This window comes from Mesoplodon densirostris, chromosome 14 (assembly GCF_025265405.1).
Source record: "Mesoplodon densirostris isolate mMesDen1 chromosome 14, mMesDen1 primary haplotype, whole genome shotgun sequence".
Classification (NCBI taxonomy): domain Eukaryota; kingdom Metazoa; phylum Chordata; class Mammalia; order Artiodactyla; family Ziphiidae; genus Mesoplodon; species Mesoplodon densirostris.
Window position 1 is genome coordinate 48,595,938 of NC_082674.1, and position 72,089 is coordinate 48,668,026.

At 38.0% G+C, this 72,089-nt stretch overlaps 1 pseudogene; it reads left to right on the forward strand.

The window, feature by feature from the left end:
- Positions 1-11,414: 11,414 nt before the first annotated feature.
- Positions 11,415-20,075, forward strand: LOC132501338 (lethal(2) giant larvae protein homolog 1-like; annotated as a pseudogene).
- The last annotated feature ends 52,014 nt before the right edge of the window (positions 20,076-72,089 follow it).

Sequence of the window (72,089 nt, forward strand, 5' to 3'; positions counted from 1 at the left end):
AATACATACACACAGAAGTTCCAGTATTTTCCCACAACCAGTGGATTATCTTTACTCCCCACTTAGGATATGCCAGGTATTTTTCACATAGAATTGTAGTTTTGTAGTAGCATTTGTAGAATTGTAGTAGAATTGTCTACTTTTTCTTCTAGATTTGAGCTAGTTGAGGACCAGAACAGAGACTTGAGTAAGACTTATAATCTCTGGATTTCAGTGGAGTTGCCTGATGTCCTCTGAGTACTTAATAAGTACACAGTGGGTATCCCTTGTATGCAGTAAGAATATACCATTAGGGTGGAATGTAAGAAAGGGTAGTAGTGTCAGCTTTTATGGAAGTTTGAGTTAATTCCAAAAGCCTCCAGTTGAAATATAAACTCATGCCCCCATATTTCCCAGAGTTCCAACTGTGGTACCTTATACATCAAAGATGCCCAAGTGAAAATGTGTTGATCTCTACATCTTAAGGGAATGTATTCATGGCAATTCTTTCTCTAGAAACTTGATTGATGGGATTTTAGATTAAGAGATGCAGATGACCAAAGTAGAGGTTTGGGAATTATTCAAATGTTGGTCTATACAAGCAGAGCCCACGGTCCAGAGCTATCAACACTTGCATTAAAAAATCTTAAGCTAAGAAGACATCAGTCATAGAAAAAACACAGCTAATTTCACAAAACACAGCTACTAATAGTTAATATTTATCCTGTTGGAAAGAATTTAGATCCACCATTTTAGCTACATTAACACTGACAGATTAAAGATACAATACCCCGAAGTATTTTCTTGGTAAACAGATAAGGACTAGAAAGTTTTTAACCTTAACCATAATTTCTTTAAATTTCTACAAGCCAGATTTCCACCCAGCTGTCTAGTACTGAAAGTTGAATGTTCAAAACTGGAGCTTTAGTTCAGTAATTGCTTAATTTTTCATTGCAGTGCCTCTTCATGGATGTAAAATGGATGGATTTTGCTTTAAAAAAAATAAATACTTTTTTCTTGTAGTTTTTTAAAGTGTAATTATTTTTGTGTCAGAAATATAATTGTACTCCATATTGAAAGCTAACCCAGTGGGGAAATAATTCTGCACGATTACAGAAAGTTTTAATAAAAGACTGATAAGTAAAGTTTTGAATTTTTAATGCATTCTGCAGGCGGTTGAGTGCCTTTTGCCATCTCTGTCACTTATCATTAAAGCTGTGTGAAAGGGAGGCCTACCTGTTATACTTGACTTGATTGGCAAAAATGTTCCCTGACAAATAAAAGTGAAAGAGACTAAAGCCAAAATGAAAAAAAAAAAATTAAAAACAGTCACAGTTTCATAGCTAATTTAACATTAATGCCTCCCCTTTACCCACAAAAATTTCTTTGTATTTAATATTCTATTCTTACCTACTTATTAGCCTACCATTGTGAACGTTAAATTCCTGTATAGCATACAGCAATAACTCATTTCAACAAAAGCACATCCCATTTCCAGGCCATGCTTTTTGGCTTAATTTGAAAAAATTACCCTCGTTTGACAGAGCAAACACTTTTAAATACCCATAACCTACACATTTATGTGCGAGCGAAATCTGAAGAGCGTAATCTATCTAAGCTTTCTGTGATGAGGGCTCTGTGAGAGCCATCCTGTGAGCGGCACTGAACACGCTCCGAGGCTACAGTGTGAAGTCTTCCGACTGGTATAGGATTCTAATGTTTGTTTGTTTGTTTGCCCTAGATTCTGCCAGACCCTAAACAACCGACCAAAATCATTTTCAGTTTCTTCAAGTTGGTGTCCAGTGAGCACGAGGGCCTGGGTTCCACTGCACTGTCCGTGGACTGGGGGGTCTGAAGGCTGTGCATCCAGCCCCCACTGCCCTCCTCAAACTGGCACGGACAGTCTCATGGCAAACATCAAACTGTCGCTTGGTTTCATGTGTCTGCTGCCTAATAAGTTTATTTTGGATCAGACTGAGTTGCCAGCATATGCTCGAGATAAAATGTTCAAATGATGCAAAGTGGTATTTTCAAATTATGATCCTGCGTACTTTTTTTTTCCTTACCCACTTACATGTAATCTAAAAATAAATACTCAGGCTCCACCAGGATGTGACAACTTCAGCAAACAAAATTGAAAATAGCTGCCTTACAATAGTCTCTCCCTCCAAATGAAACAGGGGAAAACATACCTTTAGAGAAAAATACAGCGCCTGTTAAGGAACAGACGAGCTACTCACAGCAGGTTTGTGAAGAGAGGCACAAGGACATAAACAGCTCAGGATGGGTATCAAGCAAGGAAAAAACCAGCCAGCAATCACTGTGCTGAATCCCGGAAGAGGCGCGGGGAAGTGGTCACAGGTGATTGTCATGTGTGATAATTATTATTACTGTACACCTGCTCCTCCGCACTAATTAACTTTGGATATGCAAATCAATCCTATTGCATCATGCCCTGCTCTCCTCCCCTACAGATAAGAAGATGTTCAGCTGCTGGATTTAATTAGGATAATGAACGCCAGGCCCACGGTGGCTTGGCAGGGGAGGTGGGGGGGAAGCTGTGACTGACCTTTTCTCCCAAAACGTTGACATTTTCTAAGGCTTCTGAGCACTCGAAGTCACCTCCATGGCTGGGACATTGATAGGAGCGGATTGATGAGGTGTCATTAGAGGAGAGACGCCGTGGCCCCAGTGTTTGCTGGGAGAATACAGCAGGTGTTCTGACAAGGACACACACCATCACTGTTATTTGCCAAACAATTCTCTTGATTCACTAAAGTCAAGCATGCCAGCATTTCTTTATAAAAAGAAAACAAGGCTGTTTTTCATAGCCACCCAGAGGAGAGGTCATCGCTAAATTGCATTTCTGAATTACTTTTCATTTTGCATCAATATAGTAAAAAGGTTTGTATTGTTCCTCTCCCCTCACATCCCCCTTCCCTCTGCACCCCTCCACTCTGGCCCTACCGGCCTTGCCCAGAATCCTCATGGCATGTAAGCAGAAAACGTTACATGATGGTAAGTTAAAAAGGGTTAAGTTTGTTCATATTAATCCCTATAATTCCACTCCTATAACATAAGGTAAGACAAGGGCTTCTGTGATTAAATGGAAAGAGAGGGCAGAACAGCATCTTCTTGTTTGGAAAGCTGGTCTGCTTGTTTATCAAAAAATTGTTTTCAATTATGTATATATATTTATAAAAGCCTTATTTGAATTTCAAATTCAAAGACACGCATACAAAATAATATCGAGGAACATAGACTGTAATACAATTCTGTTTTTCTCTCTCTCTCTGATCATTTACTCGGCTTTAACTTTTTAGCCATCTGTGTGTAGAGCCTTTCCTGTATTTTCTGTTCTGACAATAAGAGTTTTATGTAGTAATAAAATAATACCATATTAAATCTCTTTTTTTCTACTCTCTTCTTAATGTGTTAAATTATAACAGAAGAATAACTTTAGGAAACTAGCCAATTTCACAAAGGGATGAAATAAAAGCCCTTTGGTGTAGCAGAAAAATCAAGCTGATCAGAGCCCAACAGGAAGGCAATGCTAGAGTCCTATTTCTAAAGCAAAGCAGAAAGGTTTCAAAAATTAACCAGGATTTAAAGAAGAAAGAATGAAGGATCATTTTGTTTCTCTAACCATGACACGCTACACATTGCATGAGGTTTCTTCTAAGAAGTCACAATTTTGTAATAGGTTACCATTTTTTTTGTATCCAAGAGATGATTTATTGCTTTTTTTCTCTGAAAAAATTCATTAATAACATAGGGTATTATAAATATTTCAATATATTCAAATAATATCATGCTGGGAGGCTGGAGATATTTAAATTGAACTTTTCCCTGGTGTTTAAAAAAATCAGATAGTCAAAACTGGAACTCTAACATAAGGTAGGATCTAGTCATCCAGTATAAAGGAAAATAACAAATCCAAGGGAAAAAAGTGCTCTTTTTTTTCTGTGAGGTGTTACAAAGTGTTGGAATTAAGTAATCAGGTTTTGTCTCTTATAGCATGATAGGTGAAAGCTATAGGTTACAGCTGGTTGCAATATTCCTTTTTTCTGATCGTATTCCTTTCATGATGAGATTTCGGCACATACTAACAGTTTACATTTGGCAGGGTACAGCTTTAGAGATTCCACACATGGACTATCAGCATGGAGCTGAGTGTGTCCTATAAAATAGGGGTGCATATCATGAGTTTGCTTGGGTGCATGTGATTTCTTTTTCCAGATCACTCATTTTACCTTTTGCTAATTAATGAGCGTTTTACTTAGACTCTCTCAATTGCTTGTTCTGGTTCTTTCTCATCAGTGCTCCTTGCTTTTCTCTCAAGCATTTCTCTTCAGCTCTGCCCCTTCAGTCATAAAGCTCCCACAGCTGTATCTAGAACCATTTTGGGTAGCTCTGTGTCCTCATTTTGTCTTCAATACTCATTTCTCTGTGAAAGCTTGTGCAGCTGATTTCATTAAGTATGAAAAGTAGGTACTTTAAAAGTAAGTACTTTTCATTCACAAGTATGTTGGCATTTATATTACAAACCTTATATGTTGTCAATCTCAGTTCTAGAGAATAAGAGCCTTTGAACCAAGAACCTAGACTCGGCATCTCTGGGGAAGCAGATCTGACTGTGGCGAGGAGATGAGTTTAAGGCTCCTTCCTTCCCCGGCTGCAGGCTCCTCTGAGGAGTCCGGGGCCTCAGCTGTCCCACCCATCTGTGTGCTGGGTGCAAAAGGGAGAAAAGGCCACCACCACCCCAACCTCACTGCATGAAATTACGGTAGAGGTTCAGGTCTAGAGAAGAGCTCTAATGAAAGTAGAACATGAGGGGTTAGGACTCAAAAGTTTTACCCCCAAGTCACAATATTAATTTAGAAGGTTCACTTAAACTCCTCATTCCTGAGGGTTCTCCCTCTGTTATATCTTGCAGCTGTGTGTCCTTGGGCACATTGTTTTCTTGACCTCTCTCAACCTGAGGTCATCATTTCACTTATAAAATGAGGATAATAACAGCACCCCATAGAGTTTTGGTGAATATTACATGAGATAATAATTTATATGTAGTTCACAATGCTCGGCTTTTAATAAATGCAACATTGCCAGTGTGTCCAATAACATATATATTGGTAGTATATATTATATATATATATATAGGGATTAAACTGATCAGGGGCTATATTTTATTTTATTTTATTTTATTTTTATTTTATTTTATTTTTTTTGTGGTACGTGGGCCTCTCACTGTTGTGGCCTCTCCCATTGCGGAGCACAGGCTCCAGACGCTCAGGCCTAGCGGCCATGGCTCACGGGCGCAGCCACTCCGCAGCATGTGGGATCTTCCCGGACCGGGGCACGAACCCGTGTCCCCTGCATCGGCAGGCGGACTCTCAACCACTGCGCCACCAGGGAAGCCCAGGGGGCTATATTTTAGAACAAGAGTATTTCATCAGGGAATTATGAGCATTGTTAAGCTATTGTTTGTAAAATCCTTTTGCACTTCTATTTGGGCACAGCACATTGTATATTTCTGTTGGAATAGGAGAAATAAATACTTATTTATACATAAGCATCATCTCTTTTTCCTACCAAAGAGATCATAATAGCTAGAAAGCTGGATACAAATAGAAAACTGGAATAGTAGGTCCCTGTGATCTTTGCACATGCACTTTGTCTGATTTTAAGGGCATATATCTTAAATTCTTCCACTTGAGAATTTGAGAACATGTCTACTGAACTTCATGAATAGAAATCTATGGGTATGCTAGACACATTTTATATATAATTTAAGCTCAGTAATACAACCTATTGATTGGTTTGATTTTTATTTTCGCTATCTGACCAAATAAAGCAGAAACAGATGGCTTTTCTGACTTATACTATTTTAAGCTACAAACATGTTGCCCACTTTTGAGCCTATGTAGTTAATCTGAAATCTGTCACGCGATAAAATTAAACCTTCTATATTTTAAGGTGGAGACAAGTGTGGATTGGATTTAGGGTCTGAAGACCTGGGCTCTCGTCCCAGCTTAACTCTGAACACACTACAGACCTCTTGTGAATCACTTCACCTTGCTGCATCTCAACTCCCTCATCTGTGAGGTAAGTTAGACAAGTGTGTATACTAATCACCTAAGGACCTTGATAAAAGGAAGAGCCTGGTCAGCAGGTCTGGGGTGGAGACAGAGATCCTGCATCTCTACCAAGCTCCTAGGGGAGGCCAGTGCTGCTGGTCCACAGTCTTTGAGGGGCAAAAGACTGGAAAAATTCTTGGACAAATGCTGTATAATCTGTAGTTTCTATAAGATTATTCATGAGAAAGCATGTCATGATGGCCCCAAACAGGGATCAAGCAGAGACAATCACTAACATGGGTCCAGTATTTTACAGTCATCAAAGTGTGTCCCATCCAGTTAGTCATCACAGCATTCCTAAGAGGAACCTAAACTCAGAAAAGCTGAATCACTGGCTCAAGATCACAAAGTCAGTATGTGGAAAAGGCCAAGATCAAACACAGTCTCCAAGTAGCTGTGCTCACACACCACCAACGCCTTCCATGGTTACTTTTGCGTTCAACAGGCCCCAAAATGCATGAAGGCAAAGAAGACCTAACAGCCTAATTTTGTTTCATACACAGCCATATATGTATACATTTATTTAAAGTTACCTAAGTATTGATAAAATCTTGTGTTTACCTGTCAGAGCCCATTTAAGACTTCTATATTTTTTTTCGCACCTTTCCATTCTTTTTCTGCTGAATCCTATCCATCAAGTACAGAAAAGCCTCTCAGGCCAGCATGTACATTTCCAGTTTCAACTGCTACAGTACATGAGTTCTAGATCTTAAAGGCCAAAAAGCATCTATTTGACTAAAGAGCTATAAGGCAGCCATAAAAATTATGGATCACAGAAATAAGCAATTAGTGTTATCTTCAATTGCTTTATTGGCAGTATTCACTCGTTAGAATAGAGGCAGCCGTAAAACAGATTGCAACATACTGTATAACAGCATATGGGATTTTACATTATAATGCTATTCTCTGCCAAGAAGTCATATTTTCATTTGAATGCATGGAACAGATTATCACAGGGTTTCCAGCATTAGAAGTAGATGACCCTCACTTTTTTTGTAGCTGTTGTTAAAAGGCAATTCCTGAAGTTATGACTAAATCAAAATAAGTGCGATGGTGAATGGGGCTGTGTTACGTGCTTGCATTCTGGGCCACTGGAGACTGGGCATGGCGTGGAGCTACAGCAGATAATAAAGTCAATCTCTAACGTGGTGGATAGAGGGAAAGTTGAGGGTTTGCCAGTCTTCCAAACCAGCTGGCATCAATTCTGGAGGAAGCTGTTCACCCGCCATCTCATCACAGCTGAAGCACCACAAAAGACACCACGAGCACAGGGGATAGAAATAAAACAATAGGAATAACAATATGAGAAGGAACAGAACCATTATTTAACACTGCGAGACGTCTTCCTGACATCTACTCTGCCATTTTTACAGAATATGTATGGGAGCATGTTTATATATTGCAGACAACGTAATATAGACCTTCAAATACACACACCCTGGAACAAATGTCAACAGGCCAAGCTCTCTGGAATCACCCAGAGGCCTAGAGTCTAAGAGTTTTCCCATCCCCTCACACATTTTACAAGTTTCAATATGGCACACCTGGAAATAGGGCTAAATGCTCACTGTCCTGTTTCAACAGTTAAGTTGGAAAAAGAGTAGGGTAAAGTACGTCTAACAGATTCTCTTTCCAAGATCAGCCTGTGCTATAGCAAATGAAAGGCTTTGAAAGGCAGGATTGCTGAAAAGGAAGCTTGTGTGGTTTCAAATTAGAAGTCATATTGTTGCACTCACAGTTGATCAAATAAATATTAATCACCAAATGTATTTATGTCACTTCTCACACGATTGCAATATATTTCAAATGTGTTTTTAAATGGTGGATAAAACACACTGGGATGGCAAAAAAAAAGAAATTCTCCTTTTATAGAACCTCCGATACTAGGGAGCTAGAAGCATATGTAGTAATTTACCAGAACAAAGAAATATGTTTGAATTAGTTACTGTGTGTTTTCTGCTATTTATTCAGATCTAGTAAAATCCAAATAATTTGATAAAGTCTTTAGAGCCTATGTACAATGATATCATGTTAAAAGTAGACTTTAATCTTATGTAATGTTTCAATGAATTTGTGTGTTCACTTAAGTAATTTTTCTAGTCTTAAGTCTGTAAAGTTATAAAATTGTAAAAAAAAATTTAATTGTAAAGAAAAAATCCTTATAATTTTGGAAAAAGATTACACTAAATGATTTTAAAGACAGTAATAATGCAAAACAAAGTATAATAGAGCTGCCCCTTTCTATATCCCTTGGTTACTTGGAGTATCATTTTCAGTTCTCAATTTCCACATTTCTATGTTTAAGGACTTTTCTTTTTATTCATAAAAGGATTTGATAAGATGAGTAATTAAACTAAAAATGCAAGCATTTTGCAACCTAATCCTGCCTATGCTATTTACTAGCCCCTATGGCATGCATTCATTGATATACTGTTTAAATTCTGTATCAGCTGTCATGGATTTATTTGTAAAGTTGCATAATGACCATAACACCTACAGCCACCTTCCAAATTGAGCTTGAAAAAGATTTTTTAAGTATTTCTCAAGTGGTCAGAGTAAATTTCTCAAGTGGTAAGAAATTTCTCAAGTAAATTTCTCAAGTGGTCATGAATGACTACCTTGTCTTATTTTTAGAGTGAGGAAAGCTGGTAGTTTTCCAGCAGCCAAACAAGGGGCCCCTTTAAAAACCTGAAATAGAAACAGGAACCAGGAGAGTGGCTAGTTTATACTTTGAGAAAATGATGCTGACCGATTGAGGGTATTCCACCAATGTATAACATACAGTGAAACATCTGCCTTTTGGTTCAGCAGTATTTTCCTCACTAGCCCACCAATTTCCTTAATTTGGCAACTCTTGTGGCCCTGGCCTTGTGACTGAGGTAACATTATATATAAATGTTGAGAAGCAAGCTGTTCCTTGGATCTGTAAGGTAGCAAACTCAACAGACTACACATTTTAAAAATGTCAGGGAGTATATGAGTGTGTATGATTGTGAGTGTGTTTCACCAAATACAGTTGCACTGAGTCAGACAACAGTAACACCAAAGGCTAATGGAGAAAATGTGTTTTTTTACATATTGATCTTGTCATGCAATAGTGTCACTTAATTCCGCATTGTTCAGAACAAACCAACAATGAATAGTATCTTGCTATATAATGACTAGTTTTTCCTTTCCTTGAAAAAGTAAAAGCATTTAAGAAAAAAAAAAAAAAACCCACTAGCATCTCAAATAGCCTCTGCTTTGCTGCAAAAATAGACTGTGACGACAGTAACTCTCCCAATCAATTATGCGGCATGGTTTTAAGTGAGGAAAAAAATTCAACATACGAATCACTTCAAAATATATACAGCATATATCTATATGTACAAACTGCATAAATTTTGAAGGGCTACGAAGCATATATTTTGCTACACCAAAGCTCTGACTGTTAAATTGATTGCAACAAAACTTTAATTTCTTTTTCTGAAAAACCCGAGGAATATGAATCTTACTGGAATTATTTAAATGCAGTGGTGTGTGTATACATCTATGTGTGTGGGTATAAACAAGATTTCTACAAATTCTCTTCAGTAGGCTCAGAAGCAACACCTCTTCTCTAACAAAAATATTGCTCTGAAATTATCTCCTTTAAAAGTGACGACTTAAAAGAATATACTTCAAAGTCCACAATCTACACATCTGCATTCTGAACCCATTCTGCATAGGGGGTCACTTAATAGTGTTCACTCCTGCTGTATACATGCAGGGTTCATTAATGGTCTCCCTTAAAAGCACCTTTTTAAAGAATGATCTGCCAAATTAGCCAGAGGAATGTAATGTGCGTGTGTGTATGTACACACACACATATATATATAATTCTTTTTAATTTTGGCTGAATTCAGGAATGAGTCTGGGCTAAAAGAATCGATCTGTCACAGAGCAACAGATTGCAGTTAGACTGCCAACAAATCACAAGCAACAGTAGGTAATGACTAATTGTAACAGGAATGAGGGAACAGAGGGTGGGGATTATTTCAGAAAAGGTAACTGAAAAAATGATCCTTCCCAAATGAAATCAGTTTTGCTTTGGTGTTTGTTATTGTTAAATCAAATACAAGCACAGCACCTTCCTTCTTCTCAAGAATTCCTAGTGATGTTGATCCATTTGACAATTTCTAAGAGATCTGTGAATTTTCCATCACAGGTTGCCTTTTCTGTTCCTCCATTTCTATTAATACTATATTCTACGAGTCACTTTTGAGGTTTCTCAATGAATTATTACTTTAGCACACTCGTTGGAGCTCTACAACCTAAGACTTACAGGAAACCTTGACTATGACTCCCACTTTGTGGTAATGAATATACAACATGATCTTTAAAAAAAAAAAAAAAGGAAAAGGACTTATGAAGATTTACAAGGTCCAAGAAATAGAATGGCAAGAGCAATCATATCCATCTCTCTAATTGATTAGAATGTTACGATTTTTAATTATCTATTCAATCATACCTCCTCGGATTTTCATGAAATACTTTTTTTCTAATTATCAATGTACACAAACACAAACTTTTTATACAAGAAACTTAACCTTCTGAAACTTTAATCTATGAAATTACTTGGAGCTTGAGGTGCTTAAAGGATTTAAACTCTGCACTAGGGTTCAAATGCTTTGGGAAATTTCTCTAATTTTCACTCCACTGCAATGAAGATCAACAAGATGTTCTGCGTAGTTGAAACACAAGGGTTTTGTGGCTCCCTGTAACTGTAGAGATTACGAAGCATATTGGGTCAAATGTAATTTCATATTTTTAAAAGTCACTTATTGTGTTTAAACTTAAATATTTAACTTTAATCAATATAGTGTGGTGAGACTGCTCATATACTTATTCCAAATGTAAAACTAACAATTTCCTTAAGTTGACGATATAGGCTGTTATTCCAATCTTTAGGTAATACAACCCATTTTGTCTCACTATTTTAATTCCTAAATCCTCTGCTTTCTCCAACATGTTGAACATCAGAATCCATGTCTATTTAATACCTACATCAAATATTCTTTATCTCCTCGTAATTCAAAGAAGAAATAAATGAAGGAAGCTAAAGACTGACCTTTCTTAAATGGACATTGATCAATTGATGTCCCTAAACTAGTTTCTCAATAAACTCAACTCTTTCTCTGCTGAAAAAGAAAAGAGCAGTTCCAGAATGGCAAGTTAAAAAATTAGCCAGTAAGGTAAGAACATGTAAAAGAGAAAGTATCAATTGCAGAAACAGCATCAGAACCAAATTATCAATAGATGGGAAAAGGATGAAAAATAATGGTGAACAATGAACTACGGATCACTGAAGCAATGTATATGAGGGAACGGAAGAAGCTAAGGGCAATGAGATGGCACAAGGGCAGCAGGAACCTTGTGAGTTTCCTCTCAGTATGATTTTTCCAGGAAAAATCATACCAAGAGGAAAAATTTAAAACCTTGTCAACGAGAAGTAATGTTGTATCAGGCACCCATAAAACACTAACAGAAAATCAGAATTATACTCAACTAAGCCCAGCCTAAATCCTAGCTGATAGGGGGTCATAGGCTTGGAATTTCCCATCTGTTCCCAAGAAGCTTGTACATATAATTGGTATGCACCTAAACCATTCTTTTGTTTCCAAGTGTCAGGATATTTTGAACAAGAAAACATACATCAACATCTTGATAACTGAAAGTCTGCTAAAGCTATTTATATTTATCATAAAACTGTTTGAACCTCCCAAGGGGTGAGCTGCAGACAGCTTCACGTTCCAGATTTCAGCACAAGTGCATCAATCTCCCATTATGACCTACATCCTTTACATCCAAATACGGGGCAAGGGCCTAGCCACCCAACAGTGGTAATCCTCCAGCCAGCATTCACATCTCAGGTGATGACAGAGATACTGTAATTAGGGCCTGCTAGCACAAAAGCCCAAGGCCAGTGTGACAGCCAGTACCCAGTTCACTAGGCATAGCAGAAACACTGCCAATAATTTTCAAAGACTGATCAAACACCACCTGAGGTCAATTCATTCAATCATTTGTTATTTATTCATTCAATAAATATTTATCAAACACCAACCCACCACGTTCCAGGTACCAAACAGTCCCATAGCCTTGTGCCTTAACATTGTAATGTCACACATATACTGATTAAAGTAACCCATTTCCACAGGGAACTCTACTCAATACTCTGTAATGGCCTATATGGGAAAAGAATCTTTAAAAAAAAAAACAGTGGATATATGTATAACATTCACTTTGCCTGAAACTAACGCAACATTGTAAATCAACTATACTCCAATAAAAATTTTTAAAAAAAGAAAGTAACCCATTTCACAACAATAACAATTATAAAACTTGAATTACCACCTCTTTTCCCCATGTTCTATGCTTGAACTTTCATGTGGGTCATATGCATATTTGATACATCTGAGTAATTTCAGGTGGATTCTTCTACTTGTATATAACTACTTCATTAACAGTCACGTTATAACATGTGAGCTTACATGAAGCATTGTGCTATTAAAATAAAAATGTCACTGGATATACTTCACCTTAATGTGAGTGAAACAACTTTTCAACCCACCACCAAAGGAGAGAAAAGCTAGCATGAAACCACAGGAATATATTAGGGATGGATAAAAGCAAGGCCCTGAAAAGGGCAGAGGGAGAAATTGGAAACAAGGGATGGCACCCCTACTTCATGATAGTGTCCAGGGCTATCGTCACTTCTGCTCCAGGATGCATAACTTAAAATACTTCAGATGTGAGGGAATCAGTTATTCCTTTTATTTGTCTTGCCTAAGTTGCAAAGTGAGATGTTTTCCATAATTTCATTCTGTAATTTGATGTCTAATCCTTCCAGTTCATGATTTTATGGATTTCAACCAAAATGAGGACTCTCTTCTTTTGTCTTCTGTCTCCAGGTGACTCTAACTGTGTTACCGAGATGCAGGCCCAGGTTATGTACTGCCCTAGGTATGCCCTTCTCTCCGTTTTCTCTAGGTTCTAGTGAATAATCATTTATCCTTTGGAGGTGTTTGAACCAGAACTGCATATTCTATTATATACACACTCAAGTTCACATATACAAATATATATCACATATTTCCCATATACAGTAAAATCATACATACGCCCACAAAAAAATGTTTTCCTCATAAAATTAACTTAAAACTATTCAAGGAGTTTGGTCCACATCATCATTTCATGTGTTAAAATAAATAGGTAATTAATATCCTTTCTTTCCATGATATGTCAACTATGAGCAGTATCTGGCAGATTCTGGCTAATAAACTCCAAAATAACAAATACATACTTAGCAAAAACATGACTATATTAATTGTTTAATGTAAATGAAGAATTAGCATGTTGGTCAATTTTTTTTTCTAAAATAAACTTGTTTATAAATGCTAGTAGTTGACTAAATAATTGTTTAAAGAATGACCGTTCTTTTGGAAGGCCCACGTAAAAACAAAACAAATAGAACTTCAGACTTAATCACTCTAGGCCAAAATTTGAACTTTCCTTTGAGCTGTATAGATTTAGACAGGATCATGGCAGAAATGAGCATTTCCTGGGAACAATTATCCAACCAAGCCCCACTGGTTTCCCTTCACCATCTCAAAATCACAGCTGGTGATTTCAAACCACAGGGAAAAGTGAGTGATGGCCTCTGGGTTGCTACTGAGAACTATTTTCAGAGTATTTGTAGGTGCCCCCTCTCTTTTCCAGAGGGCACAGTGGCTCTTGAACCAGATTTTGTGTGCGTGCAGTTCCTTCCCTGTCTGCCCTGCAGCATATCTGACTTCTCCACTTCCAGGAGCTGTCCTTAGCCACTGCGACCTCGGTTCCTGCAGGTGACAGTATGGCTTTCTGCTGATTTATTAAAAATCTCCCATTTTATGGCTCCTGTGTACTCTCTGGAGTGTGATCATGTGACCAGGATAATGACAATCTGTCTCCCTGCTAACATTTCTCTACTTTGGTTATTTGTTTGATAAAGTGAGGAGCTTCCCTTTTGTTGCCCTTCATCAGAGCTTAATGTCTTTACTTTGGGATCAATATACTTTATGAATAATTTTATTTCCTTCTATTTTTATGGTCTTTTCTCCTCATTATCATACTGAGTTTATTAGCTGGTGCTGTCAGTATCTTTACCCTGTCATATGTTCCTGAGGTACAGTAAATATCACTTGTGTTGTAATTAATATGCACACCCTCTGCAGTAATTAAAGTACAGACCCCTTCAACCAGCTGAGCTTCCTACACTAATTCCACCTTATCTTCATAATGAACTTATTGTAATCTGAAACTACTACTGAATATTGTTCAGTAAGGCTAGAAGAATGAAATCTAACGAGATGCAATAATATTTGTGCACATGTTAATATAAAAAATGAATTTAATTAGTCTAAATCTAATTAAATTTCCCATACAATTAAAAGCCACCCCTTCCTTCCATTTTTTAGAAACTAACAAATGCCGAATTATTGCCCTTCCAGTTACTCCTATCAAGAAGCAGACTGGACAAATGCTTTCTTTCCCCATTAGATACACACAGCAAAATCTAGAAGAGCCAGAAGAAGGATAGTGACATAGTAAGGAAATAGCTAAATCCCTTTAAGGAACTACCATGTGAAATAGATGACTTTTAAGAGTAGACAAATCAAAAATCTGACCTTTCTAAAAAAGAGAAACTCAAGGAAAATAGCTTATCAAACCAATCTGCCAATCAAAAAAACAGGTTTTTAAAATATCTAATACCGGACTCCCCTGGTGGCGCAGTGGTCAGGAATCTACCTGCCAACGCAGGGGACACAGGTTCAATCCCTGGTCCGGGAAGGTCCCACATGCCACAGAGCAGCTAAGCCCACACGCCACAACTACTGAAGCCCACACGCCTAGAGCCTGTGCTCCTCAACAAGAGAAGCCACAGCAATGAGAAGCCCGCGCACCGCAACGAAAAGTGGCCCCCGCTCACCGCAACTAGAGAAAGCCCGCGCACAGCAACGAAGACCCAACACAGCAAAAAATAAATTTCTAAAAAAAAAATTAAAATATCTAATACCAAGTGTACATTGCAAGTGGCACTAAGGCACAGTCCCTGTCCCCAAGGAGCTTATATTTTAATGAAAGAAATACATATTTCAATTCAGAAAGATTTATTGGGCATCTACCAAAAATAGCACAGACAATGAACGTCATAGAATTTCTAAGCAGCATGAAAAAAGGAAAGTCTAGCACTAAGCTTGCACCTTGAGAGACGCGAGAGAGAACATTTGGGGCAGGACACTAACTGATGTTGCACATATTCGATTTTGCTGGAGAAGAAGGTCTGTGTAAGTTAGGAAAAAATAGACACAAAAGACCAAATCAAGATACATAATTGGCACAAAAGAGGAACACGGTAAGGAACTGCATGTGCACTTAATATTATACTTATATCGTCAGGAAATCAGCAAGGAAAGTGAGTACCTAAAGTGCAGACGCACCATAGGCAGGGAGCTGGCAAAGCAGCCTGAAAACTGGGTGAAGGGTCGGGCATGATGACCACAGCCGTGCCAGGCAATGGAATTATTTCAAGGTGGAAAGAATTTACCAATAGGGTAGAGCCCTGCTTTTTAATTATTCACAGTAATGACCTGGATCTTGGAAATAAAGGAGTTATTTCCTAGATTGTAGACTGAACTAAATGAGCAGGGAACACAGCATGGAGGACTGATAAAACACACACACACACACAAACACACACACACACAAATACATCAATTTGAGAATTTAAAAGTGGTTTAGTGGTCAAAACACCTGTTAATTAGGACAAGACATTTACTCCCACAGTTGTTTTCTTGTTTTCTTTAAAAACTACCTCTGTTTATGGGAGATTTATGAGACACGTTACCGAATGGATTACTTGGAAGGAAGTAACCAAGTGATGTTATCTTTGCAGTAGTGGAATCCAAACTCCACCATTACCTGGCACCTGCGCTGGCATTCTCAGAGCAATGATGGATTGGCTCCCCAAGCAAATCAACATCTACTCTCCTACTGAACTTGATGTGAACTTAATTGCGAAAGAACAGAGAAGCGTTCAGAGCAGCACCCATGCAACAGTCTCTGTAAAATTATCAGTGGTCTTGCTTTTAGGCATGAGGTGTCCTTTGGCAGCATTGCCTGCCCATGCCCCAACTACCACCGCTGACACCACACATTGATTCTGTCACTGCCCTGACCCCCTACTGCATCCTGAGCCTCTACTTTGAAACGGCACTTTTTTTCTTAATGCATTAAGTACATAGAAAGTTAGGAACCTAGAATCATCTCATGCCATTCCTTAATATAATAAAATGAAATTTAAAATTGTATGAAGGTTACACCACTCAGAAGACAATGAGTCCTAAGTAGAAACCTGATAGTCTAGGAAGTTATCCTAAAAAGCAAACTTCTGAGATCTCAACGTAGAGCTTCAGAGATGAAAACAAATAATGTGTTGAGACGGAGTGCTAAAGCTATGCATTACAAATCAAAGGAACTAAAATAAAGTTAGGCGTTCTCTAGAAGAGTGCTCACTATATTTTAAGGAAGATTTAAATGTACTTCAAAAGGGAAGCATGGAGAAAATGGAATGACAGTGATATCAAAAAAAATTACAAAGAAAATCTGGGCTAAAATAAAACTAAAACAGATGTTGACATCTACCTGATAGCAAATATGCTTCTTAATGTTGATTCTGACCAGCAGAAGGGAACCTACTCGGAAAGAAATCTGATAGGAATGAGTGGAGATCCTAAAAGACAGACTTTTAAAATTCCTGATTGGGTTAGGCTATGCCACTGAAAATCATCGAATCTGGAATGTCAGCCCATTTTTAGTGAACACAAGGCATGTGTGTACCAACAGGTATATGTGTGACTGTGTTTGTGTGCGTGTATGCACTTGTCTATATAAGAAAGCAAAAATTCAAGCTCAGAAAATGAAGTAATGTGAAATTTCCTTTGGCATACTCCTCCAGTATATTTACTGAAAATACACTTATCTTAATTTACATTTGTTCATCTTTAAGCTTTGTGTTCAGTTCACTGTAGGACCTGAAACCTAATGCTGAAGAATGGTTTCAAAGGTCAGAAAAAGTTCTAAATATTAGCAACACTGTCGCTCATGAGCGTGTCTGCATCAGTTTTAAAAACTGTTCACATGAAGGATGCGCTTGGCTTTGGAGAAAATATTTTGTGGCTCATGGTTTACTCTGTACATTCAGCATAGTTTGGGAGCAACGCTAATGTTTATGGGTTACTGCACTAACTTAGAAATTATATTTTTAATGCAAAGGAACCTTTCTTGGAAAGCAGCTGTACTTATATTTGCTCAATGGTGAGATTAGTGACAAGGTCTAGGAACCTAAGAAGAAAACAGATGTCAACTCAAGGCAGTAGTTTTGCAACTGTGGTGAGTGTGTGATGGAGTGGTCAATTTCAAACCTCCATTTGGTGATATATTCTTGATCCAATAACAGCTTTTCAGCGGGCCGTGTTCATAAGGGAAATGTCAGTAAGAAGGGTTTTGCTGTGAGCCTCATGGTGTCTTCTCTAGCCCCTCTGGTCAGTTTGTTTATGTACTGGACCATCGATCTCTTAACATTAGCCAGTTGAAACAAAGAATAAAACATGACAACTAAATGATAAATGAGGTGGGAAACAGAACATTCTAGGATGCTTTACATAAAAGACATCCTTGAAGGAAACCACTGATGAGGAAGAGAAAGTTGAAAAACTGGGAAAACTAAGCCATAAGCTATTCTCATTCTGTGTGTGTGTGTGTGTGTGTGTGTGTATACACACACACACTGTATATATATTTGCATGTAAAATATATATTTTTAATAATTTAATACTACTGACTTCTGTAGAAAACACAAATAGCAGCATTTACACCTCTCTTATTTCCAGAATTACTGAGGGGAGTTCGATAATGTATATAAAACTTTTAATCTACTAAATGTTAGAACTGTCATAATTTTTTTCGCAGTTATCACTTTCCTTTGGTAATAAAAGCCCTAACTGTATCACCAGATGTAAAAGCAACACCAACCTAGTTTGCCATCGTTGTTTTTCCAGCTTACTGAATGTGATTCCAAAATTAAATTTCAATGGTTTGCAAAACTCTTCTCTCAAATTAAGGCAGAAGTGACTGAAGACACTTTTAGCTACACCTGCTCAACCGCTAATTTAATGAGAAAATGACTTAGAAATTGCAAGCGGTAGATATAACAATATTGTTGGTATGAACTAAGAGATGTTGCAGTACAGACAGCTCAAGGATCCATCTTTAATACTCTGATTCCTCCATCTTTCTTCATACCTAGCCTGTTTCAAATAAAGAATACGCCCAACTCCTCACTGAGTGGCCCAGCATGTTTGGATGTGAAATGGTACGGTTAAGGACTAGAAAAATTATTCTCCTGTAAGTGTTCAATATTAAGACAGTTTCTGTCCACTCTTACCTGTTCAGCCATGTCGCCAATGTCCCAGACAAGCTGTGGGCCTGCATCGTGAGCGCTAGCGAGCAGCATAGCTCCCAGCCAGCCTCCTGCACCACGAGCTGGCCCATCACTGGAATCGGAACCCAGTCCGGAGCCATCGCAGCAAGGGCTGCTGCTCACTGGCCATGAGGACAGCATCATGCGGTTCTGGGACGCCTCCGCTGTGGCGCCCCAGCCATCCGGCAAGTTGAGCACTGCTGGCCTCTTCCAGACGGACAGCACGCACGCTAACAACCTGGCCTAAGCCACAGTAGACGACTGGCCACCCTTCCTTAAGATTGGCTGCTTCTAACCCTGCAGCGACGATCCTCTGCTCAGCGTGCAGAAGTTGGCGTTCTGCAAGTACACAGCCCAGCTGGTGATGGCCGGCACTGCAGGCCAGGTGCTGGTGCTGGAGCTAAGCGACGTGCCTTAGAAGCAGGCAGTCAGCATGGCCAGCGTAGACCCCCTCCAGGACCGCGAGGGCTTCACGTGGAAGGACCATGGGCAGCTGATCCTGCGCCTGGGCCGCTGCCCTGGCCTCCGGCTTCCAGCCCATATGCTGGTTCAGTGCTGTCACCCGGTGCCATTCCTGCCGTCTCGCAGCACGCCGAGTGCAGCCTGTGGCTTTTGGCACAAGTCATGGCTTTGGCCTCTTTGACTACCCAGCCCTGGTCTGGCCAAGTGAACCCTTCACCCCAACGACTCCCCGGCCATGGAGAGGCCGCTATCCCAGGTGAAGCTGCTTACAAAGTTGCTGTGCTGGTCTTTCGGGCGCATGCGGAAGAGCTGAGTCTCAGGCAAGAAGTAGGATGCTAATGCCAACAGCAAGTTTCTGGAAGCCAACACGCTGCCGGCGGAGCAGGCCTGCCCCCAAGACCTGGGGATGATGCCACTGCAGCTCTGCATCAGCCCCGGTCGGCCGAGGACTCCCTCCCGGGCGCTGTGCACTTCTATTATACTTTGCTGACGTGTTCCTTGAGACGCAGCCACACACCAGCTCGGACTCCATGTGTGCTACGCTCCAGCCATGCAGGCGTCAGGAAGCTGCAAGAGCCTTCGGAAGGGAACAGAGGAGCGAACAACGCCCCACGAGCTCGTGTCGGCCCTCCCAGCGCTGGACGCACGCAAACGCCCCTAGACTGACCAATGACGAGGCTTCGTGGGTTCTGGCGCAGGCGCAGAACTTGTAGGGCGGACGCCGTGCTCGTCGGGTGGGCGGGGCCGTTCAAGGTGTTCGCGCTGCCCGAGGAAAGCGCCAGGACAAAGTTCAGGGTGATGGCCCACGAGAGCTGTCGCGTGCACAAGGTGGCACTGACTACACTTGCCAGCGTGGCCTGAGAGGACTATGCCAAGACGTGCCTGGTCTGCCTCCCCAGGTGTACTACTCCTGTAGCCGGAAGGGGGACACAGCCGCGTCACCTCCTGTGTCTTAAAGTGCCACAGCCAGTTTTTGCCTGAAACTGCTAACCTGCTGGCTCCAGTGGGACCTGCCAACCCTGACCCCAGGTTGTGGGCCTGGACTTGGCCCAGAGCCTCTGGGGCAGATTCACACCGACCTTTCCTACAGGTAGGTGGCTACCCTGGAGCCCAAGTGCCAAGGCAACCCAAGCTACCTCCCACTCCACACACCGTCCTTCCCCACTCTCTTTGCAGAAAGAATTTTTCTAATGTCCGTGCTGGGCTGGACAGTCATTTTAAAACTATTTTGGTACTGGGCTGGGGGTGGGCAGGTGGGCAGGATGGGTTTCCCTATAGATTGTACCTTGGGGTTTTTTCTGTCTTTTTTTTAAATTAGCAGTTTTAATATTAAAATTACTGATTTTTAATTTTGAAAAAGAAAGCATTTAATATCTCTTAAAAGGGGAAAAAAAGAGAGTATCAATAGAATGAGCCAGAACAAATATTTTAATTATAATTCTATTTTACATGATTCTCTGTACCCAGCATTGTTACCCAGAATGTTTTTGAGCAATGGGAAAGGAATCAGATACTTATTTTTAGCCAAAACATTAAGGAGTTTATGCCTGAATTTCATAAGTGATAAGGTTACCCATGTGCCTTTGAGAAAATGCTGAGAAACTTTTCTGAGCCTCAGACAGAAAATAGAAGTTTTGAACTTCTTTAATGGCTGTGCCTTCCAACGTAGAACAAAGGGAAAGAGTTATTGAGGTAACTAAAACAAAGCAAGAAATACTGCAGAAAAGGAGAAAAATATTTTTCCCCAGGTCTGAATCTAGCAGCTCAGAACACATGTAGGAGATGAATGAACTGAAAAGGTATTTGCAGCCGAAGAGATAGATGCTGAGCTATTATTTCTTGTGATGCTATGAGATATTTATAACAACAAAAAAAAAACTCTTGAAAATAAAATCAGCACCCAGTTTCTCAGCAGCAAACAACCTTAAGACTCTACTTGCAACATTATACCTTAAACACCAATGCATGTTTAAATATTTTAATAATGGCTTAAATAGAATTTTATTTATCAGCTCTGCCTATATTCACATGCTATTTTCAGAATATTTCCTTTAATAAGCTTCTTTCCCCATAAGTACAATAATAAAGGTAAACTTAGAGCAAAATATTTTCTTTTCAGACTGCATCCTTATTCTAAAATGCTAATCAAATCATAACATACAAAAACCTTTAAGTTTTAAGTGTGGTACTTAATTCTTGAAAATATTAAAAGTAGGTTTTTTAGTAGTCAAATTTTTTATAATCCAAAAAGTATCATAAAGTCAACTTTGAAAGTGTGCTCTCTTACCTTTCTCGTTTACAAAAATAATAATATACATATATAAAGGGCTTGATATTTCCCTTAGTGAGCTGTAAGTTCCAGAAATCAGAGGACATTACTGGAACATCTGTTATTTCACATTTTCCACTGAATGGCTTACACGGTCACATGGTCAGAAGACAATTACCACCATACTCTCAGTCATTAGGGGCTTTGCAGTTTATACTACAGGCTTTCAATGTTTTTACTCTCTCTTGGTATTGGTTCATACAAGTGAAAGAGGTGGATTAAACTGCTCTGGTGCACCAAGTGGTATCATATGGGCCTGAAATAATTCACATATCTCACAAAGCTCTTGGAAAGAGATTTTTTGCATGTGAAATAAAACAAAACCCATTTAGTTGTAACCCTCATGCAACATTTTGGTAAAATCAAATCCAAGATGTATTCTTTGTCATAAGTCTCTGTCTTCTATACCCTTTCAAAGCAACTTGTTGACAAGTGAAAAGTAAATTCTTGATGTGGTAAGTTTTTGTCTTGGCTCGCCTTGGGGGATTGCTTATGTGTTTGTTTGTTTTTCTTTGTTTCACTTTGTTGTTTGTTGTTGTTATATGATACCAAAGAGTTGATTTGATATATTAGTTTCGGGTCACGGTAGTGACTTAATTAGATATGTTATTTTATTTGCAGATGTTTAGCACACAGTCTCATAGACAAAGCCTAAATGGAGACTCAGCACATTAAAAGGTACGAATTTATGAGAAATACCATACAAAACTGAGTAGAAATTGAGGAGTTCATAAATAATCTATACTGACTTATGATTTCAAATCCATTTCTGAATTTTTTTTCAGATTTCATGATGTATTCCTTAAAATAAGACAAAAAGGAATGTTATGTAAGAACTTTACATTATATGTCTTAAAAACTAACATCATATTCACTGTGGTGACTTAATTTTCCACAGATAGTTACGATATTATCTCCCTCCCCTATGTTCTTCTTAAATGTCACTTTGACACTACTCCCAGCAAAAGATGAGGTCTATGTGCCCTCCCTTTAAAATGAGCTGATTTGGTGACTCTTTTGACTAACAGAGTATGGCATTTACAAAGCTATTGACTTTTGTGGCTAGGTCATTAAAGACCATGAAGCTTCTGCTTTGTTAACTTTGAAATTGTATATAAAGCCCAACTGCACAGAGCCACCATGCCATGAGGAAGACTAACCCACCCAAGAGAAGAAACCACATGGCAGCCATGAGAATACAAGAAGAGAGAGGGGTGTCTAAGCGGCCCCCAGCTGCTTGGCCTCCCATTTTTCTAACTCTAGTACTGCCTCTAGCCCCCATCTAACTTCAGCCCCAAGAGAGACCCTGAGCCTCGACCACCCAGCTGCACCCCTTCCAAATTCCAACCCACTGAAACCATGAGAGATAATAAAACAATAGTTGTTTTAAATCATAATTATGGGTGAATTAATTTATCAGTCATTCATTTAGTAAATAAATATTTTTGAATGTCTGCTCTGTTCTGGGCAATATCTTGAGTACAGAATCCTGCAAAGATTTCTCCTCCTAGAAAGGAGTTTAATTAACCCCTTCATCCTCTGTGCTTCCATGGCTTTTTAGACTGGTAAAAGAGCACTTATTTCTTTTGTCCATATTGTATAAGTTGTATACGTTTGGTTGTACATTTATAAATTCAGGATCTGGATCACGTTCGTTTTGTTTCCCTCAGCAGTGTCCGTAGTGCATACACATGTTTGCTGACTGATTTATAGCACCTATCTGGATAAGGACATTCAACACAAGGAAATGATACCATTATCCCCCAGGGTACAAATTAAAAACTGATAAAGGTTTTCATATATAGATTGTTTAAAATAGCCAAAGTTTTTGAGGAAATTAATTACTTTTTTAAATATTTGAATATGTAATCATTGCTATTAAGCTACTTACTGTAGCAGTCAAAAAAGGAAGCATTTTTCAAATATCCTGGTCATTAATAAACAAGCCTTAAGCTATTAAAATAACTATCTCTTAAACTATTTTTTTATTTGTCAAATAGTCTGCTTCCATTTTGTTCTCATTGTAGCCTAAAACTGAAAAGGGCCCTGGATATGATAAGAAGTAATGTCCAGGCCTCCTAGTTACAATCTTCCTTCCTACCACTAGTCTATGCTGTTGCACTAAGTACCAAATGCTCATTCAGTGTCCATAGGCATGTTGAAAGGATAACTTTTAAGATTTTCAGCTCAGATGGAAAAAAGTCAAATGCCTGATTGTTTTCTCAAATTTGAAGCAAACAATTTAAAAACAATTCTGTTCACAAAATATATATTTTAATTCATAAATTTAAGTTTTAAAAACTTTGTCAATTCAGAAAAGAAAATTCAGAGAAATCTTTTTTTAAATCTCTCTAATTTTGAATAGAAGCAATCCAATCATCATAGTTTTGCATTCTTAAAATGTTCAGTTTTTGTTCACTTCTCCTGGTCCTTTGCCCTGGTTTGATCTACATTTAATGATCAAATGAATTTCCAAATCCCATGAATTCTACCTCAGCACTCCTTTCTCTGCCTAACCCATTTCCTCCCCTTTCTATTAGTATAGTTCAGAACCTTAATGGCTAAAAATTAAATAACAGTACAGGCAAAGATTTATTGAGGTCTTATCTGTTTGAAGCCCTGTGCTAAGGGCTTCATATATGTTACCCTGTTTAAACCTTACATTAACATGGTGAAATAGATTCTAAAAGTATTCCTGTTTTACAGATGAGTAAATCTTGGAGGACTTGCAGAACTAAATAATTTGCCTAAGGCCATAGTCAGGAGTGCTGGAACCAGTATGCAAATTAGAGAGTGAGACCCAGAGCCTAGTTTTCTATCCTACTTCTCTAACTCATGGCTGGAAAGTACTTTAAAATCTAGTCCACTCCCCATTTTTTTCTTCATTCTCCTTTAACATTCCTGCAAGTTGTCACAAGCCTGTGTTGAAACATCTCCAATGACTGTCATAATAGTCTCCTATCTCTCAACTCCAACTCACACTAATTGTACCAGACTAATTGTTATCAAAAGCTTTTCATCAAAATACCCCTCTGCTCAAATAACTCACATTTCTAAATGAAGCAAAGGTGACCACTTCAGATATCCTAAACTCCCTCCAAACCTAGCTATTCACACTCTTCAATTCATAATCCGCATCCAGAATCCTACTTCTAGGGTTGTCCTCATGGGGATAATATCCTATGTTCTCCATCTTAAAATATGGTCCCCACTGCCTCTATCTCTACATATCCCTGTTCTTCTCATCCTTCAAGAGCCTCTTAAAATTGACACAACTTTTGCCACATATTATTTTCTATGGTGTATTATAATTACATGAACGACAAAATTCAGAGATCGGCTGCTGTGACTTTGCCTATCCTCCACTAATCTGTTTTGAGAATAGTCACAATTTTGTCTTAATTTCTCTCTAAGAAACTTGCAGTGTTTTAATATAAAATACCAAGAAATATTTGATGGATGCGATATGCATGCATGCATATGTGGATAGATGGATGAAAGCATTAAAAACAAATGAGCTCCATTGTTTCTGCGTATATAAGTAATGCTTCAGAAATGTCCGAATTCAAATTACTGGCTCTTAATAAACCCTTTAGCTGCCTGAACACTACCATAGTGTTACTAATTCAACCAAGTGCTGTCAGACTGCACTTAACAGGTTTTTAGTTAATTGACCAAATATTTGACTGGATTTAAAGCATAGTCTTTCAAAGTAGTTTTTGATAAAACCAAACTTTATGGAGTTTGTTGCTTAAACTCATTTGATATGGTATAAAGCAAACATCTCTTGAACCTTAAGACTGTAATCTGTTCAACATTTTAGGAAACATTTTATTGCTTACACATACAGAATGCACACCTAGTATTATAAACCAAAATACAAAGATCTGTGAACTGAAGGTCATCAGGGGTCATACATGGTGGTCAAGAGGAAGACAAGCATGCACTCTTTTACTATAATTTGTGGTGATTTGCATTTGTAAAGAAAAAGAGTCAATAGAAATAATCAATATGAGTGTATGTGTGTTTTTCCTTCTTAAGAAGAGAAACACATGACCCAAAATAGTACTGGTTTTTAAAAAAAAAAATTAAGATTTCAAATTGAAATATTTTAGAAATAATTAGCCTTTGGTAAAACTGTCAAGTGGAAATTCATTTTTATTCCCAAAATATGTTTTTTCTGTGCTACTTTAGCTTTGTTTTAATTTGCTATTTAGCAGTGCCCTGAAATATTAATAAATTGTTTAATAAATTCCTTCTAACTCTTAATAGATTTTTAATGAAGAAATCTATCTTAGAGATCTGTGAGAATTGATATTACATACTTTCTCAAAGTGTTAAATTATTGACCCCCTGAACCATTTCATTGAACCTCTGTCCTTTGTTTGCCATCATATATATTCAGATCTTCTTAGAAATTTTGTGAAATGTAAAAATCATTGATTCTGTAAACCATAATAACAGGTATTCTAGAAATGGGAAGGCAAATATTTCATCCACAGAGTCAGTTTACAAAAAATAAAAAGTTTTATTCCAGATTATAGTGTTAAATCATTTATAATTAGCCTGATGAGTAAAATAAGCCCATAGTACTTAAGACTTTGGATGAGGGTAGAAGAAAACAGTCCCACAGGGGTTCCATCATTGGTCTGTTTTCTACTAAACACGCACCTAGATATCCCTCCAGGGTTGCCTAAGTGTAAGGGCTGTAACAGCTCCAGATAAATCCCTTTCTCCACGCTGATTTTCAGCACACAGGAAGGTCAGCTCTGGAGTCTGACAGAGTCAAGGTGCATTTTATCAGAATTTCTAGGAGGCTGACTCCCCTGTTTTCTTCTCTTCTGGATCATGACAATAAAACACAATGCTCGGCTTCAGAAATAGGTAAATTTGGAGATAAAGGAAATTTATGGCACTTTCATACCCCAATCCATTTATGCCTCCGGAAGAAATTTATACGGGGATTATCTCTGTAGATTTTGGAGACAAAGTGGTTAGTGAAAAGCCTGTGGGCTTTGCAGTCAATCAGATCTGGATTTGACCCCTGGCTCCTCAATTTACTAATTATTTGATTTTTGATAATTTAACTTCTCTGAATCTGTTTCTTTATAATGTTACCAAATTTGTAGGATTGGGAAGAAAGATTAAATGAGATAAAGCATATATGATTTTAAGTGTTTGTTACCAAACTCGACACATAGTAAATGCCAGTGACTGTGGTGGTTAAATTCTCTGTAGGTTCCAAAGTCAATCTTCCTCTATGGACAGGGTGGAGGGCTATGAATTAAACTCATTGTGAAGTTCCCCAGGGGATGTCATCCTCTTACACCTCAAGGGCTAATTCAGTGTTGAAATTAAAACTCAGATTTGGTTTTAAGTCTACCTGCCATGGCCCAGGAACAGGGAGGGTGCGACTCTGCCCTGAATGCCCAGTGAGAGCCAGTGCAAAATGGACAGTTTGGGGAATTACTGTCGATTGGGTCAGACAGACCTGGGAGCTTTTTGTACTTATTTCGTTTGTTTGTTTTGTACTTGTTTTGTAACATTTCCCAACAGAGAAACCTTAGGAAATCTGCTTGAATTTTCTACATCTCCATTTCCTTATCAGCAAAATATGAAAATAATGACATGTCTTTAATTCACAACAACTACTTTATGCTAATATTATGTCATGGCAATATTAGCAACATAGCTAATATTAAGGATTAAAATCCTTAGAGAGACTCTTGATCCTATACAATATACTTTGTATGGCCCTGTGTTTCAGAGTTCCCCAAGCAGAGTTCCCAAGTTTCCCTGAACACTTGTCCTTAGAGATGTCCTGAGAAAAAGAATAATCAGAGTTCCATGGTCAAATATAGATGGGAGACACTAAACTTGTTACCCTTTCTTGGAGGGTCACAATTAATACTGACATATTAAAAGCCTTGAGAAATTCTTCAGAAAAGGAAACTATACAACTCAATGGTCCCCTGAGAGTGTTTCCCAAAATATTAAATATACAGTCCCCTTCCTTTTCTTTCTCATAATATCCCTTGGCATGGGTGTTTAGCGGAACACACTTTGGGAAACATCAATTACCCTGGCCTCCTCAGATTAGCTAAAATTTTGTACTAGCTGCAAAGGATGTGAATTGTTGGGTGGTATCAACATCACAGATGGTGCTGGTGCCTTCTGATGGTCACAGAAACCAGCTCTGACCAACCCACATCACTTATCAGGGGTTCTTTGGTCCCACAAAGTAAATCTCCTTTTTAACTACCAAGTGGACTTGCATTTTGTTCTTGTCTTTTAAAGTTGCCCCATCACATTGAAAGAGGTGAATACTGGGAAGAGGGAAAGTGACACATACAAGACTCAGAAATCTTGATGGAGGTATTAGTATAACTCATACGCATTCTTAAGCATGGATATTTTGCACTGATAATCACATACATTTATGGATATGATTTGGATTCTGTGAATGATTAATTCCAGGCAAACTGGACCAAAATTTGAAAACCAAATCAGACCAAAATCTGATTACTGAGGGGAGGGTCCGAGTGTGTTACTATTGTACTTCCTAGGACCTAGCCAAGCAACAAGACTTGTCATTGACGCATTACATATAAGACATAGTACTACTCACTGGATGTATAGTGATCTATAAGACATATACATGTTCTCCAAAAGAATGTCTGACACATAATAGGCCCTAGGTAAATATTTGCTAGATATATGAGCAAACTAAAGCAAAGAGTTTTACTAGGCCCTACAAAGAGACCTGGATTTACATTACAAAATGAAGAGGGGACTATGCAGTTTTTATTAATGTTTAGTATTGACTTAAGTACACGTTAAATAGTTTCAATTAAACTTTCAGTCAGGTTCTAATTTGCCAGTTGTGTAAAAAAGAATTAAGGATGAGGCTGGCAAAAGAGCCAGGCAAAGTTTTGCATTAAAAAAAAAACACTGCAATTTTGGTGCAGGTCTATAGGAGAACAAAATATGTAACTTACCTAAAGAAGTCAGACCTCTGGGATCATATTTGAATGAAAGGACATGGCCAACATGGAGCCCGAAGTGTCTCAGGGAAACCATATCTGCATAAAACTCAGTTACTACCTGGAGTTTGGGTTAGAGTCCATCAGAGGGATGGCAATGACAGTTTCCATGAGGAAGAATTTTTTTCAATAGGAAAGACTAAAGTTTGAGGATAGAATGAAGTAACAAACCAGAATGGAAGAAACGCAGATATGGGAGAGAAGAGCAGCCCACAAGTTCAGGGGCAAAGCCCCATCTAGAACCACAGAAGAACTCAGAGAGGAGCTGAGAAGGTCATGTATGTTGTACATCAAGACTTTATATATAAAGAATTCCTTATGGCTCCATTGGATATTAGTAATTTGACTAAAGAGTAGTGGCTTTTGTTACAGTAATATTTTATGGCAGCCAAGTAGCTTCTGGAATACTGAAAAATTCATGGGAAATAATTCAGTCACACAAATTGCTTAGAAGGGGGCTGAGGGAGAATGCATTTACCCTTGGGGACATCCTAAGATCATCATAAAGTGGCCAGAACATACTGGATTTGTGTAAGGAAACCTGAGTTTCAATTTTGGCCCTACCACTTATTTCCAGTTATGTGACTTTAGGTAAATCATTGAGCCTAGTGAGTTTTAAACATTCAACTGGTTAAAAATAGATATTTTGTAGAGATTCTGTGAAGCTTAAATGATGTGTCTATAAAAATGATTAACTCATTGCCTACCACATAATATGCACTAAAAAGTAGTGTTCGAAATATTGCATTGGCCAAAGATTATATCAGCAAATGATTTTATTTGATAGAACTAGGCCAACATATCCATATCTCTTTTTTCCATTTTCAGTGAAAATTTATCTGCCCACTAAATTACAAGGAAATAAAGTTGAACAAGGAGAGCAATTTGGTGGGCTAACTAGAGATCTCCCTGACTTTTTTTTACTGTCCTCTGATCAATTATATTGCACACAAATATTTCTAAAACTTTAAATGCACTGAAAGTTCACTATGCCATCCAATGTTTTTGTCTGTTTGGTATATGTTTATTCTACATCAGAATATTAGGCTAAGCTATTTTCACAAATTGTACCTACTTTATTTTATTTTATTGAAGTATAGCTGATTTACAATGTTGTGTTAATTTCTGCTGTAGAGCAAAATGATGAAGTTTTATATATATACATATATATGTATTCTTTATCATATTCTTTTCCATTATGGTTTATCACAGGATATTTAATATAGTTGCCTGTGCTATACAGTAGGACCTTGTTGTTTATCCATCCTATATATAATAGTTTGCATCTACTAATTCCAAACTTCCAATGCATTCCTCCCCACACCCACTTGGCAACCACAAATCTGTTCTCTAAGTCTATGAGTCTGTTTCTGTTTTGTAGATAAGTTCATTTGTATCATATTTTAGATTCCACATATGAGTGATTTCATATGGTATTTGCCTTTCTCTTTTTTAAATTTCATGATACTTCAGAGAGACATATAGAATGTTAGGATACCAAAGTGAATTTTTTTTTCATGCCAAACCATAAAATATAAAGTACATTTGCATGTGATCCTGCCTTTTATAAGACCCAGGTAGGCAAATCCTCATAATTTTCCCTTCTTATGCATCTTTCTTAAAATATTGTCTCTACATCACATTTCAATTTAGAAATGAAAGTACCTTTTAATAGTGCCCAATAATATTTATATGTGAGCATGTAATAAAGCATTAGTTAAATGAGTCATGTTATAATGTAACCACAAAAAGCAATTATTAGGGCCTCCCTGGTGGCGCAAGTGGTTGAGAGTCCGCCTGCCGATGCAGGGGATACGGGTTCGTGCCCCGGTCTGGGAGGATCCCATATGCCGCGGAGCGGCTGGGCCCGTGGGCCATGGCCGCTGAGCCTGCGCGTCCGGAGCCTGTGCTCTGCAACGGGGGAGGCCACAGCAGTGAGAGGCCCGCATACCGCAAAAAAAAAAAAAAAAAAAAGCAATTATTAGCTTACCTCTATAAATGCCAAAAAAATAGATGTCAATTTATTTTTCTCATTCTTAAGTCAAACACAAATTGTTTAATTAAATATGTTATATCAATTTAATACATTAAAGAGAAAAAATTCCAACTTTAAAAAAATCCATTTTATTGAATACTAGTGTTTTAACAGTTAGGGAATATTTGCTTCTGAAAATGAGCATCATCTGTCCATTAGTTATGTCAAATACATGTGTACAATTAAATACATGTGTAATAGTTAAATACATATGTGCTAAACACGAAGCTCTGAGGTTAGACAGCCCAGATCCCAACAGTTACTATCTGGGTTACTTAACCTCTATTTGGCTTCGATTCCTCACCTAAAAAATGAGTAACTTCATAAAATTGCAACATAAATTGTATAAAGTTCTTTAGCTCAGGACATAGCACATAGTAAGACTTCAGCTAACGTTAGCTCTATAAATGGTAGTAATAATTGAACTCTATCCCAATTCTTTTTTCTAACCCATACAATTTTTCAATAGTTTAAACTACCTTAAGACCTAGACCAGGCCTAAAATAAATATCACATTATATTTAATTATAGGTGACCTCTGCTTTGAGTCTTTTATAAATGTATTTTTCACACTTGGTTTCAAGCTGGTACCTATCTCCTTAGGTAAAACTGCTTCTTCATCTAAATACCTGAAAAGATGCTAAGGTCATTTTAATTAAAGCAGCAACAACAGATGTATATATGTTCATTAATAAAAGTGTAATTTGTAGCTGTGTTCCTCTGAAAGTTAAGCCAAAAAATTATAAATTATATTGAGACACAAAAAGAAACACTGTTCTCTAAGTCAGATGCTCTATTATTAAAAAATGTCACCCCTTATGAATATCATAAATAGCAAACCCAGGAACAGAGTAACCATTTTAAAAAGTCTGGAGGGGATTCCATAACAACATTTAAATGCATTACTACTCAAACAATTTGATTGGATTATAAAATATTTAAAACTGCAGCTGTAGTTGTGGTGTTTACTGTTGATTATTTTGATTTCAAGATCTTCACACAAAAAAGGTACAAGCTTACAGATGTATTTATGTTTCACTGACAAGTAACCGTACTATAAAATGAACTGTGCATAATACATATTCAGATTAAAAGCGTAAAGTTAGAAATAGAAAAGTAAAATCATAATTCTTTAAAAGTTCTGTCTCCAAACAGGAGCAATCAGTTCAAAATCAAAAATGTCAAATACATGTTCCAGTTGAAAATGATATTAAAAACTAAGTAAAAATACATTAACATGAATTCTGTTTATCATCAAGCTTTACAGTAACTCACCACACATGATTCTATATAAATCTAAAAACACTTTGTAGATATGAAAGCATTTATAACCTAAAAACTCTAAAGTAATAATTTTATTATTTTGTTTCTGAAGATGAGGCCCAGTATCACTTAAAGAGTTACTGCTTTATGGTGACAAGTTTCATTAACATATACTATCATTATATACTTAAAGAAACCCAGTCAGGGCTTCCCTGGTGGCGCAGTGGTTGAGAGTCCGCCTGCCGATGCAGGGGACATGGGTTCGTGCCCCAGCCCGGGAAGATCCCACATGCCACGGAGCGGCTAGAGCCGTGAGCCATGGCCACTGAGCCTGTGCTCCGCAACGGGAGAGGCCACAACAGTGAGAGGCCCGCGTACCACAAAAAAAAAAAAAAAGAAACCCAGTCAGTGGACTAAAAAATAAAGAAAAGAAATAAGAAATATATACATATATGCTTAGTAGGATGATTTTAAAAATATGAAAATAAAAGAATACAGCTGAAAAGATTTTCACTGTACCCAACTTCACTTCCTTTCCAAGATAGAAAATGGGACAATGATGTCCAAACATTCTGATGAACTAAAGTAAATGCCAGTTTCTGAAGCTTCACTGTACAGTTATCTGTGATAAGCTCTATTAATCCCTGGAAGTTAAAGCTGCATTGATGACTCAAACCACCAATAAGACCCCCCATTAGATGGGGAAATACCTCTACTGCAAGGTTTCAATCTTAAGACCACCCCTCAAAGAGACATAGTCCTGTAAGCACCTGATTTTAACCCCATGCTGCCTATAAATTCTGAATATTCACTGTATCAACCCACCCTCCTCAGTCCAATGCTGATAATAATAATAAAGCACTGTTCCTAGAACTTTTGCATTTATGATATTGTTTAATGGACCAAAAGTTTAAAAACTCTTTGTGCTCACTCTTCTTATTCGACAAATAAAAAGAAACTGACACTCAGCTAATTAAGTCTTGCTCAAGGTGGCACAGCACATATCTGAGAAAGCTTAGACCTGGGTAGGATAGAACCTTTTGCTAAAGGGGAGCAATTCTCTGGCTTTGAAGCTGAGTGCGTGCAAGTTCAAATCCTCGCTCCATCACAGGGAGAAGTCACTTGAGTTCTCTGAGCTGCTGTTTCCTCATTGTAAAATAAGGATCCTAGTAGTACCTGCTTCATAATGCTATTGTAAAGCTCAAATGAACTAATGCATGTAAAGTATTGTTTTAGGAGGCTGAATAAATGAGGAGAAGGTGAAGCAAGCATAGGCAATGGTGGTTTTTCAATGTACAATCTCCAAAGCACATTCAACTAGTTGGCGAAGTTTTAGTTCCCAATTAGGGATATAAACATATTCACTAAAATTAAGTTGGGGGTCATTTATGTCCTAATGTTGATTGATAATCCAGCCACCTAGATTCGAGAAAGAAAATACCAATGATGTGGGAAAGAACTGGTTGAAATACGAGAAACAATGTGTAGAGAAAAGAGTAAGGCAAAGAGATGTTAATACAGGTCCCACTCCCTGATTTATTTGATCGACTTCCACTCTTTTGCCTCCAATTCTTCCTTTTCTGCTTTTATAATGAATACTTGTGGTATAAATGGAAGTAGCTCAGACTATGAATCCAGATAATCCAAACTAAAGACCAGTTATTCATAGGATGATCTCAAATATCACTGAGCCTTAATATATTCACCTGCAAAACGAAGATAATAACACCTGTCTGTATGCCTCACCATGCATGTGGGAACAATGTATTACATATGTGTATATATGTGTGCATTTTATTACCTAAAACTGGGCATTCTAGATGCATACTGTGAACTTTTTTCTGGTGTCCTGCCTTGGACCAATTCATTACTGAAATTTTTGGAACCCTTGAACATTTAATTTTAGATAATGATATCTAGATTTTTCAAACTATTTCAGATTGACATACTGAATTTCTTATTTTCACACTATTTTTACATTGCCCTTTTGACAAATAGAATTTTGATATAGCTTTACTTTAATGTCTAGGAAAAGGTTTGGTTTTGAATGTTTTGGAGGTACAAGCACACCCTTTATATTTTACATGCAATACTATAATATAGAGATCTTACATATGACAAAGTTTTCCTATAAGTAGTGAGATGGACTCATGAGTCACATATGAAAAGTAATCTTGTTGTTTTATAATCACACCAGGCAACTGCTCTATATATTCATGATCTAGAAAATATAAGTAAACAAATATAATTTGGTAAGTTTGGTAATTTCAGAAGTGAATGTAGACTTTGAGCTGTATTAACTGAAGTTGAAAATTAGACCACCAGATTTCAACTACCCAGCAGTAATTAATTCCAGCATGTGAAGCTTAATTAAGGAAAAACAAAATATATCACAAATTGTCGAAAAGGAAAGCCACCAACTGATGACACAGGACTATTTAAATATATTAAAGAAATGGTGCAGTATGTTAAGCATGTAATTCCGCCAAAATTCTCCCAGCTTTATTTTGTCTTCCTTTCCATATCCTTGGCTCTCAAAAATTCATTCTCAGTTCTTTGGCAAAAGAGACTGGAAGAGACCAGAAGGAGGAGAGGGGGAGTGGACAGCTCATGCTAATGCCACTCTTGATTTCATATTTTTGTTAAAAAATCCTACTTTGTGCATATAAAATATAGTTCATTTCTTATCCTGAGAGTTACCCTGGCATATGGCTCAATTGGAAACATCAAGGTTTTTAGTTCTTTTTTAAATGGCTTGCCTCTTTTCCAGACTTTTCTTCAGATGTATTGTCAATGCCACTTTTAGAGTCTATCACCCGTGAATTGGTAAAATCCTCTTCACTTCCTGGCCAAGAAGGTCCTGACCATGAAAGTAGACGAACAGAGAATGGAGAAAGTCTGGGAGTCCAAGCATCCATCTGAGTAGTTTCTTTTTCAGGTATGACTGATCTCATGTTCTTGGACTTTTTTGTAATGTAAAAGATGTGTTCTCTAGACCCAGAGAGAAAACTCTTTCCTACTTTCTCCTCTTCTGTTGAGTTAAATAACCCAAAGATATCTCTTGAACTCTATAATCATGCTCCAAGGCCTATGTACCCAAATGAAGTTCCATGAGTCCAATTCAATCTGAATCTTCTTGATAAAATACAATGCCAAGTAACTTACCTGCAAGAACATTCCTACATATCTGAGGCCTTTCAAAAGCAATGTTGGGCTGATGTGGTAATGACATGAGTAGAGTCGCCAGTTCCTTAAAGTTGAATGTGGACTGTAGAGAAATAATAATACCTTGTAATACTACCCATCTTGGATGAAATTTTTGGTTTCAAAAGTACGGAAATACTTATCCAATTTCATTCATCATGACTGCTCTGTCTTAGTCTGCAATAAGTACAGGCTAGAGTCATTGGAATGCATCGAATTATTGGATAATGTCAGATCCTGCCCAAAGAGGGAAAGAGAGATAGCCTAAAAGTATGTATCAAATAAGGAAGTTTTGAGTAGGAAATAAAAGGTAAAGGTAAAAGGAAACAGAAGGAAGTAGTTTGTTCTTTAAATTATTTTTCCTTAAACAGGTATAAAAACATAAGAAATATTTCTTTTTTTGTAATGCTAAAAAAGGTTTCAAGGGTACTTTATAAAAGTGACTTTCAACTCCTAGCTGGGTGTAATTTCTGAGGCCTGAGGCAATTGTCAGTCACTTTTTCAAATTGGAGAATACGGTAATAGTTTAAAGAGGTAGTCCTACTTCAGTTCAGTATGTATATTCAAAATCTAAATATCATTTGTAAACAATATACATAGAACTTCATGTGGCAAAAAAATTACAAGTTATAAAAATTCATTTACAATTGGAAACATATAAATGTCTGCATCCAGACTTTTTGAAGGACTGTGCAAGGTTATACTTTTCCTTAGCAAACTCTTCATCTATTTTCCATTTTTCTTACCTGGCAGGCAGCTAGAGGCTACAGAGTCAAATAATGAAGTTGTCTTTCATTTAGGTATAGTTTATTAATGGCAAAACACTAATCCATTAATCAACTTAAAACAAGTCAGCAAATTAAAAAAAAAACGGTATCTCCTTTAGTAACAGAGATCACATGCCTCTTAAAAAGGATCCATTATCTCCATGGGTTTCTCAGCTGAAGTTAAAAATCTAAAAATGATTTTTATTCATTTTTCATTAATATGCAAAATTATTCAAATTAGATAGTAATTAACCATCTACTCAGTAGAAAACTGTTTCATGTTAATTTATGATAAACTCAGTTGCCGCTTTGATTGAGATTGATTCTTGGTGTTGAGAATCTATCATGAATACAAAAAAGCACCTGAAAAAATATTTTTAAACACCTAACTTATTGCTCAGCTAATTACATGGTAGCTGTGTTCACAGACTGTTCCAAAGAGAGGCTATGGAACCAAGACCAGCGCCGAGGAAGCTGTGCACACACTCTTTCATGTGCTTCTGGTAAATTTCATCCTAAAACACTCTGTCTTTGGTTGCCTCAGTTTAGCTGATTCGTATCATTTAGGGGTTTATCATCGTTTAATGCAGCCAACTGACATAGTCTAGATCAGACTGCCTGGATAAAACAAAATTTCAATAAGTAAAGAACTATGGAAATTTTTATGTGTTCTCGAGATCAGTTCATGTCACTGGATACTTAGCTCAGTGCAGTCAGTATGATTTGTAAACAGACTTCAGCTTTACTTTCTGTAGATGAGAAACAGACCTCAGTCGTAGAGGATGAAAGGGTGATTATCATGGGCTTGTCAGGCCAGTGGAAGTCATTTTCATTCTCAACAACAAAAGCTGGAGTTGAGTATCAGTGACCATAGGATATGCAACTGAATCTAACACTGAAGACTGCTATTCAAAACGTTGACCCCTGGGAGTAACAAAACCATGGGGACACAGTTAGTGACCTTCTGTTAGCACTTTTAAAGTACACAAAGGAAAACACCTACTACTTTCAGTACCTATTTGGTTGCAGGGATCAACTATGGGTGAGAATTCCTGTGGCAATAGATAAAAAGGAAAATCTAACTCCAGCTGGGTATAGATGGCTCCCTCAATCATCCGTTTAAAAGCATGTTATTGTGGGATCACAATAGTACACACTACATTTGGCAAGCATTTTACCTTAGGTTTATATTTTTATGCAGTAAGATTTCAGACATTATATCATTTGCTCCTCTGCCAGGTATGCTGCACACATATTACACTCATCTTCCAGATAAAGGCCCTGAGGCCTGAGCAGTGTAACTGTCAACAAGTTAATCATTCAGTTAGATAAGGAGGGACTGGGATTGCTGTTTCTTTTCCTTTTTTTTTTTCAGCTATCCGCTGTTTTTCAAAATGCCTCCCAAATGCTGATGACCTACATCAGCATCACCAAGGGTGCTTCTTAAAGATGTCAGTTGCCAGACCCTTTCTCAGGTGGGCTGTGTCAGGCTCTGGAGAAGCGATCTAAGTTATTTCCATTTCTAAACTAGCTGCCCAGGTAACTAACACACACACACACACACACACACACACACACACACACACACACACACACACACACACACACACACACACACACACACACACACTTAAATGCACTGCCTATAACTCTTCTCTAAACAGTCGATCTCCCACCCCTGCCAAGTGTACATTGTACCTTCAGGGAATGGAACAAATGGGGAGTGTGATACCCTTCCATGGATCCTCCTGGGGATTTTCTGATATGGTGAAATATAGGGTAATTAGCAAAATATCCTGAAAACATTGTCCTGAATCTTTGCAGCAATGTCTGAGAAGGGTAATTATAGAATAATGAGCATAAGCCTAAACAAAAAGGAGAAAAATCTGCATGCAAAAAGCAACACCTTGAGAGTTTTTGAAAGGTATCTCTACAAAACTGAGTGGTGAAATGACTGAAATTTGAAGCGTACTGCTAGTTCCCATAGGGTACAGTAAGTTCCCACTCTAGATAATATGCATGCACATTCGTTCTGATAGAATTCTAAAACAACAGAATTAGCCATAAGCTAAGAGTTGCCATGATTTATGTTTTATAATAGCCCCTCCTTTCCATTTCCTGGTCAGCGTTCTGGATGATTGTTCCATTTAGCACATATTCTCTAGTTTGTTTCTCTCGCTTCAAGTCTATTTTACATTTTCCTGTACTGAACTGCGTTTGCCATCTGCTGATCCAATTACTTATACAATCCAAATCCTTTTGAGTCTGATTGTTTTGTTCCTCATTATTTGCTCAGCCTCCAGTTTTAGTATCCTCTGTAAACTCTAAAATCTTGTTTTCAATACCTCATCTGAATTACTTATATACAATACAAGCCAATTAGCTCAAACTTTAGGTTTTCCTAAGGCTACTTGGGTCTGAAGGGATTTAGATTAGTTGAGTGGATTTGGATCCTAAGAAAGACCTGACAATTCACTCATCTAAGGACAGCTGATCCATCAGAAACTGAACCATCCTCTTTAAATGGGGAGGAATCAAAAAGCAGGAAACATACAGATTCTAAAATGATACTGTATGTAATAACAATATTATCATCATTGTCATCATAATCTTTATTATTGTTACCAATTACTATTATCTCATCAACTGTTTATTAAGTTCCCACTGTAAGACCATCTCTGTGTAAAACAATAAATCTACCCAAAGACTAGAATTGAAGATACAAGGCCAACATATAAGCTTTAACTGCCCAGCTTATTCCTCATTTACATCTGTTTCGGTAAATTATATTTTTTCAACCAGATTTGTCCTTTATTTGGTACCTCAACATAGTTTCTCTTGAACCCTATAGGCTGATTTTTTCTAGCATGTTACCTAGCAAATAATGGTAAGTTTAGGAACATTAAAGGGCTCAAAACATATTCACATGTTTAATTTTGCCTGCAAAAACCCTTACTAGGACTTCCCTGGTGGCGCAGTGGTTGAGAGTCTGCCTGCCGATGCAGGGGACACGGGTTCGTGCCCCGGTCCGGGAGGATCCCATGTGCCGCGGAGCGGCTGAGCCCATGAGCCATGGCCGCTGAGCCTGCGCGTCCGGTGCCTGTGCTCTGCAACGGGAGAGGCCACAGCAGTGAGAGGCCCGCGTACCGCAAAAAAAAAAAAAAAAAAAAAAAAAGAAAGCCAGGAGGTAAACAGACTCAAAGGGATTAGAAACCCATTCAAAGGTCTGCACGGCAGATGTGGGGATCGAGGTTTCCTCTTCAGGAGTAACAGCAAACAAGGGTAAGGGGTCGATACTGTTTTTACTCTTCCCAACCCTGAAGGGTGACTAACTCCTGGTAGCTTCTGTACCTCCTAACAATCCCATGTGACACTTAGCGGGGGTGATGCTATCTCCTATTATTGTTTCTTTCTTTAATGTACACTTGCCAACACCAACTCAACCAGATTTTAAACCCTTGAATGTTATTCTTTTCCTCTTCCCAGGGCCTAGCAAACACTGATTTCTCCATAATAGATGTCCAACAAATGGTTATTGATAAAGTATATTTATTTTATTTCAACAAGTATTTACTGAGATGCTAAACTGAATACTTTGAGGAGAAGCCTAAGCAAGGCAGTTTTCAAACTGTTTAAGGAACTTTAACTCGGTTGAAAAAATTAAGTACATGGGATCAATTGTACAAGGTTATAGGAGACTTAAAAGGAGGGAATCCAGGGTAGTTTTTGTAGTTGAAACTGCTCTTTCCAGACCACAAGCTACCACGTAATGCATCAACTGGTTGATGCTGACTACAGTAATAGCTCATTTTATTTTCTCTGAATATTAACATTTATTATAAACTTTTGTGGATTGCACGTCCTTTAGATTACCTGCATCTAGTAGCTGGAAAAGAACCTCTGTGATAGTCTTTAGCTCTAATTAAAAAGAAATTATTACATGCCCAGGAAAATATATCCAGTCAATGGAGGCAAGATGAGAGATGCATGCATATAAACCTCAAGCTCATGGATCTCTGAGCTCTTTTTTGGAGTGGTCTTTCTTCTTCTTCCTTTCAAATTTCCTTATGACTTTGCAAAAAGAACTAGCGCTCTCTCATTTTGGAGACTGCTCCCTGGTTAAGCTAACTTTCCTTACTAATAACAATTCCTTATTCAGAGATGCAATAAGTGGGACATGATATTTCAGAACCTTTAGACCATGAGCAACACAGGCAGTTCAGTCGGAGAACAGGCAAGAGGGAGGCCTGACACTGCACTTGCAGTGGGATCTGGAAGAGAAGTCAAGAGAAAGGAAGAACAGAGGGGAAAGCAACCTATGTTGTAACAGAGAGTGTATATGTTTGGAGCCAGTTCTCTTAGTTTTATTGGCTCATAATATTTTCAAAAACAACTTTGTGCCACTTTCCCTAAGTCTCTATTTTGTGCCTTTTATTCTTGAGGGTTCATTTTCCATGAATGATTTCCAGATTTCAGTACTTTCATCATATTTTCCAAAGTAAGGTATAATTTTTATATGTAAACATGTATTGATCCCACTCAGAATCAATTCTTGTTTTGTAAAGGGCCTCACTTCCATTTTTCCTTCAGTGCTATTATTATTCCTCTATCATCTCCCGTTGCCCTTTTTATATAATGAAACAGATTCATTATTTTCTATACCAGATATGTATTTTGTATAAAAGGTATATATAGGCTGTTCACATGTTCCAAATAAAAAATTAGGGCACATAGCTCCACAGAAAAACATTTTATTTGGTTTGCAAATTTTTTTCTGTGAAGTATCACATAGTGCTGTAAAAATTAAATACTTATTTGTACATATAAAAAGTTGCCGTCATTGAAAAAGAATAAAATTATGTGAAAGTAAATATATATTTTAGCAAAAATATAAGCATATCAGTTACAATAATACTGCATTTTTTTTGTATTTCTTCAACTATCGAAGTCGATGGCATATTTTTCTGTTCACACTTGCTTGAAATTGGGTAACATGATAATATTTAATTCTTCTTAAATGTCCATGAACATGTCTTGGAAATGGTCAGAATAATTAATTTGGAATATCAAGAAATAGCTTACTCTTTTACTGGCTCTGGGCCATTGATAACTTTTTTTTAACAGGTACAGTGGTTAATCAGTAAAAATGCTCACTGCTTCCTTTGTACTTGATAGTGACATGTTGAGATGTACCTTTTCTTTATATTTGAAGAAATCATACAGTAAATAGAAATTGTACAGTGCATTTGGTTATCTTATACTTTCAGAAACACACCCCATTTAGATCATTGTTCACACTGAAAAATATTCTTGTACAAAATGGAAAAAATATTGTCCCAAACTTTCCACTGAGTCCTTCTTCTTTCTTCCCTTCTTTCCTATATTATTTTATTCATGTGTTCCTTTCAAAGAACATTATTAAGTATCTCTGTTAGTTACTAGGACTAAAGAAACAAGATCAAACTTCTGCCCTCACAAGGTCTCACAGGAGACAACAAAACAGAATAAAGCTAAGTAAACTACTTCACGTAGAAATTAAATTTATATCCTAGACCTCATCTGTAACCTGCTCTTAACAAAAACAAAAACAAAACCCCCCAAAACAACAAAAAAAACCAAACTCACTAAAAAGTACCAGCAAGAAAGTCATTGATAACATTTTATACAATTTATTGTACAGATCTTAGAAACACAACCACGCCATCTCACTTAAATGTCTCCTGAGGCAAAGTACTGATTCCGATTCCCTACAATAATGACTCTTAAAAGTGGAAATTGAGGTTTAATACAAATTTTTTTCCTCTAGTTAACTAGAGAAACTTCAAACTCACTCCATTGTAAGAAATCTGGTTACTGAAATGTCACAAAGCTATGGATAACTGTCAGCCACAAGAAATGTTTCCTCTAAACTAAGAAATCAGGTAATTATATTAAATAGAGTTGTCAATGGCCTCAAATAGGGTCTGTTCCCAAATTTTAATGCTGAAAAACAAATTAAGAGTGACATACAAGGTTTGTACTGATTTTGACAATATGTTTTTTATATATCATATGATATTGGAAGCAGGATGGCTGAACTGGACAAACTGTGTTTTAGTTTGACCTACCATGAGTGCTGAATAGAAATAATAAAAAACACTCTTGCTTTAGAAATATATATGTAACATATTAAGAAAGGAAAGAGAATACTGAAGCTGGTCTTTCTAATACATTATAAAGGTATTTCTCAAACCACCTTTCTGACACATTTGTCTATATTGATTAGATACTGTTAGACTGACATTGCCTGACCTGTCTAAATCCATCAATTGCTAAGCTCTTGATGCCTGATTCCCAGGATATTTTAGCACCTAGCCTAAATATGAATATTTTCATAAGCTTTTTACTAAAGAGATCAATAATTATGTGCATATTAAATTTGTATTATTGCTGTTGTTAATGGTGCCCTTTAGCTGGCCATACATTACACTCCTCTGCTTAGGTGGCCATACATGATAAACATTTCATTAGCAACACTTAGAATGTACACACGGGATACCATATCCCCAAGAGTGTATATGTGAATTTTAAGGAACCTGTTCAGTGTTAGGGTAAGTACATATTCCCTGTAGTCGTCACTGTATTTCCATTCTGGATGCCACAAACCCTACCATTAAATACGTTTTGCCCACTTAAAAACTGCTTTGTGGGGATGGCATGTCTTAATTGTTCCCAAGACAATGCATAATGCACTGCTGTGATGGGCCTTCAGTTAAACTAATAGGCAGGCCAGTTGCCTCCTGGTTTCAGCAGATTTTAAAGCACTAATGAAACTGTACTTAAAAAAAAAAAAAAAGCAACTCAAAAACTTGTTATCATGGGAAGAAAAATAAGATTCCCAAAGAGCTTTTCTGTATTTCATTGTTTACAAATAAAAATAGGCAACAAATGCATTTTACTCAGTGACTGTCCAGCTTCTATTGTCTTCTATACCTAATATATTTTAGGCCCAAGAATAGAGAAATATTGGTGCCACATTTTCCAAAGTAACTAATTTGTGCGTAAGAATTATGCAGAGGAAGACAAAATCAGCTAGTTGCCCTTACAAATCAGGCAGTTGTGCATGTAAAACAGGTAATGGCATATTTTGCACCAGCAATTGGCTTTCTTACACCTGTGAGTGCCTGTTTTGCATATGTAAGTAGGTCCCTGTGTATTGCATTTAAAGCTGCCACCTCAGCTTCTTTAGGTAACTTTATGTTTTTACTAAATGTCACTCTGCAACAAAAAGAGGGGTGCATTTCTATGGTGGGTTTATATGTATGTATGCATGTGTGCGCCTGTGTGTCTGCTTTTTAAATAACTAAAATTGATGCTAACTTCATTTGATTTTAACTACTGTGACTTGCAGGGCCGTGTTCAGTGACATAAAATATTTCATTTTGGTTTTACGACATAAATGTCTAAATGTCCTGCTGCTGAGATGTATCAATCAAATCAAAGGTGCAAATTTAATATTATCCAGGTGCCAGGATGAGGGGGAAAATGATACTTCAGTTCACAGTCAACTGATACAAAACATCTTCACAGTCAGTAACAGGCTCCTGCATGGACTTCTCCTGGAGCGATTACTTCAGGGGTCATAAAGTGGGATGCAGTACTTCTGACAATTCTGTAGTTTCCCCCCTTATCTATGTGCATATATGTATAAGTAAAATTGTTACTTGCATGGAAAAGGGAAAATATCAAATCACTTTTCATAAGATCATTTTAGATAGCCATTATAAGCAATTAAACTCCACCATGTTTCAAAGGCAGTTTACAGCTTTTGATAAACTAAAGCAAACCCTGAATCCATTTTTATAATCCCACTGCATATAGTAGCTAGTCATTCTGCAGCTATCAAACTGAATGCTTGAACACTTCTTACTGGCCTATTATTTATCATTAAATATCCAAGAGGGTATGCAAGAGATGATCAGTCCATCAGACCACACCAGGAGGCACAAATCTAGGAAGCAAAATTTCAAGGAAGAATATCAAGTAAGGTTTCATTAATTGCTAACTTTATGGCAAACAGCACACTATATTTGTCGATTTTTCCTACCTCGTGAGGAAACTTCATGATCCCGATTGCAGATTTTAGATCTAAGAGTGAGGAGATCTGTTTCAAAATCAGGAAGGAAAAGCCTTGCTTCTCTCCTGAGACTCTAGAAAGGGCCCCAGAAGTTGTAATATGATTACCTAATGATCACAGAATGTCTGGCCTTTTCATAAGGACACACTTTGCCATAGATACATTGTCATTTTTTAAGCCTGGGGAGGGACAAGCATATACTGTGATTTAGAAGCTGCCTACTTAAAGGCCAAGGGCATGATAAGCTTGAGACCACCAGACAACAAAGGGGAAGGAAGAAAAGGTATGAGCTCTTTTCTCTTTCCAGACTGTCTTTTGGCCAAGAGGAAAGGATTGGGCATAGTTTGCTGTAGAGGTTAAAGAAAAAGTAATTTTCTACACGAACAGGGTCATTCCTCTAAACTAGGGGTTGGCAGACTCTTTCTGTGAACGGCCAGATAGTAAACATTTGTGGGCTTGGTAGGCCATATGGTGGTGTTACAACAGCTCTACTCTGCCCTTGTAGCAAAAAGCAGCCCTGGACGATACAGAAATGAAATGGCATGACTGTGTTCAATCAAATTTTATGTACAAAAACAGGCAGCAGGCCAGATTTGACTTGTGGGCTGTATTTGGCTGACACCCTGCTCTAAATGAAAAAACAAAATTTAAAAAGCTGTTATGGGTTTGAACAAAACCAGTGTCTGTAAAAGTAATAGGTGATGTTTGCCAGTGTCAACATGCATGTCTTCCTTCTCAATGGCGTCCATCTCGTGGAGACGGTTACAGCTACAGTCATGTGTGGGGTCCCTAACTCCAGGTTTCTTTTCCTTTCCTACTCAACATATCCCTTGTCCTGATAGTTAACACTAGAGAAACAATGGTATTGTGTGTGAGTGTGTGTGTGTGTGTGTGTGTGTGTGTGTATGTAGGGTGGTGGGCAGCATATAATAGGCATAGCACTTTAGCTATAGGTAGGCAAAGAATATAAAGCAAAGAAACCCATGAGAGTTCTTAGGAGTACTTGTATTAAAAGATATTTGAAAAGGATAAACATTAATTCATTAAGTCATGCATTAGATAAGCAAAACAGCAAAAAAGTCAACTCTTCCCTGTTCCTTTTTTCAAAGATGAAGAAGGAGGAGGAATTAGAGGAAGAGAGGGGGAAGGTAACAACGCCTACAGTGTACCAGGCCATACACTTACTCTAGCAAATTAATTTCCAGCCAAACTTCTGTGAATTAGTCTCTGTTGCTAAAGCCAGTTTACACATGAGGAAACTGAGCTCCGCAAGAGTTCAATAACTTGCTCAAGGTCACCCAGCTAATCAGTGATAGCAAGAATACTCTGGAAATGCTTGATCAGTATTTATATGGAAAAGTATTTCTTAATGGCATAGCATGAATTCACCAATTCATGTATCAAATTTAAAAACCAAGAAATTTCAAGTAAAGAAAAAAAGACCCATCATTTCTACTTTGAAAAATCTTGTATTGACTGTAATTTCTCTTAGATACTCTTTTTTTTTTTTTTTTTTTTTTTTTTTTTTTTGCTGTATGCGGGCCTCTCACTGCTGTGGCCTCTCCCGTTGCGGAGCACAGGCTCCGGACACACAGGCTCCGCGGCCATGGCTCGCGGGCCCAGCCGCTCCGCGGCATGTGGGATCTTCCGGGATCGGGGCACGAACCCGTGTCCCCTGCATCGGCAGGCGGACTCTCAACCACTGCGCCACCAGGGAAGCCCTCTCTTAGATACTCTTTATGTCCTGAATAATAAGCATACCTGGAATATACATACACATGTGCCATCTCAAACTTCCTACTTTGAGATTTCCCACTGATGGGTCCATTGGTTACCCCTTTTCAGACCACCCTGACTGTGACATTTTGCTTAGACTAGAGCCTATGAAATGTCATCATATTTACCAGTATAAGGTCAGGTACATAATAGCCACTCTTCTGGAAAAATATGTTTGTATATGTGTGTGCATATATATGTATTTATACATATATATAATATATACATTGTGTGTGTGTTTAGGTACATTTATATGTGTGTGTGTGTGTGTATATATATATGGTGTATGTGTATATAAACTACCCTAACCCAACATAGTGACTCTATCCTGCCAATCAGTTCTGTTCACCATACCAGTAAAGTGTGCTGAGTACTATATTCCAAATACTGCTCATGTTATTCACCCAACTGGAAATATCTTTCCTTCACCCTAGTCCTCTTCATGGATTCAAATCAATGAGTGGAAATATTAAATGGCTCCGTAAGCTTCTGCTCAAAATATATACCATCATTTCTACTTATATTTCATTGTTCAAAGCTAGAGGCGTAGAAAGGGATGCAGACTTTTCTGGAAAAAAGCACTGTAAGCCCCATGGTAATGGGCAGGAGTGTCTATTCCTTTCATATGGAAAGAGAGAATGAATGAGAAGAATAAAAAGGCCTATCAGAGCAAAGAAATTTGGGCTAAGAAATGTAGAAGCACGTAGAAAATTTGTTAAGTTTTATTGTCACTGCTACAATCCACACTTCTTGTCACCCAATATCCATCTTCTTCCTTCTTCCTACACATAGAATATATTCAGTTCCTCTCCAAGGGAGACATTTCGAAGTCTCCTAAAGTCACTGCATCCAACTCAAAGTCCAGGAGTGCCAGGATTCTCCCTCTGGTCCAGATGTGGTTTTCGTTTGTTTGGAGATCTATGTACTAAAAGGAAGAAATAAATTTTAAAAATCTCTATTGTCCAAGCCCTCTCGCCCCTGCCCCACCACAGGAGAGCAGGAACAGTAACAAGACAAACATTTTAGAAAATGGAAGAATGGTGTATTAATTTGTTAGGGCTACCACAATAAAATACAATAGACTGGGTGGTTTAAACAACAGAAATTAATTTTCTCACAGTTCTAGAGGCTGGAAGTCTAAGACTGAGTGTCAGCAGTTTGGTTTTTTCTGAGGCCCCGCTCCTTGGCTTGCATTCAGCCACCTTCTTGCTGTCTTTCATGGCCTTTGTATTGTGTCTGTGTATCCACATCTCTGGTGTCTGTGTGTCCAAATCTCGTCTTCTTATAAGGACACCAGTCAAATTGCATTAGTGCCCACCCTAATGGCTTCACTCTAAATCAATCATCTCTTTAAAGGTCCTGTCTCCAAATATCGTTACATTCTAACGTACTGGGAGTTAGTGGTTCAACATACGAATTTTGTGGCAGACAGAATTCAGCCCATAACAACTGAGGAACACACAGCAGTCACTAGTCTAAAGGCCTTCTACCTTGGGAGTAGGGAGGTTCTTTGATTAGACCCTGATTCTACTCTGGAAGAAAATTCCTTGCCCATTGTTCTCTGTGGCCCCTAAGGCCACCTGCAGAAGGTTATTCCTTTTCATTATCTTCCTTGACTACGTTTTTAATAGTCATAGGGGAAGAGGCCCTCCTTGGTAGCCACGCAGCTTTCCAGCCCACCTCTTGCTTCTATAAAACATGGACCCGAAGGTTGTTTTAAATTTCAAGTAGTCAAAGGCTTTTAAAATCTGAGGTCTTCACCTCACTTCACCTCACTTTTATTGGTGATACATTTCTCTTAAAAACTTACCAGGTTTGTAATCTTTTTATTCCAGTAATATGTGCCTGTCCATTTTCATACTCAAACCTATTTTTAAGATACTGTTTTCAGATCAACTCTATTTCCTAACTTTGTAATCTCTCTAGCTTCCTCTTTCTCTCTCACCCATCTCTCTCTGTCTCCCTCTGTGGTAAACAGAATTCTAAGACAGCTCCCAAGATTAACACCCCTGGTGTACAGGTCCTGGATAATATGTTCCCCTTGAGTGTGAGTGAGACATCTGAATATGATGGATGTCAATTCTGAGATTAAATTATGTTATACGGTAAAGGTGAAGACATTTCTATAGATGCAGTTATGGTTCCTAATAAATTGACTTTGAGTTCATCAAAAGGGAGATTAACCTGGGTGGGCCTGACCTAATCAGTTGAGCCTTTAGAAGGAATTTAACTTCCCCACCCCCTGGCTGTGAATGGCAAGTAAGAGAAGTCATGACATCCTCCCTCTCCTGGCCCAATGCCAACATGAGTGCACAGACAAGGCACTCTACTGCTGCACTGGTGAAGCCCGTGGGTACACACAGTCATTTTTTCCATTTGAAAATGTATATAAATATTGAATTACTATGATGTATACCTGAAATTAATATGATATTTTTATGTCAATAAAAATATATAACTTGAAAAAATATCTACCTGTCAGACCCTTGAAGCAGCAGAGAAACTTGCTGGCCCTGAAGAAGCATATTGCCGTGAGTTCCACAGATGCAAGAACATTAATTCTACCAACACTGTGTGAGCTTGTATGAGCACTCCAACATCATATGAGACCACATCCCCAGATGCTATCTTGATTGCAGCTTTGTGAGACACTGAACAGAGGATCCAGCTAAACCATGCCCAGAGTCCTGACCCATGGAAAATGAGAAACAAATAGATATTTGGGGGTTTTAACAGCTTTATTGAGATAAAATTTACATGCTATAAGTTATGGCATACTTTTAAGACAGTAGGTTTTTGGTAATTTGTTGCAGAGCAATAGAAAACTAATACATTATCTTTCCAAAAAAAAAAAAAAAAGGCAGCCAGTTTAAGGCTTTTATAATGGAATGGAAAGGCTCAAAGTTATTTTTATTTTTGACCCTAGTCATTTAATCTAGCTGGTAGCATTTATTGGACACTTGATCCTCAAAAACTTTATTAATACGGTTTTTTACTGATTGGGTTCTAGAAGCCATAGGCTTTTTCAACCCTGCAAAGTCCACATTTCTTAACCCTATATTTCTTTTCATTCCTGCTACAAACCAGATAATTCTGAGCTAATCTCATTCTTTGAGTACTCCTCCACACACAGTACATAATAAGTAAGATGCACTACTGTTGTTTGCTTTTCCAGTACTTTGACCTGGAGTTGCCAGTTCAGTATACACTTGTGTGGTCCACTTCCCAAATTACTACTGATGACAATTTTCCCAAATGCTTGGTCACTGTAGAACAAGGATTGCCATTTTTTCCAGCCTCCAATATCTGTTTTTATATTGTTAGTAGAACATATTCTAGATTTTTGTGATGGCAGTTCCCCACTTGTGCTACCAATTTCTGAATTGGTCATGATAGGCTAGACTGAATGCAAAAATCTCAGAAGCTTAATAAAAAAGTCTTGTTTTTGCCCACTTAAAATCCACCATGGGTTGAGCAACCCTCTTCTATGTTGTCACTTCACCATCTGGAACTCATGGACATAAGGATCACCATAGTAGAGGAGGAAAGGAATGGAAGAGGCATATTGGTTTTTAACTGCCTTGACCTGGAAGTGACACATTTCATTTCTACTCACAGTCCATTGGACAGACCTAATCAGAGGGCCCTAATTGAAAAGAAAGAAAAACTGGGAAGAAAAAGAGCAGTTGGAATATTTGGTGATCACAGTGTCTTCCATCGTAGGGTTTAAACATCCATGCTCTATATACTTTTCTAATTAATCAGTCTCATCGTTGATTCCATGTAAGAATTAGGAGGGAAAGCAGGGGTTTTAGGAAAAAGAATCAAGAGCAAGCAGAGCATAACCAGCGTACAAACAGGAGGGAAGGAGGAGAGCCTGAGGGAAGAGGAAAAGTAAGAAAGAGGAGAGGATCAGCTTATCCATATTTTACTGAAGCCCTTTGAGGCAAGTTTGTTTCCTTCAGGAATTGAACGTCCCCTTGTCTCCCAAAGAGTCCCTGTAGTGACCTGGTTTCCTTGATGCACGGAAGAATTATTGAAAAATTCAAAGCATGCCTTACTTGAGCACAGTGGTGCAAGGTTAATTTGATGTACCAGTATAAAGTTTTATAGATTCACCTAAGTGTACTGCTACACTTGTGAAGTATGTGATTGCATGCCACCGCTGTACAATAGCATTTATAAGACAATATAAATAACTGCTACAGAGATTTTTTTTTTTTGCACATAGTTACAAAAAGTATCAACATTGAATTTTCAGCAAATCACAGAGGCTCTACATTGGGCATTTCTCTCTGGATAATACCCCCCTTTTGAGAGTCTGGCTCACTTTAGTAAACTCCCAGGATCAGACTGGATCAGAACAATGCTAAAAATCTGGAGGAATAGTGAGAAAAGGGAATTAAATATCCTAATATTGTCTTTAAATGATTGAGTATAAATATTTGAATATTTACAAATTGCAGCTATTTTGCTGGCTTTTTTGATCCTCCATTTGGCATTCATTGTAGGGACAAAGTCTAAATATGATATTACACAGGCTATAAATATTTTATTAAGTTGAATGACAGCTTGCTTTGGTAGAAAAGATCATTGTACTGGAATTCAGTATCACAAGGTTCTAATTGCAAAACAGTAATTAATTGGTTGTATAAACTCTAGTATGTCACCTCACTTTCTCTGGTCCTGACTTCCCTCATCTTTAAGATTAAAATATCAGTGCCTCTCATGCTTTCTCCCAAGTGTCTAAGATTATATCTGTGATAGACCAAATAATGATTCCCAAAGATATCTGTGTCCTAATTCCTGGAACCTATGAGTGTACTACTTTACATGACAAAAGACTATACATAAGTAATAGAGGTTAGGAACCTTAAGATAGGGTGAATATCCTGCATATCCAGGTGGGCCAAATCAGTCACATGAGCCCTTAAGAGCTCTTGGAACTTTCTCCAGCTAAAGCAGGAAGAGGCAAGTAAGATGTAGCAGAAGGGGAAGTCAGGAAGATTCCAACTGTGAGGAAGATTAGACCCACCTTTGCTGGAGGAGGGTCAGGGACTCAGAGAAAAAATGAGAAGGAATACAGATAGTCTGGAGAAGCAAAGACTAGCCCTTGGCAGACATTCAGCAGGGAGGACGCCAGCTCTATAGTTAAAAAGACATGAATCCTACCAATGACCAGATTCATTCGAGAGCCTCCTGATAAGAGCCCATCCACCCAACACCTTGACTTTAGCCTCGTGAAACTCAGAGCAGAGAAACAAGTATAGTCACTCTGGACTTCTGACCTACAGAATTGTGAGACGCTAAATGAGTGTTGTTTCAAGTGGCCATATTTGTGGTAATTTGTTATGATAGCAATAGAAAACTAATACAGCATACAAACACAATCCACTGAATACAGGAATGTTTCTGAAATCGCATATACTACTAGAAAAAAATCATGTTTATTTTACATGAAACATGATATGAAAGTGTTTAACTCCAAAATAACGTTTTAAATTCCCATTGATTAAAAAATTAATTTATATTAGATATGGTATACAATAAATATATTTTTTATTTCAAAAATGCTGTATTTTTGAGTAACCCAAGTTCCTCATTGTACCAGACAGGATGATGAATCCCAGTTTGAGAGGTAAATAATTAGATGGTCTTCAAGGTCAATACCAGTGCTATTATTTTAATATGATTATATGAAATTTATTAAATTAATGTTAAAATTATGTAGAAATTAAAGGATACATACAAACACAATATGGTATACTTACAACACAAAGCAGGACATGGAAGGCTATAATTTCAAAATAATCCAGCCAAACAAAGGAATTTACATTATGGCCCACTTGCAAACAGTGTTTAGCCCTACCAAGTATCTTAGCCATGTGGAGGTTATGTTACTCCAGATTGTCTGATCTGAGCTACACCCAGACACTAGCATGGTCCCATACCCAATCAAACAGGAAATATTGTTTTAATGTAAGATGGAAAATAGCAGTATATAGCCAAGGCACACATTACACTCCTGGACTACCAATTATAGCAAATTTTGCTTTAATGTGATGTTAAATGAAAACCCAGCAATATGTAAACTTAATAATAGCAAAATTATTCTATGTTGGTTGCATCTGAAGTTATAACTGTTTATCTGTGTTATGGAGAAAAAAAAAGTTTTGTATAAAATGAAAAGAAGTGACTTAAAGCATGTAAACAATGATTTGACATGACAGTACAAGTTATTATAAGAAATTATTTGGAGCAGTAGTTCTTATTATAGTTAGACCAAATTAAGAGGTTTAAAAGACCCTAAGGGGCCTCCCTGGTGGCGCAAGTGGTTGAGAGTCCGCCTGCCGATGCAGGGGATACGGGTTCGTGCCCCGGTCTGGGAGGATCCCATATGCCGCGGAGCGGCTGGGCCCGTGGGCCATGGCCGCTGAGCCTGCGCGTCCGGAGCCTGCGCGTCCGGAGCCTGTGCTCCGCAACGGGGGAGGCCACAACAGTGAGAGGCCCGCATACCGCAAAAAAAAAAAAAAAAAAAAAGACCCTAAGGTCCACTACCCATGTATCTGCCATATCCAGGTGAATAGGGTTTGGTATTAACAAAGTATCACTCTATGTATGAGGGGTAGAAGATTATGCATACATCTGCCTAAGCAAGAGGGGTATGTTTTATGCATATCTGAGCTCCAAAACATACATATCTTAAAATCCAGATATAGGTACAAAATATTATTGAGTAAAATATGCATCCCTACACATTCTAGAGTTAACCAGACAACACTCACCAAAACACAGTAATTATAATAAAGCTATAATTTATTATTAAGTAATTGTAAAAGAAAAAGAACAGTTATTAGAAGCCATGAACAAATGAAAGAAACTGTCTTTTCTGCTATTTGCAGAGACTCCAAATCTTTATGTGTGTGCACGTACAATAAGAATTTGCAGGACTTCCTTGGCGATCCACTGGTTAAGAATCTGCCTTCCAATGCAGGGGACACAGGTTTGATCTCTGGTTGGGGAACTAAGATCCCACACGCCGCGGGGCAACTAAGCTCTTGTGCCACAACTACTGAGCCTGTGCACTCTAGAGCCCGTAAGCCACAACTAGAGAGAAGCCCATGCGCTGCAACGAAGAGCCCACGCATCACAACGAAAGATTCCACATGCTGCAACGAAGATCCCGTGTGCCACAAGTAAGACCCAATGAGCCACATAAATAAATTTTTTTTTGCTTTATAACAAATTTAATCAGTTATACATATACATATGTTCCCATATCCCCTCCCTTTTGCGTCTCCCTCCCACCCTCCCTATCCCACCCCTCCAGGCGGTCACAAAGCACCGAGCTGATCTCCCTGTGCTATGCGGCTGCTTCCCACTAGCTATCTACCTTACATTTGGTAGTGTATATATGTCCATGCCGCTCTTTCACTTTGTCACAGCTTACCCTTCCCCCTCCCCATATCCTCAAGTCCATTCTCTAGTAGGTCTGTGTCTTTATTCCTGTCTTAACCCTAGGTTCTTCATGACATTTTTTTTCTTAAATTCCATATATATGTGTCAGCATACAGTATTTGTCTTTCTCTTTCTGACTTACTTCACTCTGTATGACAGACTCTAGGTCCATCCACCTCATTACAAATAGCTCAATTTCGTTTCTTTTTATGGCTGAGTAATATTCCATTGTATATATGTGCCACATCTTCTTTATCCATTCATCCGATGATGAACACTTAGGTTGTTTCCATCTCCGGGCTATTGTAAATAGGGCTGCTATGAACATTTTGGTACATGTCTCTTTTTGAATTATGGTTTTCTCAGGGTATATGCCCAGTAGTGGGATTGCTGGGTCATATGGTAGTTCTATTTGTAGTTTTTTAAGGAACCTCCATACCGTTCTCCATAGTGGCTGTACCAATTCACATTCCCACCAGCAGTGCAAGAGTGTTCCCTTTTTAACACACCCTCTCTAGCATTTATTGTTTCTAGATTTTTTGATGATGGCCATTCTGACTGGTGTGAGATGATATCTCATTGTAGTTTTGATTTGCATTTCTCTAATGAGTAAAGATGTTGAGCATCCTTTCATGTGTTTGTTGGCAGTCTGTATATCTTCTGTGGAGAAATGTCTATTTAGGTCTTCTGCCCATTTTTGGATTGGGTTGTTTTTTTATTGAGCTGCATGAGCTGCTTATAAATTTTGGAGATTAATCCTTTGTCAGTTGCTTCATTTGCAAATATTTTCTCCCAATCTGAGGGTTGTCTTTTGGTCTTGTTTATGGTTTCCTTTGCTGTGCAAAAGCTTTGAAGTTTCATTAGGTCCCATTTGTTTATTTTTGTCTTTATTTCCATTTCTCTAGGAGGTGGGTCCAAAAGGATCTTGCTGTGATTGATGTCATAGAGTGTTCTACCTATGTTTTCCTCTAAGAGTTTGATAGTGTCTGGCCTTACATTTAGGTCTTTAATCCATTTTGAGCTTATTTTTGTGTATGGTGTTAGGGAGTGATCTAATCTCATACTTTTACATGTCCCTATCCAGTTTTCCCAGCACCACTTATTGAAGAGACTGTCCTTTCTCCACTGTACATTCCTGCTTCCTTTATCAAAGATAAGGTGACCAAATGTGCGTGGGTTTATCTCTGGGCTTTCTACCCTGTTCCATTGATCCATATTTCTGTATTTGTGCCAGTACCATACTGTCTTGATTACTGTAGCTTTGTAGTATAGTCTGAAGTCAGGGAGCCTGATGCCTCCAGCTCCATTTTTCGTTCTCAAGATGCTTTGGCTATTCAGGGTCTTTTGTGTTTCCATACAAATTGTGAAATTTTTTGTTCTAGTTCTGTGAAAAATGCCAGTGGTAGTTTGATAGGGATTGCATTGAATCTGTAGATTGCTTTGGGTAGTAGAGTCATTTTCACAATGTTGATTCTTCCAATCCAAGAACATGGTACATCTCTCCATCTATTTGTATCATCTTTAATTTCTTTCATCAGTGTCTTATAGTTTTCTGCATACAGGTCTTTTGTCTCCTTAGGTAGGTTTATTCCTAGATATTTTATTCTTTTTGTTGCAATGGTAAATGGGAGTGTTTCCTTGATTTCACTTTCAGATTTTTCATCATTAGTATATAGGAATGCCAGAGATTTCTGTGCATTAATTTTGTATCGTGCTACTTTACCAAATTCATTGATTAGCTCTAATAGTTTTCTGGTAGCATCTTTAGGATTCTCTATGTATAGTATCATGTCATCTGCAAACAGTGACAGCTTTACTTCTTTTCCAATTTGGATTCCTTTTATTTCCTTTTCTTCTCTGATTCCTGTGGCTAAAACTTCCAAAACTATGTTGAATAAGAGTGGTGAGAGTGGGCAACCTTGTCTTGTTCCTGATCTTAGTGGAAATGGTTTCAGTTTTTCACCATTGAGGACGATGCTGGCTGTGGGTTTGTCATATATGGCCTTTATTATGTTGAGGAAATTTCCCTCTATGCCTACTTTCTGCAGGGTTTTTATCATAAATGGGTGTTGAATTTTGTCGAAAGCTTTCCCTGCATCTATTGAGATGATCATATGTTTTTTCTCCTTCAGTTTGTTAATATGGTGTATCACGTTGATTGATTTGCGTATATTGAAGAATCCTTGCATTCCTGGAATAAACCCCAATTGATCATGGTGTATGATCCGTTTAATGTGCTGGTGGCTTCTGTTTGCTAGTATTTTGTTGAGGATTTTTGCATCTATGTTCATCAGTGATATTGGCCTGTAGTTTTCTTTCTTTGTGACATCCTTGTCTGGTTTTGGTATCAAGGTGATGGTGGCCTCGTAGAATGAGTTTGGGAGTGTTCCTCCCTCTGCTATATTTTGGAAGAGTTTGAGAAGGATAGGTGTTAGCTCTTCTCTAAATGCTTGATAGAATTCGCCTGTGAAGCCATCTAGTCCTGGGCTTTTGTTTGTTGGAAGATTTTTTATCACAGTTTCAATTTCAGTGCTTGTGATTGGTCTGTTCATATTTTCTATTTCTTCCTGATTCAGTCTTGGCAGGTTGTGCATTTCTAAGAATTTGTCCATTTCTTCCAGGTTGTCCATTTTATTGGCATAGAGTTGCTTATAGTAATCTCTCATGATCTTTTGTATTTCTGCAGTGTCAGTTGTTACTTCTCCTTTTTCATTTCTAATTCTATTGATTTGAGTCTTCTCCCTTTTTTTCTTGATGAGTCTGGCTAATGGTTTATCAATTTTGTTTATCTTCTCAAAGAACCAGCTTTTAGTTTTATTGATCTTTGCTATCGTTTCCTTCATTTCTTTTTCATTTATTTCTGATCTGATTTTTATGATTTCTTTCCTTCTGCTAACTTTGGGATGTTTTTGTTCTTCTTTCTCTAATTGCTTTAGGTGCAAGGTTAGGTTGTTTATTCGAGATGTTTCCTGTTTCTTAAGGTGGGATTGTATTGCTATAAACTTCCCTCTTAGAACTGCTTTTGCTGCATCCCATAGGTTTTGGGTCGTTGTGTCTCCATTGTCATTTGTTTCTAGGTATTTTTTAATTTCCTCTTTGATTTCTTCAGTGATCACTTCGTTATTAAGTAGTGTATTGTTTAGCCTCCATGTGTTTGAATTTTTTACAGCTCTTTTCCTGTAATTGATATCTAGTCTCATAGCATTGTGGTCGGAAAAGATACTTGATACAATTTCAATTTTCTTAAATTTACCAAGGCTTGATTTTTGACCCAAGATACGATCTATCCTGGAGAATGTTCCATGAGCACTTGAGAAAAATGTGTATTCTGTTGTTTTTGGATGGGATGTCCTATAAATATCAATTAAGTCCATCTTGTTTAATGTATCATTTAAAGCTTGTGTTTCCTTATTTACTTTCATTTTGGATGGTCTGTCCATTGGTGAAAGTGGGGTGTTAAAGTCCCCTACTATGAGTGTGTTACTGTCGATTTCTCCTTTTATGGCTGTTAGTATTTGCCTTATGTATTGAGGTGCTCCTATGTTGGGTGCATAAATATTTACAATTGTTATATCTTCTTCTTGGATCGATCCCTTGATCATTATGTAGTGTCCTTCTTTGTCTCTTCTAGTAGTCTTTATTTTAAAGTCTATTTTGTCTGATATGAGAATTGCTACTCCAGCTTTCTTTTGGTTTCCATTTGCATGGAATATCTTTTTCCATCCCCTTACTTTCAGTCTGTATGTGTCTCTAGGTCTGAAGTGGGTCTCTTGTAGACAGCATATATATGGGTCTTGTTTTTGTATCCATTCAGCCAATCTGTGTCTTTTGGTGGGAGCATTTAGTCCATTTACATTTAAGGTAATTATCGCTATGTATGTTCCTATTCCCATTTTCTTAATTGTTTTGGGTTCGTTATTGTAGGTCTTTTACTTCTGTTGTGTTTCTTGCCTAGAGAAGTTCCTTTAGCATTTGTTGTAAAGCTGGTTTGGTGGTGCTGAACTCTCTCAGCTTTTGCTTGTCTGTAAACGTTTTAATTTCTCCATCAAATCTGAATGAGATCCTTGCTGGGTAGAGTAATCTTGGTTGCAGGCTTTTCTCCTTCATCACTTTAATTATGTCCTGCCAGTCCCTTCTGGCTTGCAGAGTTTCTGCTGAGAGATCAGCTGTTATCCTGATGGGGATTCCCTTGTGTGTTATTTGTTGTTTTTGCCTTGCTGCTTTTAATATGATTTCTTTGTGATTAATTTTTGACAGTTTGATTAATATGTGTCTTGGTGTATTTCTCCTTGGATTTATTCTGTATGGGACTCTCTGTGCCTCCTGGACTTGATTAACTATTTCCTTTCCCATATTAGGGAAGTTTTCAACTATAATCTCTTCAAATATTTTCTCAGTCCCTTTCTTTTTCTCTTCTTCTTCTGGAACCCCTGTAATTCGAATGTTGGTGTGTTTAATGTTGTCCCAGAGGTCTCTGAGACTGTCCTCTGTTCTTTTCATTCTTTTTTCTTTATTTTGCTCTGCAGCAGTTATTTCCACTATTTTATCTTCCACCTCACTTATCCGTTCTTCTGCCTCAGTTATTCTGCTATTGATCCCATCTAGAGTATTTTTCATTTCATTTATTGTGTTTATAATCGATGCTTGATTCATCTTTAGTTCTTCTAGTTCCTTGTTAACTATTTCTTGCATTTTGTCTATTCTATTTCCAAGATTTTGGATCTTGGAAATAGAATCTTGGATCATCTTTACTATCATTATTCTGAATTCTTTTTCAGGTAGACTGCCTATTACCTCTTCATTTGTTAGGTCTGGTGGGTTTTTATCTTGCTCCTTCTCCTGCTGTGTGTTTTTCTGTCTTCTCATTTTGCTTATGTTACTGTGTTTGGGGTCTCCTTTTTGCAGGCTGCAGGTTCGTAGTTCCCATTGTTTTTGGTGTCTGTCCCCAGTGGCTAAGGTTGGTTTAGTGGGTTGTGTAGGCTTCCTGGTGGAGGGGACTAGTGCCTGTGTTCTGGTGGATGAGGCTGGATCTTGTCTTTCTGGTGGGCAGGTCCACGTCTGGTGGTGTGTTTTGGGGTGTCTGCGGACTTTTTATGATTTTAGGCAGCCTCTCTGCTAATGGGTGGCGTTGTGTTCCTGTCTTGCTAGTTGTTTGGCATAGGGTGTCCAGCACTGTAGCTTGCTGGTCGTTGAGTGAAGCTGGGTGCTGGTGTTGAGATGGAGATCTCTGGAAGATTTTCGCCGTTTGATATTATGTGGAGCTGGGAGGTCTCTTGTGGACCAGTGTCCTGAAGTTGGCTCTCCCACCTCAGAGGCACAGCACTGACTCCGGGCTCCTCAATTTGGGATGATGTGTTGTCTATTCATGTATTCCACAGATGCAGGGTACATCAAGTTGATTGTGGAGCTTTAATCCGCTGCTTCTGAGGCTGCTGGGATAGGTTTCCCTTTCTCTTCTTTGTTCTCACAGCTCCCGGGTCTCAGCTTTGGATTTGGCCCTGCCTGTGCATGTAGGTCACCGGAGGGCGTCTGTTCTTCCCTCAGACAGGACAGGGTTAAAGGAGCAGCCGCTTCGTGGACTCTGGCTCACTCAGGCCGGGGTGGAGGGAGGGGCATGGAGTGCGGGGCGAGCATGCAGCGGCAGAGGCCGGCGTGACGTTGCACCAGCCCGAGGCGCGCCGTGAGTTCTCCCAGGGAAGCCTTCCCTGGATCCCGGGACCCCAGCAGTGGCGGGCTGCACAGGCTCCCGGAAGGGCAGCGTGGACAGTGACCTGCGCTCGCACACAGGCTTCTTGGTGGTGGCAGCAGCTGCCCCAGCGTCCCATGCCCGTCTCTGGGCTCTGCGCTTTCATCCGCGACTTGCGCCCGTCTGTGGAGCTCCTTTAAGCAGCGTTCTTAATCCCCTCTCCTCACGCACCAGGAAACCAAGAGGAAAGAAAATGTCTCTTGCCTCTTCGGCAGCTCCAGAGTTTTCCCGGACTCCTTCCTGCCTAGCTGTGGCGCATTAGCCCCCTTCAGGCTGAGTTCTCGCCCCCAGCCCCAGTCCTCTCCCTGCGCTCTGACCGAAGCCGCAGCCTCAGCTTCCAGTGCCGCCCGCCCCGGCGGGCAAGCAGACAAGCTTCTCGGGCTGTTGAGTGCCGGTCCGCACCGATCCTCTGTGCGGGAATCTCTCCACTTTGCCCTACCCAGGTACGTGGGGAGTTTCTTGCCTTTTGGGAGGTCTGGGGCCTTCTGCCAGCGTTCAGTAGGTGTTCTGTAGGAGTTGTTCCACGTGTAGCTGTATTTCTGGTGTATCTGTGGGGAGGAAGGTGATCTCCGCGTCTTACTCTTCCGCCATCTGCCCCGGAAGTCAATAAATATTTTTTAAAAAAGAATTTTCAGCATTGCAAGTAAGATGCACCAAAAGATGTTTTCGTATAATTCTAATTCAAGCCCTCAGTAAGTACTATTAGTGTTCACATTTTAGTAACTTTGTAGTTTACTAAATGACAGGTAAGAGTTAGTCTGTTTAAAAAAAGAAGTCTTTGGAATTGTATTGTCATTGACCCATAAGAAACAGAAAAAAGAATTGCATTTATTGATTTGATTTCTTTCCCATTAAGAGAACCCTGATTGTTAGTTCATTGGTGTTTCATGGGCCAAATTTTGAGAGTCAAAATTCATATTGCAGAAAACATCAGACAATTACAATTATGGTAGTTCTGATTAACACGAAAGAATTCTAAACTATATTCTAAAATCAAAGATCAATACTTTCATCCAACCAAATTTATGAACAGTCTAGATTCTGTAGAACCTTCTGTAAAATTGCCACAGTAAGAAGACCAATGGCAAGATTCACATGTGTGTGTGAGAGCTGGGGATGCCTAAGGGATTTCATCGCCTCTAATTTACTATGGCCTGGCTATTCTGATCTATGAGTGGGAGGAAATATGTAAATTATAGTGTCTCGTCTTCATGAAGAAGTCCTTGTACGTGGCAATAGATATGCCAATTTTTTTTCTTGGTTCTATTTAATCATACTTCACTGATGAACACCAATATACAAAATGATACAAGGAAAAGTTACCATAGTAAAGAATTTCAGGTTTTTAAAGTAAATTTTTCAAATATTTAGCATGTATCACTATCTTTCTAAAACTAGTTACTGCATCACTGCCAGAAGACTGGCACTTATTAAATAAACAAGAACAGATGGCCATAATATATAAATAACTATCATGCAAGTCAAAGATGTCATGATTTTCTGAGGAACCAGGCAGAAGTGGGTCACGAAATCTCAAAAACATAACTAAATGGAATGATTCACTTCCAAAACACATTAATGGTTATGTGATATGCTGTCAAAGGACATCAAAGTTTTTAAAAATTTTATACATATATATGTATAATGATTATTGTTACAATATTGATTATATATATATAATCAATAACATATGTACCCTAGGACATGTCTCATGGAATCATCTCAACCACACAAGTTTATGAGTGATGTCCTACGCTGATCTTTACAACTGCCCAGCTTAACACATGGTAGATCACTTAGAGGGGAAAATGCTTTTATTTATTAATTACACATATCCTAGGTTATAGACCCACTCAAAGACTATTAAGAATAATTTTGGTGTTCTTCCTACAAATAAATTATTTAGTAACTTGTAGTTCAGCACAGATCCTACCAGAGCAGGCAACAAATACATCTCAAGATACAAATGCATCTATCACATGAGTTGTGTTCCTGTTCCATAATTCACACTCTTGTTCTGTACAGTCCTATATTGGTGACGTGATACAATTTTTCACTAGCATTAACAATCAAGTCAGAACCTGCTAGAATTTCAATAATGTAGGTCCCAAATTATACCATTCTCCTGACATTCTTGTGTACTTTTTCTTCCTCTTCAGAGGTTTCTCCACGTCTAGCATATTTTCTTATTCTATTAAGCTAGATCTTATATAAATCAGCATTAGTGAACCTCCTGTTACTCTCTCCTGAAGGATATACTCTGACCCATCACAAATAATCCCAGTGCCCAAGGGCATATTCAAATAAAGTCATAGGTGTTAAGGTCCCAGAACTAGATTGAAAATACTGTCATTTATATAAGGATATTCCATATTCAAAGTCTTATACTCAAACTATTTTAATTCACCAAGTTGACTTTAACTAACTTAATCTTGTTAGCACTTGGTCAAATCTCTGATGCCAAAATATCATGTAATTGGAGAGCTGGTACTAGGAAAATCTCCTTTTCACTATATAGTACTTTTCATCAATGTTTTCTTTCTGTTCTCATTAACTGATGTCATGTTTATTTAGTCGACCACTGCAGTGCATACTGTGTGCAGGACCTTTTTTGTTGTTTTTAGTTATCTGATTTTAAAGTTGAGATATTACTTGCTGTATGGTACACATATCTTTAGTACATAGTTTGATGGCTTTTTATACTTGTATACATATACTTGTGTAACCATCACCTGGATCAAGCTGTAGAACATTTCCAGTGTCCCAGAAGGCTGTGTCCCTTCCCAGGCAATATTCCCACTATTCTACCTAGTATCACCATTGTTTGTTTTACTTGTTCTTGAATTATTCTAATTTGTTGGATTTTACATGCTAGTAAGATTTTTTTAAACATCTTTATTGGAGTATAATTACTTTACAATGGTGTGTTAGTTTCTACTTCATGCTAGTAAGATTTTTAAGTGACACATTGATCAGAATAGGAAACATTCTTAGAAGGAAGGGAGGTTTGGATAGCATCAGTATGTGTACTGGTAATAATGAAGACCATATCAGTCTTTTTTGTGAGGGGAGGGTCAGACCAAAATAGGAGAAAACCCAGTTGAGCCCAAAGGGATAGCTGTTAATGGGAAAAGAGGGTAGGTAGAACCTGAGCAAGAGACACAAAATAAGTACTATGAAAGGTATGAGGAGAAAGAAATTATGATGTCATCGAAGTTAACTTAAAAAAGAGCAACACGCAGAAAGGGAGGTTGATGAAATAAAACGCAATAGGAAGAGCCAGTAGAATGAGGCTGGAAAGGGGGGCTGTGAATTTGTCCAGAAGGAATTCACTGGTGGCCTTACTGAGAACAGTCGTGGTAGAGTGTAATGACGGAAGTGAAATTGCAAAGTGCTAAGAAGGAGTTAGTGGAGAAGACATAGAAGTATTTGTTTTAAATGACACAAATCAAATCAACAAGTTGAGCTTTCTTAGGGAGGAAAAAAGATTAAATGATAGCTGGAAGCATTGTGGTGAACGGTTTCCTACGGAAATAGAAAAGCTGTGCTAAAGCTGAAACAGCTAGAGAGAGAGAAATATAAAGGGACGGAGAAATTGCTGAATGGCAGAAAGGGAAGGGAAAAGCTTTGGCTCCCCACTCAGAAGGGAGAAAAAAGGATAACAAAAGTGACAGTTTTCAGCAGTCTCGTGACAGCAGTAGAGATGAAGGAAGTGAAAGAAAGGAGATGGCAACAGTGAAAGAGGAAATGTGCATTTTCATATAGTTTAAATTATTTATTATTATGTTAAACTATGATTTTTCAAAGTTAAGTTTCATTCTGATTCAACAAACATTCAACAAACATTTCACAAACACCAAGTGCCAGACATTTTGCTACATACATATCCTTACCTGGGAGAAACATTGTTTACAAAGCCACACACACACACACGGAAATTAACATAACTTTTATGTGAGTATTCCACGTATATGACTTCATTTGCATCTCAAAATAACCTTAAGAGATAGGGTAGATGTTAATCTGTTCTACAGATGAGGAAATTGAAAATCAAAGAAATATGTGACTTTAATATTGTAGAGTTAATTAAGACCCAGACCTAAGACTTCCGGGTGGGAGCTAGGGCCATCTCCCCTGAAACGTAAAAAGCCTGCAGTGGATTTGTCTGTGGACGTGTTTTCCTCACTTGTTCTCTGACCACTTGGACCTTGACTTAGAATTTAACAATACCTTCACCAACTTCCTTTTCTGAACTTATCAGATGTGGTTGGATGCTGCACTGTAGTCTGTTACCTTCCCTACAGAGGGATGTGTGACCATGACAGCTTCATGCAAATTATATTCAAGCTCCTCAGACTTTAGAAACCCCTTTGTTTTTTTTTTTGTCTGCTTTGGGTCTTTGTTGCTGTGCGTGGGCTTTCTCTAGTTGCGGGGAGCGGGGGCTACTCTTCGTTGTGGTGCGCGGGCTTCTCATTGCAGTGGCTTCTCTTGTTGCGGAGCACAGGCTCTAGGCGCGCGGGCTCAGTAGTTGTGGCATGTGGGCTGTAGAGCACAGGCTCAGTAGTTGTGGCGCACGGGCTTAGTTGCTCTGCAGCATGTGGGATCTCCCCAGACCAGGGCTTGAACCCATGTCCCCTACAATGGCAGGTGGATTCTTAACCACTGCGTCACCAGGGAAGCCCAGACTTTAGAAACCTTACGTTCAAAAAGTATGGGGAAGGAGTGAGCACAATATATATTTTTTTAATTTATGAGGAGGATGATCCAGAAACTGAAAGTATTGCGTATTTATTTCACCACCTCTATTGCCAGTTTTGCCCTGTTTATAAGGAAGAAAAGAGAATTTGCTTTATCTCTTAGGTGATTTGTTGAAATTGCTGTTGCTTACTTTTGTCTTGGTTGTAAATAACTATTTACATATAGGCTCATTTTAAGAGTTTGTCACAACATTCTTTATGATGGATTTGCCTCCCCTTTGCTCATTGTCCCATGCCTGCATATGAACTCTAACAATTGATAAGACATTTTCTTTTTGATTCATTAGTCTAGGAATGAACTGGATAGTTCTAGTAATGAAGAAAGAGAAATTGTTTTGAATCTATCCCAAGAAATATGGCAATGATTATCACATTTGAAGGAAATATTAGAATTGCTGTTATATAATATTAAAAAATATTTTCTTGCATCTTAAGGAAGTTACTATAGTTCCTGTAGTTCATCTTTCATACATAGTCATTTGTTTATTTTCACACTGTTTGTGTGATGTAGGAAGGTTGAATGTGATCCTCATTTATAGGTAAAGAAAATGGTATATGAGGAGTGACTTGCTGACAACCACACTAACAGATGAAGACATTTCCAAGAGACCCAGAGTGAGCAGAAGGGGAAAAAAAAAGTAGAGGAAAAGATGTCTTCTGAATGTAAATTCTACTACTTGTGCATTACAAAAAAAATACAGTGGACTAGTATCACTGCCATAATCTGAATTTGTTTATAAGTAAAAGGATTCTTCAGAGAGACTGGATGGAAATCTATTATCATGAGGACAATAATAGAAGATAACACTACATAAGATAATGTGAATTCAGGTCTTTCCTTTCAGGACCCTTCATTTTATATTCTCACATACTTCCCCCATCCTATCTTCATGCCATTCCATCACTCCAACACTTGTTTCAGTGTTCAGAATACAGTGGTTCCTCAGTGAAATTCACCTGTCTGACTATATTTGTATTCCTGCCATATTCTGTTTACTCCTTACTAATATAAGAGCTTCAGGTCATGGACTTCCATTCTCTTGGCCAGACATTATTGGAATTTTCAACACTAGAGTGGAAGTAATTATGCAATACATATTTTTACCCAAATCTACTAGAAATCTTGAACCATTGAAGAAAGTAACTAATAAAATGTCTTTAGTCATTCACTATATTCCCAATGAGTTCTAAATAGTGGAGAGAGTCTTTAGCATGGATAGAAAGGTAAATGTAACTTAATCCAACCCCTTCAGTTTAAAGATGAAGGAATGAAAGTCTAGATAGGTTAAATGACCTAGTCAAGGCTATTCAATTTTTAATGGAATTTCTTTTAATGATATGAGTGCATATCATTTTTTGAAGATGTAATTGACATATAATACTGTGTAAGTTTAAGGTATACAGTATGTTGATTTGATATATGTATATATTACAATATGATTACCACCATAGCTTTAGCTAGCATCTTCATTATGTCACAAAATTATCATTTCTTTTTTGTGGTGAGATTTATGATCTAATCTTTTAGAAATTTTGAAGTATATGATACGGTATTGTTAACTATAATCACAATGCTTAGATTGTGATCTAAGTGCCTTAGATCTCCAGAGCTTATTCATCTTCCAACTGCAAGTTTATATCCTATGACCAACATCTCCCCAGTTCCCCCAGCCACCAGCCCCTGGCAACCATGATTCTACTCTCTGTTTCTACAAGTTCAGCTTTTTTTACAGTCCACATATAAGTGATATCATACAGTATCTTTGTCTTTCTCTGTCTGACTTATCTCACCATAATGCCCCCAAAGTCCATTCATGTTGTTGCAAACGGCAGGATCTCCTTCTTTCTCATCAAAGTCATTCAATTAGTAACAGAATTAATTCAAGAAATTGTTTCTTGACTTCTACCAGTCTAGTGTTTTTTTTTCCATTCTATTAAACAGAATCTTTAATATGTCATAATTCTTTTTTCTTGAGCTAAGTTACATTCTTAAGGAAAGTTTTTTAAACTTTCAAAAGTAAACACATTAGGGCTTCCCTGGTGGTGTGGTGGTTGAGAGTCCGCCTGCCGGTGCAGGGGACGTGGGTTCGTGCCCCAGTCCAGGAGGATCCTGCATGCCGTGGAGTGGCTGGGCCCATGGGCCATGGCCGCTGAGCCTGCACATCTGGAGCCTGTGCTCCATGGTGGGAGAGGCCACAGCAGTGAGAGGCCCGCGTACCGCAAAAAAAAAAAAAAAAAAAGTAAACACATTAAATGTATGAGGTCTATCTCTTGTCTTTTCGGTAGTGCTATTGAATTCAGAATAACAATACGATGATGATGATGATTATAGGTTCAATTTCCTGGTCACAGTCTGAGTATCTCTAGGCCAACTTATACATATTAAAATCATGGACTTGATGGAACTTGACATGTGATTCTCAAGATACAAGTGTGAGTTCATCATCACTAGTGGGGAAGAAAAGACAAGACACTGCCTGCTGAAAGTGCAATTAATTTTTGGCACAAAGTTCAGCATATGTAAAGACTGAATCTCACAGAGAAAAGAAATCATGCACTGTCTGTGTTTAGAACTTACATAGATTATTAGAAATGTTAAATTAACCTGACCCTTCCCTCCACCTAATTATAAAGCATGGAGAGAGCAGACTATCAAAAATGTGTTTTAGAACATATCTACCAAGCCTGGGTCATGGGGTAAGGAATATAGTCTATAAGGATTGAAGAAGAACATCTCATGGTCTAAAATGGGACAGAAAATATTAGGAGTAGAAATGAAAATTCTTGTCTCAACTCTGTCCCCTACACAGAGTAAACTTCACTAATATTAGCTGAAGAAGATTATATCTCAGAACCATCTTGTAGCATTAAGTACCTAATAATATAATTTTTGACAGCATGTGTAAAAATGAGGCATATTATAAGAGGCCTGTATATCCAAATAATTTTAGAATATGAAGATATTATAATACGAAGTTTCTACATTGGGTCAAAATACCTGAAGACACATGAATTTATCCCTACCAACTCCCAGTAGCCATTGAAACGATAGCAAAATGTAAAAATAGGAATGAATCAGTAATCATTCAAGACAACTTGATAGAAAAAAATACTATCATCATATTTGATGAACTTCTGGAAGATATAATGTAGATGGAATCTAATTGATAGTGAAAACTAACAGTGCTGAAAAAGAAGAGATACACATAGAATAAGAAGTTAATTTCCCCACATAACTCAAGACTCCAAACCATAAAGGAGTATCTCCTCTGCTAAAAGGAAAAATTTAAAGGTTACTATGAGAAAGAAGCAATCAGACTTCTTGGACATTAGAAATATTAGTATCATTTTTTTAAAATACATGTTAGAGAAGATGGTGGTGTGGGAATATGCTGAGTTAGCATCTCCCCACAATTAGGGCACCTGCTGGCCGCTGGTGGGGGACCCTGATGCCCAAGGACATGAGAGGAACCCCCAAGTGAACCGGTAGGATGTGGGGGGACTGAAGGGGGAGGAGAAGTGGAGGTCAGACAAGATCAGTGCTCCTGAGGCTGGGGAGATCAGGAGAGGCAGGTGGGAGGGGCCCTCTGGGAGGAGCAGGAGAGGAGTGGAGGGCGATTGCCCCACCCACTCGAGCCCAAGAAGCCTGCTGGACTCCCAGGTAAGGTCCCATGACCTCTGAGACCAGGGGTGGGGGACAGGCCTGGGCCCCTTCTGTTCCTTGAGCCTAAGCCCCACCCCCCACAGCCCCCATGGCCTTTTCCAGCCCTGTGGGTTCTGAGCATTGGCCCCACCCACTGCCCAAACCTCATTCTTCCTTAGGCCCCCCCCACAGCCAAGGCCTCCCCCGCTTTTTTTTTCTTTTCCCTCCTCCTCTTTCTTACTACTGTGGTACTGTTGTACCTTCCAGTTGTTGTTTCATCTATATTTTTATTTTTATATTTTATCTAACATGTCTGTTAGTTTCCTATTCTAATTTTATTTTTTACTTTGTTATTCTTTTTTTTTTTTTTTGCAACTCCATGCGGCTTGCAGGAATTTGGTTCATGAACCAGGGGTCAGGCCAAAGCTCCTGTGGTGGGAGATCTGAGTCCGAACCACTGGACTAACAGAGAAACTCAGACCCCAGGGAATATTCATTGGAGTGAGGTCTCACGGACGTCCTCATCTCAGCACTAAGACCTAGCTCTACCCAACAGTCTACAAGCTCCAGTGTTGGAAGCCTCAGGCCAAACAACCAGTAAGACAGGAACACAATCCACCTCATAAAAAAAAAAATAAGATGGCAAAAAAATATGTCATAGATGAAGGAGCAAGGTAAAAACCTACAAGACCAAATAAATGAAGAGGATATAGGCAGTCTACCTGAAAAAGAATTCAGAGTAATGATAGTAAAGATGATCCAGAATCTGGGAAATAGAATGGAGGCATGGATTGAGAAAATACAAGAAATGTTTAACAAAGATCTAGAAGAACTAAAGAACAAACAAACAGAGATGAACAACACAATAATTGAAATGAAAACTACATTAGAAGGAATCAATAACAATAACTGAGGCAGAAGAACGAATAAGTGAACTGGAAGACAAAATGGTGGAAATGACTCCTGAGGATCAGAATAAAGAAAAAAGAATGAATAGAATTGAAGACAATCTCAGAGACCTCTGGGACAACACTAAATGCCCCAACATTCGAATTATAGGGGTCCCAGAAGAAGAAGAGAAAAAGAAAGGGTCTGAGAAAATATTTGAAGAGATTATAGTGGAAAACTTCCCTAACATGGGAAAAGAAATAGTCACCCAAGTCCAGGAAGCATAGAGAGTCCCATACAGGATAAACCCTAGGAGAAACACACCAAGACACATATTAATCAAACTAACAAAAATTCAAAGAAAAAATATTAAAAACAGCAAGGGAAAAGCAAAAAATAACATACAAATGAATCCCCATAAGATTATCAGCTGATTTTTCAGCAGAAGCTCTGCAGGCCAGAAGGGAGTGGCAGGATATACTTAAAGTGGTGAAAGAGAAAAACCTGCAACCAAGACTACTCTACCCAGCAAGGATCTCATTCAGATTCGACAGAGAAATCAAAAGATTTTCAGACAAGCAAAAGCTAAGAAAATTCAGCACCACCAAACCAGTTTTACAACAAATGCTAAAGAAACTTCTCTAGGCAGGAAACACAAGAGGAGAAAAAGACCCACAAATACAAACCTGAAGCAATTAAGAAAATGGTAATAGGAACATACATATCGATAATAATCTTGAATGTAAATTCCTTTAATGACTCAACCAAAAGACACACACTGTCCAGGATACAAAAACAAGACCCATATATATGCTGTCTACAAGAGACCCACTTCAGACCTAGGGACACATACAGACTGAAAGTGAAGGGATGGAAAAAGACATTCCATGCAAATGGAAATCTAAAGAAAGCTGCAGTAGCAATACTAATATCAGATAAAATACACTTTAAAATAAAGACTGTTACAAGAGATAAGGAGGGACACTACATAATGATCAAGGATTCAATCCAAGAAGAAGATATAACAATTATAAATGTTTATGCACCCAACAGAGGAGCACCTCAGTACATAAGGCAAATGCTACCAAACGTGAAAGGAGAAATTGACAGTACCACAGTAATAGTAAGGGACTTTAACACATCACTTACACCAATGGACAGATCATCCAAAGAGAAAATAAATAAGGAAACACAAGCTTTAAATGACACAATAGACCAGATAGATTTAAATGATATTTATAGAACATTCCACCCAAAAGCAGAGTAATACACTTTCTTCTCAAGTGCATTGAACATTCTTCCGGATAGATCACATTTGGGTCACAAATCAAGCCTTGGAAAATTTAAGAAAATTGAAATCGTATCAAGCATCTTTTCTGACCACAATGCTATGAGATTGGAAATCAATTGCAGGGAAAAAAACGGTAAAAGCCACAAATACATGGAGGCTCAACAGTGCGCTACTAAATGACCAAGAATCACTGAAGAAATCAAAGAAGCAATAAAAAAAAAATACATAGAAACTAATGACAACGAAAACACAATGACCCAAAACCTATGGGACACAGCAAAAGCAGTTCTAAGAGAAAAGTTTATAGCAATTCAATCTCACCTCAAGAAACAAGAAAAATCTCAAACAATCTAACCCTACACTTAAAACAACCAGAGAAAGAAGAACAAAGAAAACCCAGAGTCAGTAGAAGGAAAGAAATCATAAAGATCAGAGCAGAAATAAATGAAATAGAAATGAAGAAAACAATAGCAAAGATCAATAAAACTAAAAGCTGGTTCTTTGACAAGATAAACAAAATTGAGGAACCCATAGCCAGACTCATCAAGAAAAAAAGGGAGAGGATGCAAATCAGTAAAATTAGAAATGAAAAAGGAGAAATCACAATGGACACTGCAGAAATACAAAGGATTATAAGAGACTACTACAAAGAACCATATGCCAATAAAATGGAAAACCACGAAGAAATGGATAAATTCTTAGAAAGGTCCAATTTTCCAAGACTGAACCAGGAAGAATTAGAAAATATAAACAGACCTATCACAAGTAATGAAATTGAAACTATAATTAAAAATCTTCCAGCAAACAAAAGTCCAGGACCATATGGCTTCACAGGGGAATTCTATCAAACATTTGGAGGTGAGCTAACACCAATCCTTCTCAAACTCTTCCAAAATATTGCAGAGGGAGAAACACTCCCAAATTCATCCTATGAAGCCACCATCACCCTGATACCAAAACCAGAAAAAGACATCCCCCAAAAAAGAAAATTACAGGCCAATATCACGGATGAATGTAGATGCAAAACTCCTGAACAAAATACTAGTGAACAGAATCCAACAACACATTAAAAGAATCATACACCATGATCAAGTGGGATTTATCCCAGGGATGCAAGGAATCTTCAATACACACAAATCAATCAATGTGATACACCACATTAACAAGTTAAAGAATAAAAACCATATGATCTTCTCAATAGATGCAGAAAAAGCTTTTGACAAAATCAAACACCCATTTATGATAAAAACTATCCAGAAAATGGGCACAGAGGGAATCTACCTCAACATAATAAAGACCATATATGACAAACCCACAGCAATCATTCTCAATGGTGAAAAACTGAAAGCATTTCCTCTAAGATCAGGAACAAGACAAGGATGTCCACTCTCACCACTATTATTCAACATAGTTTTTGAAGTCCTAGTCACGGTAATCAGAGAAGAAAAAGAAATAAAAGGAATACAAATTGGAGAATAAGAAGTAAAACTGTCACTGTTTGCAGATGACACGATAGTGTACATAGAAAATGCTAAAGATGCCACCAGAAAACTACTAGAACTAATCAATGTATTTGGTAAAGTTGTAGGATACAAAATTAATACACAGAAATTTCTGGCATTTGTATACACCAACAACTAAAAATCAGAAAGAGAAATTAAGGAAACAATCCCATTTACTGTCGCAACAAAAAAAATAAAATACCTAGGAATAAACCTGCCTAAGGAGGCAAAAGACTTGTACTCAGAAAACTATAAAACACTGATGAAAGAAATCAAAGATGACATAAACAGATGGAGAAATATACCATGTTCTTGGATTGGAAGAATCAATATTGTGAAAATGACTATACTACCCAAGGCAATCTACAGATTCAATGCAATCCCTATCAAACTACCAATGGTATTCTTCACAGAATTAGAATAAAAAATTTTACAATTCATATGGAAACACAAAAGACCCCAAAGAGCCAAAGCAATCTTGAGAAAGAAAAATGGAGTTAGAGGAATCAGGCCCCCTGACTTCAAACTATACCACAAAGCTAGAGTAATGAAGACAGTATGGTACTGGCACAAAAACAGAAATATAGATCAATGGTACAGGATAGAATGCCCAGAGATAAACCCATGCACATATGGTCACCTAATTTACAACAAAGGAGGCAAGAACATACAATGGAGAAAAGACAGCCTCTTCAAATAAGTGGTGCTGGGAAAATTGGACAGCTACATGTAAAAGAATGAAATTAGAACAATCCCTAACACCATACACAAAAATAAACTCAAAATGGTTTAAAGTCCTAAATGTAAGACCAGACACTATAAAACTCTTAAAGGAAAACGTAGGAAAAACACTCTTTGTCATAAACCACAGCAAGATCTTTTTTGACCCACCTCCTAGAGTAATGGAAAGAAAAAGAAAAAGAAACAAGTGGGACTTAATTAAACTTAAAAGCTTTTGCACAGCAAAGGAGACTACAAACAAGAAAAAATACAACCCTCAGAATGGGAAAAAATATTTGCTAATGAAACAACGGACAAAGGATTAATCTCCAAAATACACGAAGAGCTCATGGAGCTCAATATCAAAAAAACAAACAATCCAATTAAAAAATGGGCAGAAGACCTAAATAGACATTTCACCAAGGAAGATGT